Source organism: Vulpes vulpes, chromosome 1 (assembly GCF_048418805.1).
Source record: "Vulpes vulpes isolate BD-2025 chromosome 1, VulVul3, whole genome shotgun sequence".
Classification (NCBI taxonomy): domain Eukaryota; kingdom Metazoa; phylum Chordata; class Mammalia; order Carnivora; family Canidae; genus Vulpes; species Vulpes vulpes.
In genome coordinates, this window is record NC_132780.1 from 122,586,288 (window position 1) to 122,637,130 (window position 50,843).

Consider the following 50,843-nt stretch of genomic DNA (forward strand, 5'->3'; position numbering starts at 1 on the left):
CATAATCAAAAGTAGAGCTTCATCTAAAAAACGAATATCAGAGAACCAGTACTCTAAAGTTTGGTATTTGGGGTACTTTTGAGCACAAATGAGTTGGTGCATTGTATCTGTAGGTGCATTGTATCTATAGGTTCTCTGCCAGGTCAATTGCTATTCTAGAGGTAAAAGGCCAGAGCAGAGGGAGCCATTGATACAATTAGATCTTCAAGGCATTTCAGGTTAACTTGACTAGTAAATTATGACTATTTATTTGTTTTTTATTCAAAGTTATAACTAAACTAGGTCAGAAGGAGTAATGCTTTTTTGAAGGAATAACTTTTTTTGAAAGCTTAATCATTAATGCCACAGTCAGAAATGAAGCTGGACTCTTCTTTGGTTAAAGGTTGGTGGGGGAGAGGAGTGATGAGTGAAAAGATATGGTCAAAGTCTGAGGTAGCGTTTGCTCTGGGCTTGTTCATCAACAAATTACTCAAATAGATAATATAAGAATCTTGCAAAGCATAGAGTTATAGGTTCTCTCTCATATTCTCAAATAAAATAATTCTCTAGTTTTCTGATCTCCTTGTTGATTTAGCCCTCATTTTTCTTATAGCTCTCTGGTGATTCTTTTTCTTTTCACTAACAACTGGAGGGGCATCATACTCTTTTGTTCTTCTTTTACTCCACTGACTTACTGCATAAAATGCATCTATCATCATCATACCTGTTCTTGTTCTTCCTCTGATAAGGGCTAAATATTCTATTCTGGAGTCATTTGGGATTCTATCTACTAAGTATTAAGGAAAATCATGTTTGCAATAATACCTAGAAAGTAACTAGTTCATGGGGTACCTGAGTGGCTTAGTCAGTTAGTGTCATGATCTTAGGGTCATGGGATCAAGCCCTGCATAGGGTTCTGTGCTCAGCACAGAGTCTGCTTGAGATTCTCTCTCCCTCTACCCCTTCCCCCAACTTGTATGCATGCATGCTCTCTAAATAAATTAATATAATTTAATATTTTTTAAAGGAAAGTATCTGTTTCATAATTTTTGCTCAAATTGAATTTTATTTATTAATGAATTCATCTTGAAGTGATGAAAACACAAGGAATGAATTTAGTAAAGAAGAATGATTCGCAAACATACATCACCATAACTTTTCTCTCATTTTCTTTAGCTCCATCTCTTTAACTTTTTATAGGATATTTCTAGTTGAACTTCATTATGTTGAAAACCAAAATCAGTATCCTTTCTCTCTTTGCAAATTCAATTTTGTGATGACTTCCCTTCTCAATGCATTTCAATTCCCCTATATTCCTACATTTCTATTTCCATACCCTCCACTCCTGAATAATGACCACAGGCATTACTGACACAAATCTCCCATCTCTCATGACAGTTAAAATTCCAGACCTGCCTCATGTCTTTGGACAAATTACTCAAACTCTTGGGAGATTAGTTCCTATAAAGTGGGAATTGTGCTAAGAATTAGAGACAGGTAGAGATGATAGATATATTATTGTTGGCTAGAATAGATGTTCAATAAATGGCAGCTACTGTGACCCTGAAATCAGGTTTTTTTTTTTTTCTGAAATTGGTTTTTAAATATATACTTGAGGCATTCTTAGCTGTTTTGCACTCTTGCAATTCCCTAGCACTATCTTGCCCCATCTTGTGATATGTTATTCTTACTTCCTCATGCTTGACCTTTTACTTAATCATTATTTTGAACTAGTCTTGGAGACCCAGCCCTTTCTTTCCCTATAGCTTTGTGCTTTGCTTTGGGCCAGGCAGTTACTGAAAGCTGACACGCATAGGGTTAAACCTAGTCCACTCCCAGTGTCCGGTTTTACAGTAGGCTGGCAGCTGTCCCAACTGCCTACCAAAGCCAAATGCTTGAGGAGAGCAAGAGTAAGGAGCCAGCTATGAATCCTTTCCAGAAAAATGAATCCAAGGAAACTCTTTTTTCACCTGTCTCCACTGAAGAGGTACCATCCCGACCCCTCAGCCTTCCAAAGACGCCACCTCCGGTGAGTACCCAGATTCAGTTCTGTTTCTGACAGGAACAGAATTGTTCTTTTGGTTCTACTTCTTGGCCTCTGGAGCGTCAGGCTGAGCTGTATTAGGGTATCAAAAACTATTCTCACTTGAAGTTAGAATTAACCTGAAAACCAAATCTAAATGGAAGTTTCCTTTACTTAGGAGAAGCAGCAGGAAGAGTAGTTAGGAATTCTTCAGTTGGGATCCAGGACTTTGCTGTATCTCATTGTATATTCTGAGTTTCTCTGGGGTGAAAAAAAAGAAGCAATTTGAATATCCAGGGAAACTTGGCAAGCATTCTTGCCTGGAGAACTGTGTGTGATTGTTCTTTCTTCACCAATATAAAAACTCAGCCCTTAGTTCCCCCTGTATTCAGAATCTTATGCTGGACACCAAAGTTTTAGAATACATCCAATTTCTGTTATGATGTGTGCCAGTTTATAGTGGAGGACAGGACAGAGAAACAAAGAATAGTAATGTTAGTATTATATAGTTGTTAAACACTTCCAAATTCACGATGTCATTAATCTTTGTATCAAAATCCTGTAAGTGGAGAGGATATAGCAATAATAGTCAATATTTGCTGAGTTCTTACTATGGGCAAAGTGGTGGTAGAATTCTCATTTCTTTGGAATAACAGAATTGAACATAAAGACAGGTTTAGTGGCATGGCCAGCGTCAGTATGTTAATACAGACGTTGCCAGTAGTAAAGTGTGTTAATTAAACTCCAGGTTATATAATTCTCAAACTGTGATCTGGGAAGGTGAGAAGCCAGTTTATTGTGTCTTTCAAATAAGTTAATATATTAACATGTATTAATATTTAGGAGGATTCTTCATATCTATCCATAAGGTAAAAAATGAAAATAATTTATTACTTTATTATTTATTTAGTTAATTATATATCTTCTGGTCCTAAACAATTTAAGTCTGCTTACAAAGATGCATATATTTCTTATGAAATAAGAGGCAATATACATTTCATGATGAGATTTGACTGTCCCAAGTACAGATATCTCCATCCCCACCTCAGATAGCTATCTTAGGTAGGGATCTGAAATAAGCATAACATTCATTATACACTGACTGATATGGTACATGCTATAGCATAGTCCTTTTAATGTCCAATAGGATTAAAAAGAAAATGTTACAGAATGTCTTTCAGAGGAAGAGTGGACATTTAATGTTACATGATTTAAGAACTCTCTGCCCAAGTTTAAGATGATCAATCAGCTTACTTTTAGGAATCTAATTGGGTTCTGAGGCTGGCTCTTAGTAGGCTCTGAATGGGAAGCTTATCATATTGCCAGGATTCCTCTCAGCATGATGAATAGGGCAGGTGGGGACAAGAGAGGTTAGTTCAGAACAGTAGAACTAAGGAGGTTATTGACCTGTAAATATAACTGCTTGGACAGCAAGTGCTCCATAGGCTAATTCTTTGTTCTTTTCTTAGAAATAAGTATGATTTTTCATTATCCTGCCCAGAGCCCCAGGCTTTTCAATTAGTAGTTGTAGGAAGATGAGCAGGTCCTGGTGTCTAGGATCAAGGAAATGTCTGAGCACTTCCATATCAAATGAATGAAGAGCAAAGGAATATTCAGAATAGCTTCTATCACTCCTAAGTCAGCAACGCAAGCACTTTCAGTGTGCTAATAGCTGTTTCATGAGGAGTTGGAGCCATTGCTTCACATTACCTATCATGGTAATTTAAAATAAATAAAATTTTCTGTTTAGAGCAATCTAAACAAAAAGGGAGTAGGAAAGCAATCTAAAAAGGGGGTAGGAAAGCTCATGCTTGAACCATTGTCTTTTTGTTTCATAGAAAATCTGTGGCTCCAACTATCCACTGAGCATTGCCTTCATTGTGGTAAATGAATTCTGTGAGCGCTTTTCCTATTATGGCATGAAAGGTAATTTTCAAGGTCTTCCTTTACTCCACTCATCCTCATCCCATCCCAAAGAATGTCGACTTCTTTATGCACTTATTTCCCTTATTCACCCTTCTCGCCTTCATTCAAATTGGTCTTTTCCTTTGGCCAGCACTGCCAATAAATACCTCATGGGATTTCACCTAATAACTCATACAACCCAAAAAACAGACAGACCTAACAGAAACCAGAACACAGTCTGTAATAATAAAAATGTGAAAACTTCCATTTTCGCATTTATTTCTCAAGTCTATGAACTATATCATTGTTGGGAGAGAGAAGGTAGGGACATTGGAAGCACCATATGATCTTTGTGATTGGCTTAAATGCTGCTATGTTTGCATATGAACTGAAGGGAGAAGGATTCCATTTGTGCAGGAAGCATAGCCCCATTCTCTCTCTGATAGTTCCCATGGGCCTGCTGCTACTGCCTGGCAGTCACCCCTCGGTCACTTCACTAATATGACTGTTGAAGCTCGAGATCACCTTCAAAGACAAGAGATGAAATGCACTTCTGCATAAATCACTTTAATGCATCTATCTTTTTTTTGTTTTCCCTATTCCACCTTAGCTGTGCTGACCCTGTATTTCCTGTATTTCCTGCACTGGAGCGAAGATACCTCCACATCTATATACCATGCCTTCAGCAGCCTCTGTTATTTCACTCCCATCCTGGGAGCAGCCATTGCTGACTCATGGCTGGGAAAATTCAAGTAAGGAAGATGGGTGGGCACATGGCAGATGCATTGTACAGAGATTTTGCCACTTCTAACCTCTTGCTTCCAAACAAGAAGATACTTGCATCAGCTATGACAAATAAGCATCTCTCTAAGACTAACAACACAGAAAGACTATTTCACTTCATTATCAGTTTTTCCAATTTTTTACACCCTTTCCAGTCAGGAATTGTTTTTATTTTTATTTTTCCTAAATCTGATTTTAATCTTCCATTCTGTAGTTTAAGATCAATTCTTGTTTTGATCTCAGGGATGATAAATTTCTTATCCACCGGGAAATTTATAATTTTAGAGACCTCAATGTAGTTAGTTATTTTAAATGCTCTCCATCTCTTCTCCGGATTAAGTCATCCTTTAGTATATTCTTACGAGTTCCTCTTCTCAGCTGTTTTACTGTTTCTTATCTCTAGCCTCTTTCTGTGGTTTCCTTCTTAAGAATATAATAAATATTTTCATGAGTTAGGCTGATGGTCTATTCAGTTCCATATCTTTTAAGTCTCTCAAAATAGCACCAAGAGACATTTATGGGATAATGTTTTAGTTGTCTCCCATAGTATTATCCTCATAGGCTAAAGATGGATCTTGGCTGTCCATCACCAAATTATTTCCTATAGTCTTGTCATCTATGGATTTGTTTTAATTAGTATTTCTCAAAGTGCATTTTGTTGAAATTGGTTGATAGGATACAGTGAGTGTAACATAGGAAGATAAAGCTCTCATGGTCAAGTAAGTTTTGAAAATCCTGGGCTGCATAAAGTTAAAAAGATTTCTTTACTGCATGACTTCTTAAATAGCCTTTAACATGCTAATAAACATGGTACGATCTGTAAGAGAAGGTTATGGTATGTAGTGATTCCTATAATTATTGACCATGGAATAGTTTTTCAGAATATTTTGTGGACCTAGTGTTCCAAGGAATCCTCTTTAGTAAACCTTGGTTTATATCTTGCTTGGGCTATATATATATATTCATTGTTCTAAAGTGTTTAATCAGCATTTAATTAATATATAGCTACAACCATACCACAATAGTAGACACAGTTTCTTGACTTGAGAGAAGGATGGTGGGAAGGTGTCTAGGATTTGCGTGTCATCCTTGCTCAGGGGCCATGCTGACCTCTGTATCATTCCAATTTTAGTATATGTGCTGCCGAAGCGAGCACGGAAGGTGTCTAAGATATATGTTTGCTATTATAGGATGACCAAGTCCATCCAGATAGGAGATTGGCACTGTATGAAGAATAAAAAGTGTAAGCCATGGTCTTTATTCAATAAATAAATTTTATAGAATAAAAGACTCTCATACATGACATAGTACTTTCATTCATTTTTAAAAAGACTTTCCTCAAAATTGAAGCATACTGAGAGGCTTAACTGCATGCTAGAATACTATTTTTTATGTCAAGTTGCTTTTAAAAAGAGCCAGATGTTTTTAGTAATAATCTCTAGTGTGGTTTTTATACCCTGTAGCCCATGCCTATGGATTCATGCTTACAATCGTTCTCTTAAATGTGTTTATTGCCAAATATGCTTTTGGATGTCATCTCTACAACTCTCTTTTCTTTCTCTGAGTAGGTCTAGAGCATGTGCTTTCCATCTCCTCTTTTTTTTTTTTTTGTCTCATCAGAGCTGACCCTTTTCATGCTAGGTCTCTTTCTCTGCCATCATTTCACATACTCCTTCTCAGTTCCTAAGCTCTAATTAACCATGGCTTTGGTGGTGAAATAAAACTTAAAACTTCCTCCTCTTGACTTTCCTTTGTCACATTAACCTGTCTACAATAAAACTAAAGGAACACTAGGCTATAAGTTAAACAGTAGAAGCTCTAGACCTAACCCTAATACTAATTAATTAGAACATCACTTTACTTATTTTTTTCTTTTTAAGAGAGAGAGAGAGAGAGAGAGCCAGAGAGAAAGCACATGAGCAGGGAGGGGCAGAGGGAGGAGAGAGGGAAACTCCAAGCATGCTCAACATTCAGCTCTGACATGGCACAGGTCTCCATTCCACATGTCCAAGATCACAACCTGAGCTGAAATCAAGAGTCAAATGCTCAACCAACCTGGCCACCCAGGCACCCCAAGAATGTCACTTTAGGAATGTCCTTTCTGGATTTCACATTCCTCATTTGCAATTGGAAGATTGGTCAAGTCTATCCAGAAGGGTTCTATTTCCTATGCTTAGCATTTCAATGACCTCCTTTCAAATGCAGAATGTCCCAACTATCTTGACTTCTTTCTCTTTCTGTTAAAGTTTCCGGCCATTAGCTTCCTCTCTTACATTCTTCGTATCTTAGACTAATTCCCTGAGCTTTTCACCTAAAAGTTTGCTTAAACTCTACTACTCTAACTCACACTCTTGTTTTTTTCTCTCTGATGATCTACCAGAAATCATCGTGTTTGGGTTCATGATAGCTGGCCTTTTCTCAATCTCTCTCTCTCTCTCTTTTAAGATTATTTATTTATTTATTCATGAGAGACACACAGAGAGAGGCAGAGACAGGCAGAAGGAGAATCAGACTCCCTGCAGGGAGCCCTATGCAGGACTCAATCCCAGGACCCCAGGATCATGCCCTGAGTCAAAAGTAGATGCTCAACCACTGAGCCACCCAGGTGCCCCTCAATCCTTTTTATTCCCATTCTACTTATTCTTTTTGTTCCAACAAAGAAAACTTTTCTCTAGAAGATGCTACAAGGCCTTTTGGGAAAGCCTGCCCCCTCCCTCTGATGTTAATTGCCTTAATCAATTAATGCCTTAGATTAGTCACCCAACCTCTGATACCCTACTTGCCATTATAAACCCCCTAAAGTCCCTTCCCTGGAGAGCCAACCTAGAGAGATTAGACATTTAGAACAAGAAAGCCACAACTTGAGACTGTTGGCATCTCCAGCCTCTCTCTTATACTTTCATTTCATTCTTTATATTCCAGCATATAACACTTTAAAATCACAGATGTAAACCATATAATTTCCAAAGTTCCTTCTAGTACTACTACTTATACTACATATTCTACGTATATATAAAGAGAATGCTGATGTAGTAATGCACATAAGGAATATATTGTATATGTGGTAGTATGGCATATTTCAATGTGTAAATCTCTATATATGTTCTTCCTGGAATTCCTCACTGTTCTACTTCCTATTTGCCATTCATATTTCTTGGACAAATAATACAGCAAGAAGTTCCTGCTTAGTTATCTCTGGGCAGTCTATTCATAGTCTCTGACTCCTTTTTTACCTTTGGGAACTTGAACATGAGGTAACTGTGGTGGGGATTACAATTAACCCAAGTGTTCAAGTGACCAGGCTAAACCTGAGAGCCCTTTATCTTTCTATATATCCCAGTGGTTGGGCTTAGGGAAAGTTCTTTGTGTTAGGCATCCCTTTTTCCTGTTTATCTGGAGGTTTTACTCGACCTCTATTGGTTCCTAGAGTCAAAGACATTCTTTGATTAAAAACACCTCAGGTCAAAGTATTTTGTTGTCCTAGTTCTCCTAGTTTAAAAACAAAAATCATTGGCTGCAAATCCATCCTGTGGATACCGTGTATGTGTGGGGGTAAGTGAGGGACAGGTCAAATACAAAAAAGGAGCTTGACGGGAATGCCCATTACCTCTAACACTACAGGGTAAAGAGTTGCTCTCTCTTTTTCTGGTCTGTTTACTTCATTGACCATTACTATTTCTATGTACATTTCCAGGCAGTTCTTTCCTCCTCCACCCCTTCCTCCTCCTACTCCATTTATCCTGGCATTGAGAACAGTATGAATTCTGAGTCTATTACTCAAGTCTCTCAAATGTTTTTTTTTTTAGTTTTTATTTAAATTTTTGTTAGTTAACATACAGTACAATATTGGTTTCCGGGGATCCCTGGGTGGCTCAGGGTTTAGCGCCTGCCTTTGGCCCAGGGCGCGATCCTGGAGTCCCAGGATTGAGTCCCACGTTGGGCTCCCGGCATGGAGCCTGCTTCTCCCTCCTCCTGTGTTTCTGCCTCTCTCTCTCTCTCTCTCTCTCTCTCTCTCTGCCTATCATAAATAAATAAATAAATAAATAAATAAATAAATCTATCTTTAAAAAAATATATTGGCTTCAGAAATAGAATTCAGTGATTCATCACTTACATACCACACCCAGTGCTTATCACAGTGCCCTCTTTAATATCTATCACCCATCTAGCTCATCCCCCACCCACATCCCTCCATCAACCCTCAGTTTGTTCTCTATCATTGAGTCTCTTACAGTTTGTTCCCCGCCCCTTTCCCATATGTTCATCTGTTTTGTTTCTTAAATTCTACACATCAGTGAAATAGGGTATTTGTCTTTTTCTGACTGACTTATTTCACTTAGCATAATATACTCTAGCTCTATCCAACCCATTGCAAATGGCAAGATCTCATTCTTTTTGGTGGTTGAGTAATATTCCATTGTATGTACACACCACATCTTCTTTATCCATTCATCATTTGATGGACATTTGGGCTTTCTCCATAATTTGGCTATTGTTGATACTGCTGCTATAAACATCAAGGTGCATGTACCCCTTCAAATCTGTATTTTGTATCCTTTGTGTAAATACCTCATAGTGAAATTGCTGGACCATAGGGTAGTTCTATTTTGAACTTGTTGAGGGAACTCCATACTGTTTTTTAGAGTGGATGCACCAGTTTGCATTCCCACCAACAGTGTTAGAGGGTTCTCCTTTCTCTGCATCCTTGCCAATAACTGTTGTTTCTTGTGTTGTTAATTTTAGTTATTCTGACAGGTGTGAGTTGGTATCTCATTGTGGTTTCAATTTGTATTTCCCTGATGATGAATGATGTTGAGCATCTTTTCATGTGTCTGGATGTCTCCTTTGGAAAAGTGTCTTCTCATGTCTTCTGCCCATTTCTTAACTGTTTATAGACTGACTGATTTAACTCTCTCAACAGGACAATCATCTACCTCTCCTTGGTGTATGTGCTTGGCCATGTGGTCAAGTCCTTGGGTGCCTTACCAATAATAGGTGGACAAACGGTACACACGTGAGTAAAATCATGGAATAAACTGCACCACAGTTCTATTAGACAAATAAATGTCTCACACATTCATTACAGGTGATTTTCTGTTTTCTTACCAGAGATGTCCCTTTATTTTCCAACCTATTGTTTTATTACCAAAGTGGTTAGAAAAAAAAAGTACTTTATGACAAGTTGGACTCTTTCCTACTTTATCTGTCCTCATTTGTTTTTATTAAACATTTGGAGACTTGTAGAATGCCTAGCTAGTATCCTTTTCATAAAAAATCATATGCTTAAAGACAATTATTAGAATCATATCCCCCATATTTCCTCACCTATTTACCTACCCACACATCTGTACACTAGGATTAAAAAATGTGCATAATATTTATTTTAATACATCATAGAAGTCCTATTCAAAGCTTAGATTATTTCCATCTATGTGTAGTTCCATATATTCCAGTTGCTCTGTCCCTTTTTACTTAAGCTATTGATGTTTATTGAGCCAGAGGCATTTGATACATTCTGATAGTCAGTTGATTCAGTAAGTAGATAGGATTACAGTTGTTCAAGAAGTAGATCATAGGTATTCATGTTTATAATGTGGCTATATATGTATTTATCCAATGAGTTCAGATTTTCAAATTTTAATAAATATTAGATGCCTCCTTCTCTGTGTTCCATCAAAAGTTAGTAACAATTCTTCTATTAATTATAATGAATTTTGTGGTTAGTAAGGGTATGTGGGATAGGTGTTTATAAGATCCTTCTATTGGTGTATCCCTTAAATTAAGTTGAGAATGAGAACCAGTGAATTAAGTTTGAAGTTCCTTCAGTATCTGCCTCTGTCTATTGCACCCAAAGGATAAATGGAACTATCCAGGGACAAAACCTTCCTATGCAATGCATACTTTCTAGCAAAGGCTCAAGGATCATAAAGATTCTAAGTGTCCCTGGGTCTCTCTGAGGAGTGTAGGCAGATGGAAAGTGCCCACAGAAATGTGAAGAAATGTGAAGGGGGTCTTTGCCCTTTATAACTTTTTTTCTCTTTTATCTCTATATTCAATTTCTGCAGTTGTGTTTAGTATCAATATGGTTAGTATCCTTGCCTCTCCATTTCAGAGTCCTATCATTGGTTGGCCTGAGTCTAATAGCTTTGGGAACAGGAGGTATCAAGCCCTGCGTGGCAGCTTTTGGTGGAGACCAGTTTGAAGAAAAACATGTAAGAATCCTGTTATTTCTGTGATTTCAAGAATGTAGAGCAGGCATTAAAGATGTACCTGGCAGGTAGCTATTTGCCAAGATTAAAGTAAGTCACAGGTCAGGAGTTCTGTTCAGTGGTGGGTACTGGTCATTAATAGAGAGAAACATTGGAACGTGTTCAAAGGAAAGTGACCAGGGTGCTGAATGGACTGAAACACATCTTATGAAGAAAGATTGAAGGAATTAGGAATTCAGCCTGGATAAGATAAGAATTAAAGAAAATATTATAGCTATCTATAGATATTGGAAGGATGTCAGTAATTAAACCAGAACTAGTGGGTGAAAGCTATAAGAAGTGTTTTCCTCAATGGAAAGAAAATTTCAAATAGAGTTTAGAGTAGTGAGTTTACTCTCACTTCAGGTATTTTAAAAGAAACTTAGTAGGCGCTTCGGGAATGGGAGGTGATGAGCAGTGTAGATAGGATCACGTAAGCATCTCTGGCTGAGATCCCGTGAAAAGGGAAAATGATCATTCAGAATAAAACAGAATGAGATTTTATAGATGAACTTGTCTGGATGATCATTCCCTCTTTCCTAAATATTTTCCACTATTAGTTGGGTGGGTGGGGGGACCAATATGAATAAGCTAAAAATGGGCCCAAATGAGGAAGCTGTCGGAAGTAAGCAAGACAAATAGTCTATTCTTAAATAGGCAACATTTCTGGCTTCCTCTCTTAGCCCTCAGTTTCTTTTTTGCCTGTCTTCATGTATTATTCCCTCATCTATAGCTATGTCTCATGTTTCTGGTTTTTCTCTCTCTGTTCTTTCTCTGTGTCCTGCTTCTTGTGTTTCTCCTACCCTTCAGACCATTTGAGCTATTATTTTATATTATTTATCTGTCCGGGGTATCATAGATCATAATTGCTTGCTGACTGGAGAAATACCGACCTTTGGCAGCCTTTGGGATTCTATGCACAATGAACTGTACAAATAGGTGAGTGGAATAGGTTTAAAAGGGGACCAGAAGAGGAAGCAAACACACTATGAATACTACATTAGGGAAGGACAGATTATGCTATTGTGTCAGGAAAAGCCCGGTGGTGCCAGAATGAGGCATAATGAATAAAGCATCAGCAACTTTATTTTAAAGTTGCTTCATTTAGTAACTGCTGCACAAAGGCAATTCAGTAAGAAGACAAATCCACCTCCAAGTTTCCACTAACCATTTCTAAGCCCACAGATTTCCTTTCATATTCTCTGGCAGACTTCCCATAAGCTCTAGGGGAACTACCTTGCTTAATCAACAACTTAATCCACTGTCCTGTGTTCTAGTGCAATTCCTACCACACATTCCACATCTATTACTTAACTCAGTTAATCATTCACTTAACTAATTCAATCTAAAAATATGTTGAGTCTGTAATATATGTCAGGTGCTATGCTAGGTAGTAGGGATTACAGAAATGAGTAAGATATGATTTCTACTTTAAAGGAACTCTCAGCCTACTGAAGGAAACAGACATTTAATGCAAAGAATCAATATTAGAATAGACATGTATAAGACACAAGTGGCTTAGTGTATAGGACGATCATTTTTGCCTAGGAGGGGTATCGAGTGTTAAAATGCTGGTATGGGGGTTTGAAAGATGAGTAAATGTTTGAGTTATGTGTTAAAATATCAAATATGATTTTCAGATATCATGGAGACAATATCTGAATCTGTTTCTGTGTATGTACCTCCAGCTTAGTCTGAATATGGGGTGGATATGAAGCTAGAAGACACATTGCGCTGATGATTTGTCCTGTTTTTTTTCAGGCAGAGGAACGGACTAGATACTTCTCAGTCTTCTACCTCTCCATCAATGCAGGGAGCTTGATTTCTACATTTATCACACCCATGCTGAGAGGTTAGGATCTTTTCTGAGGGACCTTGTATAAGGTTTTCCTCTAGCCAGTCAAAAATCTTTTCAGGGCTTCCTGATGTCTATCTTCTCCTTTTACAAGGGCTTAAAAATCTGAGGAGATTTTTTTTAAAGGATTTATTTATTTATTTATGATAGACATAGAGAGGCAGAGACACAGTAGGAGGGAGAAGCAGGCTCCATGCCGGGAACCCGATGCAGAACTCGATCCCAGGACTCTAGGATCACGTCCTGGGCCAAAGGCAGGCACTAAACCGCTGAGCCACCCAGGGATCCCCGGGAATTTTTTTTTTAATCTTGATTTGTCTGGCTCAAAAGAAGGATTATGGATTAGGAGATGAGAAGAAAGAGGATGGCTCTGCCTACGACCTCACAAACCTGAGCTTGTAGAATAGAAAATCAAAGACTCAAGATTCAGAGTAATTTTTTGTTTGTTTTGTTTTGTTTTGTTTTTTAGGAGATGTGCAGTGTTTTGGGGAAGACTGCTATGCATTGGCTTTTGGCGTTCCAGGATTACTTATGGTGATAGCTCTTGGTAAGTGCACTGGGACAGGGAAAATCAATAACCACTGATGCCTGCTACATCAGAAATACCATGTAAGCACTTTACACAAACCATTTTATTCAATCCTCACACCTATTAGGTAAATATTATTTTAGGAACTTTCTCTAGATATTGGAGATAAATTAACTGAATGAAGTCAGAAACTTTAGGAAGTGGGGAATAAAGGAAAGAAAAGGAAGGAAGGAAGCAAGGAAGGAAGGAAGGAAAGAAGGAAGGAAGGAAGGAAGGGGAAGAGAAGAGAAAAGAAAAGAAAAAGGAAGGGAAGGGATGGGAAAAAAAAGAAAAGAGAAAAGAAAAAGATACCCAAGGTTATATAACTAGGAATTTCCTGGAGATGTTTTTAAAAAGACTGATCTCTGTCCCCCATATGGGAGCAGTTAAGTCAGTATCTCTGCACATTGGGGACTAGGTATCTATAATTTTTTAAATATCTAGATGATTTTAATGTGTATTCAAGGCTTAGATCCACTGCTCTACACTACTATATGTAAGGAAGCAAGGAAGGTAATGAATCCTTTCTCTCAAACTAGCTTATTTATCTGGTAATTAAAAGGCATTTTAAATTCTTCTAAAGTAGCTTCTAGGTTTAGCTGTTTCTGCTCTCCTGGCAAGGAGTTTTCTCTTGATCAAAGAGAATAAAGTGGATTGGATAAGTAGGTGGAAACTGGTGCAGCGTAGATCAAGTGCATTCTCTTTACCACTGACAACTCAGTAATGGAAGAGTTTCTTAGTTTACACAGTCTAAAGGGAATCTTGGATGTGATTGTTCCTAATCATTGACCTGGAAACCTGTTCTCACTCTGAACCTTTGAGTGATACGCCCCCCACCCCTGAAGATATCCAGTCCAAGCACATAAAGAGCTCAATAGAGGAAGAAAGAATGCAGAAACTCAATGTTCAGTCCTGATTATTTTCTACCAGGGGGTGGGTAATAGTAATAGTCAGATTCTAATTCCAATTTCAAGTTAGTTTATGTGTTATTCCAGGAGAGCTGTGATAATACATTCCTTGCTTCCTTCTTCTGTTAAAGCCAAACATTTTCCCAAATATTGTCCAGGTTTTCCACTTATTAGTGCTATGTCTCCTCTGGATCATGGCATAATAGTAATATTAACATATTGGAGTAATTATGAAGATCAAAAGAATAAAGTGAAATGTTTTATAAATTATGAAATGTTAAATAAGTACTGTTTGCTGTCCGTACTCAGCAGTTCAGTTTCCTGGGTACCAATAAATAACTCAATTCTCTGGCCTTTCATTATAATTTAATTTATTTTTTCATTCACTGATTCAACACACACTTATTTAATGAACTTTTATGTGTCAGATCCTTTGCTATCTATTGGAGTCATACTGGTGAAGAGAGCCACAGAGCTTATGCTTTGAAAAAACTAACATAGTTCAGCAGGTAAAAAGGAGACAGACATAGTAGAAATTTACAATACAGTCAAAGTCACAACTGAGGAAGTATAGAGAAAGCTATGGGATCACATGGAAGGGATGTCTGACTAAAACTCTGAATGAAGATCAGGGGCAGCCCTGGTGGTGCAGCGGTTTAGCGCCGCCTGCAGCTTGGGTGTGATCCTGGAGACCCAGCATTGAGTCCCACATCAGGCTCCCTGCATGGAGTCTGCTTTTCCCTCTGCCTGTGTCTCTGCCTCTCTCTCTCTCTCTTTCTCTCTCTCTCTCTCTCTGTGTCTCTATGAATAAATAAACAAAATCTTAAAAAAAAAAAAAAAGATCAGAAAAAGTTTGCCTAAAGAAATGGTATCTAAGGTTAGGATTAGCAGCAATTAATCAAAGAAGTCAGGATATCTGTAGGACAAGGAGGTGAGACATAATTGTGACATATCTGAAGGCCTTAAAGGAATTCAGACTGCCCCAGGTATAAATGAAAAAGATAAAAAAGGGGGATCCCTGGGTGGTGCAGCGGTTTGGCGCCTGCCTGTGGCCCAGGGCGCGATCCTGGAGACCCGGGATCGAATCCCACATCGGGCTCTTGGTGCATGGAGCCTGCTTGTGTCTCTGCCTCTCTCTCTCTCTCTCTCTCTCTCTCTGTGTGACTATCATAAAAAATAAAATTTAAAAAAAAAAAAAAGAAAAAGATAAAAAGGAAAAACTTAACAGAAATGAAGATAATGAAGAGCCTTTTAAATCATTAAGGAATTAGAACTTTATCTTGAGAATAGTAGGAAGCTACACAAGGATTCTGAATAAAGAAGTGATTGTTAGATCATAGTCCCTGACTGTAATGTGGAAAAAGAATTGGTTAAAGGTGAGGCAAGGATATTATTTATCTTGATTACTGAATTTTTGGCATTCTTTAAGATTTTGTGCTCAGGGTAAGTGATTCACTCAGCTCAGACTAGTATCAGCCCTGGTAGAATTGACAAAACTTGATATGATTGGATAAAGTGATGGAGAAAATAAGTCAACATTGAATATAGGTTTCTGACTTAAACAACTAGGTGGTAGTGGGATCATCATACTAATGAATTTAGTTTTGGACATGTTATGTATTAGATGTCCTTGAAACATCTAATTGGAGTTATCAGTTATCTGGAAATACAGTTTTAGAGCTCAGAAGAAATATTTGGACTACAGGTAAAGATCTAGAGCTATTAGTGTATGGATAGCAATTAAGCCATGAAAATAGATGAAAGGGTGATGGGCACTGAGGGGGGGGCACTTGACGAGATGAGCACTGGGTATAATACTATATGTTGGCAAATCGAACTCCAATAAAAATATACAAAAGAAAAATATAGATGAAATAACTAAAAGATAATAAGATTAAAGTAAAAAGAGGGCTAGGATAGAACTCTGAGGAATACCAGCATTAAAAGATAGGTAAAGAGTAGGGCACCTAGGTGGCTGAGTCAGTTAAACATCCAGCTCTTGATCTCAGGGTTGTGAGTTCAAGCCCCAAATTGGGCTCCACACGGGGCATGGAGACTACTTTAAAAAAAAGAAAGATAGGCAAAGAGGAAAAGCCAACAAACGAAACTAAGAAGGAGTGGCCAAAGTGGTAGCAGTTTTAAGGGAATTGTTCAGAGTAACAAATGTTACTGAATGGGCAAGTGAGATCAGAGAGAAAAATGCCCATTGAATAGAGCAACAAGAAGGTATTGTTGAACGTCAGTTATGGTAGATTGGTGAAGATCCAAAACTGTTTAGAGTGGGAAGTGAATAAGAGGTGAGAAAGGGAAAATAGTATATATAACTGAATGTGACATGGAGTCAAGAGAGGATGTCAGGCATGCTTGATTATTAGTAGGGAGACTCTAGTAGATAAAGACATTAAAGATGTAAGGAAAAGATAATATAATTAGTACGAAAGCACACATGGCAGGATTACCTTTGTAATGATGAGGAACATCAGAACATCACCTTCAACTAACTGGAGGGAGGAGAGGATAGGTGTGGGGATACAGGAATTAATAGGTTCAGTGGCAGGAAGTTAAGATAATTTCCATTTGATGGCTTCTGTTTTCTTTGTGAAGTGGGAGGCAATGAGGCAATATCCTCTACAGCAAGGAAGAACTAGAAGAGAAACTTAAAGTTCCTACTCTTCTTTAGTTAAGTTTAGTTTAGCCTTGATGTTCAAATGTGGTCTTATCCAGTTTATCACCTGGCCTTCCTTTTGTTACCCCACTGTCCCCTACACTATTGAAATTTTTAGCCTCTTTTTAGGATCATTCTTAGTTTCAGGAGCAATCTTTTTTCCCCTCCAGAATCTTCCTCTTGTCTAGATACCTCTTTATCTGACCACTTGTCTCCCAGGATTAGCATCCTTTCTTTTAACCACTTTTTTTTTCTGTCAGCAATAAGAAGGCTGTGGTAGATAAAGGGTAATATTTGGAGAAGCTTTGGAGAAACCGAGAGAATGATTTAAAAAAAAAAGTGGTCAAGTGAATATGAGAGGAATAGAGAGTTTAGAAAGTTAAAGTAAGGAAAAGTAAGGGGATTCAGGCATTCTGGTGCATAAAGATACTGGAAAGTGCTACTGGTCACTGACAAAGACATCTTGGTAGAAGATCTACTAGAGGGACATGTTGCTGGAGTTGAGAAATCTATTAAGGAGGAAAGTACATCTGGGATGGTACCAAGATAGAGTCTTCCTGCTGATTTTAGTTAATAAACTTGAAAAAATATATTTACTATTTAATAATTATAAAAATAATATCGTCTAATTTCTGGTCATTTGGAAAAAAGAAAGAAAAATGAGAAAATAAAATTAGCTTATAATTATCTGTGGAGATGTGGTTAAAGAATATGGGGTAGGGATGCCTGGGTGGCTCAGCAGTTGAGCATCTGCCTCCCTGCAAGGAGCCTGCTTCTCCCTCTGCCTATGTCTCTGCCTCTCTCTCTATGTCTCTCATGAATAAATAAATACAGTCTTAAAAGAAAAAAAAGAACATGGGGTAAGGAAAAGAGAATAAGGTCAAGTACAATAGTACGGAAGAGAATTTTTTTGTAGGAATGATGAATAGTGGTTAGAATGTAGAGTACTTAAGAGAAAATAATGAAGCATAATGTGGGAAATCGTAGATTGAGGTGAGCTCTACAGAGGCCATATCTTTTTTATCTTTAGTACCAGGAGTGCCTAGCACAGTGTATAGTGCAAGAATGAGTGGATGAGATGCTTTAGTGATTTTTTTTTCTCATTAAACTTTTGTTTTAATGGGTCTCAAAATTCTGTGACAGATTTTTGGTCAAGTTGTTTCCATTAAAAAGTACTGATTTTAAAAACTAATAACTTAAAACTGCCACACACGCACAAAAAAAAAAACAAAAAACAACAAAACAAACGGTCCACAAAACATTCTCCTTTCCTTCTGAAGGTTTTACGATGCATTGTTATCATTAACCAGTCTTTTACTATTAAACTTAAATGGCCAATTGACACAAACAGTTCTGAGACTGTTCTTCCACCACTGATTAAGACTGGGGTGGCAGGTATTGGGGATAATATTCATTTAGCCTTCTGAGCTTTCTGGGCAGACTTGGTGACTTTGCCAGCTCCAGCTGCCTTCTTGTCCACTGCTTTGATGACACCCACAGCAACCGTCTGTCTCATGTCACGAACAGCAAAACGACCCAGAGGAGGATAGTCAGAGAAGCTCTCAACACACATAGGTTTGCCAGGAACCATATCAACAATGGCAGCATCCCCAGATTTCAAGAACTTGGGACCATCTTCCAGCTTCTTTCCAGAACGACGATCTATCTTTTCCTTCAGCTCAGCAAACTTGCAAGCAATGTGAGCTGTGTGACAATCCAGCACAGGTGCATATCCAGCACTGATTCAGCCTGGATGGTTCAGGATAATCACCTGAGCTGTGAAGCCAGCTGCTTCCATTGGTGGGTCATTTTTGCTGTCACCAGCCACGTTGCCACAACGAACATCTTTGACAGATACGTTCTTGACATTGAAGCCCACATTGTCCCCAGGAAGAGCCTCACTCAAAGCTTCATGGTGCATTTCAACAGACTTTACTTCAGTTGTAACATTGACTGGAGCAAAGGTGACCACCATACCAGGCTTAAGAACACCAGTCTCCACTCGACCCACTGGGACAGTACCAATACCACCAATTTTGTAGACGTCTTGGAGAGGCAGACGCAAGGGCTTATCAGTTGGACGAGTTGGTGGCAGAATGCAATCCAGGGCTTCAAGCAGTGTGGTTCCGCTGGCATTCCCATCTTTACGGGTGACTTTCCATCCCTTGAACGAAGGCATGTTAGCACTTGGCTCCAGCATGTTGTCACCATTCCAACCAGAAATTGGCACAAATGCTACTCTGTCGGGGTTGTAGCCAATTTTCTTAATGTAGGTGCTGACTTCCTTAACGATTTCCTCGTATCTCTTCTGGCTGTAGGGTGGTTCAGTGGAATCCATTTTGTTAACACCAACAATTAGTTGTTTTACACCCAGTGTGTAAGCCAGAAGGGCATGCTCACGGGTCTGCCCATTCTTGGAGATACCTGCTTCAAATTCACCAACACCAGCAGCAACAATCAGGACAGCACAGTCAGCCTGAGATGTGCCTGTAATCATGTTTTTGATAAAGTCTCTGTGTCCTGGGGCATCAATGATGGTCACATAATACTTGCTGGTCTCGAATTTCCACAGGGAGATATCAATGGTGATACCACGTTCACGTTCAGCTTTCAGTTTATCCAAGACCCAGGCATACTTGAAGGAGCCTTTTCCCATCTCAGCAGCCTCCTTCTCAAATTTCTCGATAGTTCTTTTGTCGATCCCACCACATTTGTAGATCAGATGGCCAGTAGTGGTAGACTTGCCCGAATCTACGTGTCCAATGACGACGATGTTGATGTGAGTCTTCTCCTTTCCCATTTTGGTTTAGGTTTAGTGGTGGTTTTCACGACACCTGTGTTCTGGCGGCAAACCCGTTGCAAAAAAGCGCTTTATGGTGATTAAGAGCATAAATTTTTGAGTCAGGCAGGCCTCAGGTCAAAAATGCAATTTCTGGCATTTTCTAGCTATGTAATTTGTACAAATTGCCTAATTTCTTTTATCTTCAATTTCTTCAATAAAATGGAGAGAGTAGTACATATTTCTTTTTTCAGGTTAAATCAGTTAATGTATGTAAAATGCTTAACATTTTACATATAATAATAAACTTTAAAGATGGTTAGTGATAATAATAACCATCAGGATAATAATGAAGTTGGGAAGGGCTTTCATGCCAGGAGTTTGGGCTTTTTAGGTAGGTCCTGGAAAGAAGGATTTAATTTGGCATCAGATAAGAGAAGGAAGAAACCAGGGACTGAGAAACTAGTCCGTAGCCATTTTTCTTTTAAAGGTTTTATTTATTTATTCATGAGAGAAAGAGAGAAAGGCAGAGACACAGGCAGAGGGAGAAGCAGGCTCCATGCAGGGGGCCCCGTGTGGGACTCGATCCTGGGTCTCCAGGATCACATCCCGGGCTGAAGGCGGTGCTAAACCGCTGAGCCACCCAGGCTGCCCTAGCCATTTTAATAATCCAGGGCAGAGGTTGTGAGGTCCTACACAAGAGTTGTGGCAGTAGTCATGCAAAGGAAGAGCAGACAGGAAATACATTGATGAAAGAATCTCAATGAAAAGTTGATAAAATATCAGATGTAGATTTAGAGAAGACAGATTTCAGAGATGATTTCTATTTCTGTGATACAACAAAATCTCAACAGATTACTTCCCTTAAGAACTGACCATTTTAGGGACGCCTGGGTGGCTCAGCAGTTGAGTGTCTGCCTTCAGCTCAGGGCGTGATCCTGGAGACCCAGGATCGAGTCCCACGTTGGGCTCCCTGCATGGAGCCTGCTTCTCCCTCTGCTTGTGTCTCTGCCTCTCTCTCTCGGTGTGTCTCTCATGAATAAATAAATCTTTTTTAAAAAAAGAACTGACCATTTTATTCTTCTCTTGGCTTCCATAATTTGTGTAATTCCAAAGTCAGGAAATTTAATCAGTCCCCTCCCATGAAAAGATTTGCCAGCCACTCCTACACTTTGGCAGCCTTTACTTAGCACTGACATACCGAATGTGTTAAACAAGAAGCTAAGAACCTTTTTTGTGTATCAACTGCAGTTGTGTTTACAATGGGAAGCAAAATATACAGAAAACCACCTCCTGAAGGAAACATAGTGACTCAAGTTGTCAAATGTATCTGGGTAAGTCTAAATTGTTTACCTGCCTTTTTCAATCAATGGGAAAGAGATGCTATGCTGAGCATAAAGGCCTTCAAAAATAGGTATTCATTTTTCCCAAAGACCTCTGTTCTACCTCTGTACCTTTTGCCAAACTGAGATTAATCCATCTTCCTCTGTGCCTCTACTCAGCCATTAAGTAAATAATAATAATAATGTAACCGTTTTTTTTAAATTGGCAAATGCCTTCTGTAATGTGTATGTGTTATATATGTTGCCAAAAGGACATAAGAATAGATAAAATTATATCTGAAATATTCTGAAATTCAACGTCTGATGAAATCAAAGAGTTGGAGTAAGTTACTTAAAGTATGTGTGTCTGAGGGAAGGGATAATGAATTGGAAAAGGCAGGGGTGGTTTCATTTGTCTCTCCTCTCTCTACCATAGTTTGCTATTTCCAACCGTTTCAACAACCGCTCTGGGGATATTCCAAAGCGACAACACTGGCTGGACTGGGCAGCTGAGAAATACCCTGTAAGTTGGAACTGCAGAGATATCTTATGGTTCCATGGAGATTTTCCTAAGTCCAAACTGATTCCCTTTTGCTTCATTTGACCTCTTCTCTTACTGTTCTAGCACATTTCTACTCTTAGCAAGAAAACCAAGTCTAGCAATTTAGCCTGTTCCTTCTTTTTTGCAGAAGCAGCTCATTATGGATGTGAAGGCACTGACCAGGGTACTATTCCTTTATATCCCATTGCCTATGTTCTGGGCTCTTCTGGATCAGCAGGTAAAAGTAGTTCTTTTGAAAACTACCCCTTCTTTCAGCCCTTTTCCCTCACAGGAAAAAGATTTCTAATAATAACATTTGTCTGCTCTAGGGCTCACGATGGACGTTGCAAGCCACCAGGATGAATGGGAATTTGGTGAGAAAAGATTTCCTAGAGAAATTTATTATTTTCTTCATAATAAATAAATTTCCTTTTTTTAAAGGAAAAATTATTTCTTTGTGTTTTTGCCTGAAAACTGACTTAAGATCAGAAGAAAGGTGCCTTTAACATCAAGGTACTGAGTAGGCAAAATTTAAAAAGCTACTCTAGAAATAAAAAATAGAATCTTATCTTGAGAAACCAGGACTATAAGGATGGAAAGGTTTAAATGTATACAAGGAAGTACTGAGAAGATAGTAAATGAAGTGATACAGGCTTGGCATAGAGATTGTTTGCTCTCATCCAAGCCTTCCTGGGGCACAGCAGGCACAGGCTTGATTTTGGATCTACTACACATTTAGCCCCATTTTCAGGTAGGGATCATGTAGAGGACCTGGAAGGGCAGTATTTTGTACATGGATAAGGAATGGGAAAGTTGTAAACAGTATTTTCTGTTTTTCTAATCTCCATTCTTTGGCAAATTCCGAGTTTCATCTCTGCTTTCAATTGTACTGTTTAGATTATTATATTGTTTTTCTACCATCTTAGTTGCGAAGAAGGCAGGGTAGAATGATGCCATTATTTTATCAACCAGTCTATTTGGAGTCTGCCAAATACAAGTTTACTTTTTCCCTTTCTCTTGTTGTCCAGAATTTACTATGGTTGTTCTCTTGTTGACCCCCTGGAGAACAACTTTGGAAACACGATGTATTGGTGGAAGTTTTCATCTTAACCATTTCTGGTATCATACATTACCACCTACAACTGCAGTGACAAAACACACTGACTCTATTCTCTCTCAAGAAAAAGAGTATTAAGAGTATTCTCTCTTAGGCCTCCCTGCCTTTAGCAAATAGAGCCTGAAGCCATTCCCAGTCTGTTTCCCCAAATACCCTTAAAAGCACAATGTGGCCCTGAACCAAAGACCTGGTAGATTTTATCTTTTGTGTCTCAACTGCCAAAGAGCAATTTTTTTTAAGACAGAGATAGCACAAATGATGGGAAGGGGCAGAGGGAGAAGGACAGAGAGAAACTCAAGCAGGCTCCACACTCATCGCAGGTAACTAGCAGTATTTTTGATCTAAGCTTTACTTGTCTTTAGCCACCATATAATTGTAATTCATTATAATGTTTCAGGGTTTTTTTGTGCTCCAGCCGGACCAGATGCAGGTAGGAGATTTCTCCATACTCATGGGGATATATGGCTTTCCTCATCTATACGTCTATCTGAAGTATTAGGATTACCAACCATAATTGGGTGTTTGTTTCCTTGTATGTTGAGAAGGGTTAAGGACAGGGATGAAGATATTCTCCTTCAGCCCCACACTTCTCTTTCACATCCTCTTTTAAGTAAGCAGCTCCTGCCCAACTCCAAGGAGAGTGACTTTTGAGCTCACAGGAAAAGTATAAGCATTGGATTTTTTTTCCATGTTAAGGTAGGATCTTGGAAATATTGTCTAACAAAGTGTAAAGCTTTGTTGTATGAGTAATGAAGTCAGAATCTCAGTTTATTGGTGACTGCCAGTTCTTTTTTTAACTCTTGTTTAATCACCAATTCTTCCTTCTCTCCTTTTCTCCATGACGTTTTCCCTTGGGCTGGGGAACAAGAGAAGTGAAAGTAGGAGGGATGTACTACTAACTGATTGCCAGAAAAAACAATTGAGAATGAAATTGGTTCTGTGGGATATTGATTGATTGATTGATTGATTGATTGATTTTATTCATGAGAGACAGGAAAGAGAGGCAGAGACTTAGACAGAGGAAGAAGTAGACTCCCTATGAGGAGCTTGTTGTGAGATTTGATCCCAGGACCCAGGGATCATGACCTGAGCCAAAGGCAGACACGCTCAACCACCGAGCCACCCAGGCGCCCCAGTTCTGTAGGATATTTAGAGGCTGAGGTACTATGCAGGGGAAATTAGAGTCCTGGGTGTAAAGGGACTGAGAGATGTGGAATCATTCTGTACTTAGTATGATGAAAGTTATGTTTGAAATGTTAGAGAGAGTGCACATAAGCAAATGAGAGCACATGCTTACACTCAAGATAGAAAAACACTTATAACTAATCCTTTTTACCGTGGTATTACAGGTACTAAATCCTCTTCTGGTTCTTATCTTCATCCCATTGTTTGACCTTGTCATTTATCGTCTGGTTTCCAAATGTGGAATTAGCTTCTCGTAAGTGCTCACTATGCCTTTGTGACTCAGATTGACTTAATATTTGCTCAGCTTGATAAGATTCAATGTCAGTACTTTTCTACTTCGTTGATTTGTTTTGCCTTCTCATGTTTCTGCTTCAATGTATCCAAGTTAATTAAATGCTTATTGGACTAGAGAATGGGAACTAATTCTCATTATGGAGAGTCCAAGCCATTACTACAGATTTAACTGTGTGATGCTGAAGGGGTAAATCTAAGCTTCATGGAAAGTCAAAAGTATGTGAGAATAGGCTCCTAAATCCACTTGCTGCTTTGTTCATGAAATGTTGCTTCTTCAAAGAAGTCTAAAGCCTTTGATGACAACTAATCCCCTTAAATATTTTATTGTCCATGTAAAACAAAGCAAATACCTGGTAAGAGTGAAAATAGAGTTGTCTCTACTGCTTTTCTCCCATTCTAAATAGAAGCACTGGGTGTTGTATGGAACTGTTGAATCACTATATTGTACACCTGAAACTAACATTAAATTATCTTAACTAACCAGAATGTAAAACCTTAAAAAAAAAAAAAAAAGAAATGTTATGCTTTGAAAACTTGACAGAGGAGGGTTTCAAGCCTCCTCTAATTCTTGACTTAATAGCAATTTTTATGACCATATTAGCATATTCAAATGACCTTTTGTCATTTACTCATTAGTTGAGCAGATATTACTGAGATTAGCACCAACGCCATGCAAATACAACAGCACAAATATTGCCATGAAGGAGTTCACTGTTTAGTAAAGGAAATAGAACACATGCAAGGATAATTATTACACAATGTGAAATATATCAAGTGCAGTAAGAAGGGAATTAAAATGTTAGGGAATTATAGAGAAAGAAGAAAGTCTTTCCTGCTGCCAGAGTCAAGAAAGACTTATGAAGGAGAAGAAAATGGGGTAATAACTAATGTATAGTACCTGGCATATGGTAAAGTGTCCAAAAAGTCTGGTGAATTACTATTATTTTCTGGTATGATGACATAATGGAAAGAAAGACCATCATAAACAAAAGTTGAGGTAGGAAAATGTTCAGCCTGATGAGTAGAAGAAGAAAGGAAATATGAAGGGAAGTTCTAGGAAATACTTTGAAAAGTAGCTAGGACCAACTCAGGAAAGGTCTTTTTTTTTCTTTCTTTTTTTTTTTTTTTAGGAAAGGTCTTTAATGGTAGGCTTAGAGGGTTTTGATTTTATCCTTTAGAGTCTAAAGTTTAGACATAATTGTCTCTCCCTTTCCTCTGTAGATCGCTTAGGAAAATGGCTGTTGGTATGATCCTAGCAAGCCTGGCATTTGCAGTTGCAGCGGCTGTAGAGATAAAAATTAATGTGAGTTCAATAAATCTTAAGCTCCATGAGGGCAAGACCATATCTTGTGTTCTCTCTTCTGACTCGTTCAATCTTGATTGCCTGGGACCTAGAACAGTACCTCTTTTGAAGAGGTTGCGTCATAACTATCTGTGGTAAATAAGTAGATAAGGGATTGAACAGCAATGTAAAATGAGGCCCACCTCCCACCTGAATGATTCAGAGTATATTGTCAAGGAATTCCCAAACACTAATCCAAGCTATCATCTCTTTGGGAAGACAGGTTTTTGAATATTTGGTAGATCAAGTTGCCATTATTGGGGAATGATGTATGAGGTCACAACTGAGTCGAAAATCATGGAGTTTGTCATGTAGTATCCGTGCTTGCTGCACTGAGCTGGTGTTTCCCCCTCCAAACTGCCTTCAGAGTTTTCTAAGCCAAATGCCCTTCAGAGAGAGAAAACTATGTCCTCCTGACCAGATGGACTAGACTGTCAGAGATAGGACTGAGATATATGTTCTCATTGTATGGGACAAGTTGTTGGTAATTCTGCCATGATCTCTGTCCTAAGAAAATGACGCCACCGCAGCCTGGTCCCAAAGAAATTTTCCTGCAAGCCTTGAATCTGGCAGATGAGGAAGTAAAGTTGACAGTACTGGGAGATGAAAACAATATTCTGTTGGAAGAGTCCATCAGATCCTTTCAGGTGAGATATGAACTTGAATAAATTAGAAACACATTCAGATTGTGCAACAAGATGACAGCATAATATAGTGGTTAAAAGTATACCCTTGTCAAATGGTCAGTCTCCAGTCCAATTCCTGGTTCCACCATTCCCTAGCTATAAGACTCTGAACAAATTTTATTTTATCTCTAAACCTCAGTTTCAGCCTCTGTAAAATGGCAATAATTTTTATGCCATGAGCTGTTGGAAGGATAACTATTATATGTAAAGAGTTTAGCATAGTGTCAGGGACATTGTAAGGTCTCAGGTTTTAATTTGTATTGTTATTTCAAACTGCCTCCTAATATCACATGCTCTGAAAAGATTTGGCTTGCATATTTTCAGATTACTATACATATTCTGAAATATTTATATTTTTTAAAGATTTATTTATTTATATTTTTAAAAGATTTATTTATTTATTTATTTATTTATTTATTTATTTATTTATTTATTTATTTTAGAGAGAGAGAGTGTATGAGTGGGAGGGGCAGAGGGAGAGGAAGAGAGAATCTCATATAGACTCCTTGCCAGGTGCAGACCCTGAGATGGGGCTCGATCTCACAACCTGAGCTAAAACCAAGAGTCAGATGTTTAGCTGAAGGTGCCACCCAGTCGCCCCTGAAATATTTACTTTAAAATATTATTTTTTAATGATAAAAATAATATATATCTATTGTTGAAAATTGGAGACTATATAGAAAGACATAAAAACCACTTAAAATTCCATCATACAGAGATGATCAATTAGCACTTTTGTATACATGAATAATTTCTAAAAAGCAGTCACACTCTACATGCTATGTTGAACTTTGATTTTTTTCTTAACATTAATAGAGTCATAAGTATATTTCTTATGCATAAGACATTAGATAATTTGAGAACATGATTTAATGGATAAATGATATTCCATTTTATGGATATATCATGGTTTATTGAAGTATTTCCTTATAGGTATTTAAGTTTCTATTATTAATATGCGTAATCCTATAATGAACATCCTTACTCATAAATCCTTATGCATGCCTCTGATTACTCTCATATGACATATTCCTAAAAATAGAATTAGTAGGTTAAAGGGTAAAGTTGAAAGTATCTGGTTAGCTTACCCATCCTGGGATTCTATGAGATAGTGACAGGGTAGAAAGTGAATGTGACAATTTCTTCATTCTACAGAAGATGCCACACTATGCCCAGCTCCACCTAAAGACAAGAAGCCAGGATTTCCACTTCTACCTAAAATATCACAATATGTCTGTCTATACTAAGCATTCTGTGGAGGAGAAGAACTGGTACAGTCTGATCATTCGAGAAGATGGAAAAAACATTTATAGCATGATGGTAAGTTAAAGAGTAGCTTAGGTTCCAAATTGTTATCTGAGAATATTTTGATCAGCTCATCAATACCTTACCAAAGATATGCTTGATGATCAGATTTTCTGATTATAAGTTCCTTGTCATCAGCTGTAACTGATTTTTACTTTCCTCCATTATAGGTGAAGGATGAAGAAAACAAAACAACCAGTGGGATGACAGCCGTAAGGTTTGGTTGTCAAGGAGACCCAAGGCCACTCTGTTTTGAATACTAGTCTCTTCTGATCTGTGGGGCTTCAGATAAAGCATCTTTATATTCTACTTGTCTTGTACAGGGATTCTGTCTCCTAAATATCAAGGGCATTGGTGTCAGAAGCATATTCCTGAACAATGAGAGGCAGATAGGCTTGCTTTCCCATATGGTATTAAAAAGATGACCCTGTATCCGTATATGCCCTCTGTGCTCTGATGCATACATCCCTTTCTGTTGAATTTTATCCCCTTATTTTTCTCTCAGGAAAATAATTGAGTACTTTCCTCTCTGTGATCACCAGAGAAAAATTTAGAAGTGACCAAATAATCCTCCCTTCATGGTTGCTAGTTGAATATCTCTTATTGTTACAGTATTTTTAAAGTATAGTTTTATTATAAACCTGTAGAGGCACCATGGTGTTGTAAAGGTACACCTTTGGAGTCAAAAGACTTAATTTCGAATCCAGATAAGGCTGAAAGTCATGTCAGATGGCCAAGGAAAGTTATGGAGATGGAGCACCCAAGAGGTCACTTGTTCTCTGTAGCAGGAAACCTAGCATGAAATAGATACATATGCCTATGGTCACCAAGATCACATGGTTGCTGTTGAGATTAGCACTTTGGAGGAGAACTTCTAATGAGATGTCTGAACTTTGCTGAAGGGTAGAACAATCATAATTTGCTTTTGGATATGCTTTAGAAAAAGTATACAGTTCAAAATAAGTAAGGCAATAGTGAGGATAGGACTTCCCTGGGTTGGAGAGCCATGGGAACCATTGGAACCTCCAGAAAGCATAAAAGGAAATTTCTAGATCAGTGCAGGATTATCTAAAGTTCAGGAATCAACATTAGGGGTTCTAGAGGAAACTGCCCTTCTTATCTTAAGAGAGATTAGTACAAAAGCTATCAAAATACTCAAACCCATACTGAGGAAACAGTTTAGGGAAACAGGTCCAGGTGACTAAAAAGATCATTCTAGAAGAGTCCAGGATTGTCTGCAGATTCCAAAATGATAACTCAGCCTACTGAGGACTGGGAGTCTAAGTTTTATATAAGTCAAATCAGACTTCATTTATAAGAGGATACAGTATCATTTTTAGGTAAATATTGGTATATATTTTTTATTTGTATACATAATTATTTTTCTTAGTGGAGTCTCCATTGATGAATCCCACCATTATAAGAGGGAAAGAAATTGGATGCACTTAAGCCGGATTAGTGAGGAAACAGACTGCCAGCCATGGGTGATCATGATAATGTCCATCCTAGCTAGAGATGATGCGAGGGTGTGGCAGATGGAAAACTAATACCTCGGGAAAGATAAAGTGAAGGATAACTAAGACTACTGATTATTTCTTACATTTGAATTCATTTATTCATCCACTTAACAATATATATCATATACATTTTACGTGCCCAAAACCATTCTAGTTACTGGGGATATAGGGGTAAATAGGTGTTCCTGTTTGTGAGGGTTTGTCTGATATGTAATAATGTCTCTACCCTTAGGTTTGTTAATACTTTACATAAGGAGATCAACATCTCCCTGGGTACAGATGTCTCCCTCAGTGTTGGTGAAGACTATGGTGTGTCTGCTTACACAACTGTACAAAGTGGAGAGTAAGAGCATTACTCTGGTGGAGATTTTATTTTTATCAACAATTGTTCTTAAATGTTTTCTCTCCATATAGATAGGGGGATTAGGTATATCTCAGCTAATTTTGAGTATACTCAGGTTCACTGTTTTGTACTGTTCTACTAATTCATAAGACTTGGAGGAGAAAAATTTTTATGAGTTAAATAAGAAAACTTAGGGCCTGAAATCCACAAAAGACGATGATTTGTGCCTATTTTATTTAGATTTAAAGTGTAAAAAAATACTAATAGGTAATGAAGAACTCAGATCAGTGGCAGAAAAACCTGGCATAAAAATAATTCACTCCTAGAGACTTCTCTTTAAAGAGAAATGTTGGTTTTGCTGCTTGACTCACCCTGAGTAGAAAGATGAGATCAGCTTTCCCCCTGGAGATGGGAGTGTTTTTCTAGGTTGTGGTGTTTATTCTAACTAAAATTGTCCTGTTCCAGATACCCTGTGGTACATTGTAGAACAGAAGATAAGGACTTTTCACTGAATATGGGTCTACTAGAGTCTGGTGCAGCATATCTGTTTGTTATTATTAATGTAAGTAGCTCATGGCCACCCCTGCTCTCCCCTTCCATATAACTATATTTATATCTATGTATCTATATCTGCATCCGAATTTATCCTATAATCACATTCTTATTTCTAGTGTAAAGTGATAAGTTCTATCATGACTTTAGAAAGCCTACTAAGGTCTCTAGAAGGGACATTAAAATATATAACATTGGCAGTAGGCATATAATAGAAATATAGAATGATATAATATGTGGCCTTTTGTGTCTGGATTCTTTCATTTGGTATATTTTCAAGGTTCATTCATATTGTAGCATGTATCAGTGCTTCTACTGATATTGGTACTACCAAAAAATATTCTGTTTCTTGGCACTACCAAATAATATTCTACTGTATACATGTAACATGTTTTGGATTCTTTATTATTGAGTTATAAGAATTCTTTGTATTTTTTAGATATGATTTAAAAATATTTTCCTATTCAGTAGGTTATTTTTTTTTTAATTTTCTTGATGGTGTCCATTGAAGCACAAACGTTCTTAATTTTTATGATATTCAGTTTATTTTTCTTTGGTGCTTGTGCTTTTGATGTCATATCTAAGAAAATGTTGCCTAATCCAAAGTCGCGAGGATTTATACCTATGTTTTCTTCTAAGATCTTTATAGTTTTAGCACCTATTTTTAGGTCTTTAATTCATTTTGAGTTAATTTTTGCATATGGTATGAATTAGGGAGTTAACTTTTTTCTTTTGTATGTGAATATTCAGTTGTCCTAGCACATTTTGTTGAAAAGACCGTTTTTCTCCCATTAAATGGCCTTGGTGCTCTTGTCAAAAATCAGTTGACCATAAATGTGAGGGCTTATTTCTAGACTCTATTCTATTTCATTGATCTATATGTCTGTTCTTGTGCTACTACCATACTGTCTTAATTGTTGTTTCTTTGTAGAAAATTTCAAAATCAGGAAATATAGGGCCTTCGACTTTATTCTTCATTTTCAAGATTGGTTTGGCTACTATGGGCCCCATGGATTTCCATTTTTGAGTCAGCTTAGAAGCAGAAACCAGCTGGGATTTTGATAGAGATTGCATTAGATATGTAGGTGATTTTGATGAATATTGCTATCCTAACAATATTAAGTCTTCTGATCAGTGAATATGAGATTTCTTCCCATTTATTTAGATCTTCTTTAAGACTTAATTTTTTTCAATAATGTTTGTAGTTTTTAGAGTATAGATTTTACATTTACTTTGTTAAAATTTATTCATAAGCATTTTATTCTTTATGATGCTATTGGGGTTTTTTGTTGTTTTTGTTTTAGACAGAGAGGAGTGGGGAGGGGCAGAGGGAGAGAGAGGGAGAATCTCAAACAGGCTCCACACCCAGTCCAGTGCAGAGCCTGACATGGGGCTGAATCTCACAACCCTGAGATCATGACTTGAGCCAAAATGAGAGTGGGACACTTAACCAAATGAACCACCTAAGTGCCTCATGATGCTATGGTTAATGGAATCAATGGTCTAATTTCATTTTTGGATTATTCATTGCAAGTATATAGAGAAACAATTGCTTTTGTATGTTGATCTTATATCTTGCAAACTTACTGAATTCATTTATTGGTTTTTTAGTTTGTATTAGTTTTATAGTTTTTTTAGTGGACCCCTTGGGACTTTCTGCATACAAGACCATATCATCTGTATAGAGATAGCTTTACTTCTTCCTTTTCTTTTTTTAAATTTTATTTAAATTCAATTTGCCAACGTATGGTATAACACCCAGTGCTCATGTCATCATGTACTCTCCTTAATGCCTGTCACCCGGTTACCCTATTCCCCCCCCCACCCCACTTCCCATTCTGCAACCCTTTGTTTGTTTCCCAGAGTTAGGAGCCTCTCATGATTTATCTTCCTCTTTAATTTTTTGCCACTCAGTTTCCCCCTTTCCCTTATGGTCCCTTTCACTATTTCTTACATGCAGCCTTTATCATTAGGTATGTTAGTTTGGGGGTTTTCATAGATATCATTTATTTTTATCTTATTTTATTTAAATTCAATTAATTAACATATAATATATCATTAGTTTCCAATGTAGAGTTCAGTTATTTATCAATTGCATATAACACCCAGTGCTTGTTACATCACGCCCCCTGCTTAATGCCCATAGACATAATTTAGTTGGCTAAGTTCCCTTCTATTTCTAGTTTGTTGAGGTTTTTGTTTGTTTGTTTTTTACCATGAAAAGGGGCTGAGTTTTGTTAAATGCTTTTTCTATGTATGTCTATTGAGATAATTATGTGGTTTTTGTCCTTTATTCTATTGATATGGTATATTACCTTAATTAATGTTCAGATGATGAAACAATCCAGTAGTAGTTTTCCAGTGCTGCTATAACAAGGTGCCACAGATGGGGTGGCTTAAAAATAGAAGTTTATTGTTTCACAGTCATGAAAGCAAGAAGTCTAAGACAAAGGTGTTGGTAGGGCTGATTCCTTCTGAGGGTTATGAAGAATCTTTTCCACGCTTTTCCCTTTTCCCCTAGCTGTGAAGAGGAATCTTTTTCATGCTTTTTCCCTAGCTTCTAGTGGCTTTTTGGCAACATTTGGTATTCCTTAATGTATAGAAGAATCACCATAGTCTCGCCTTCATCTTCATATGGAATTCTTCTTGTATGCTTGCTGTGTCCAATTTGCTGCATTTTTACCAAGATACCAATTATATTGGATCAGGGCCCACCCAAATGCCCCCAATTTAACATGACTAATTATATCTGCAACAACCCTATATCCAAATAAGGTCACATTCTCAGTTAGAACTAAGAGGACTTCAACATGTGAATCTTAAGGGGATGCAATTCAACACATAATACTTGTATTCCTGGTTTTTTTCCACTTTTCATTTGTTCTGTCTTTTGTAAGCTACTCCAGATAGAAGTCCTATATATTGTTTCTGAATGCCAGTATCTAATAAGCATTTAGTGTTTTCCATAGTCCTGTTTTGTTTGGCCTGGACACTACTGAAAAAAGTAATAATAATCACCATTATTTGACAATACTTAAAATTCAGGAGATATCACCTAAGAAGCTGAATTCTTTTTTTTTTAATTTTTATTTATAAGAAGCTGAATTCTTAACATTTTTTAAAAACAAAATCAGAAGATTTAATAACAGATATTACCATGTCAATTGACTGGTGCTGTAGTGGCTTTTCACTTTAGATGGGGCCTGTGCTATCCACTTTACCACAGCCCCCATCATTCCCATTCAGCCTGCTTCATTTACCTAATTATCTGCCTGTGAGCATTTGAGTATTTGACCTTGATTTAGAAGTTCAAGTCATGGTCTCCCCTTAGCCTAAGAAAATGCAAACATACACCTGTGTATTATCCACAATATCATCTGAAGCAAAATTTACCTTCCTATTTTGAACCCAATGTCCCTTTGACTCAGAGGATCAAGAACATTTGGATATCAAAGAGTTTTGATTTCAAGGACTTCTGATCTTGATGCTTTAACTACCATTTTAATTACATTATATTTTAGATATTACACCTACTACCTAATAATAGTTTCATTCCAATAAATATATGTAATTTTAGAATTTTTATCCTATTTATAACAAATGTTAGTAGACATAGCCTATATAAAATAAAGCCAACTATAGCTAAAAACTTGCATAGCAAAAGTACTTCTAGAAAAAGCAATAAAGGTTTTAGAATCATGTATATTTGGTAACATTAGTAACAAAAAAAAAAAATTGATCCTGAAAAAATTCTTTTGACTAAAATTCTACAGAAAAAAATTGTCTCTTTTTGACATAATTTTAATGTGTAAGATTTGAGTTCAAAAATAATGGCCAGTAAATAGAATTAAAAATAGCAGGCAGTATTTGATATGGATTTTTCAAAACTGATCAACAAAATCTTTAATGTACCCTGATGAACATGGATGCAAAAATTCTCAACAAGATACTAGCCAATAGGATCCAACAGTACATTAAGAAAATTATTCACCATGACCAAGTAGGATTTATTCCCGGGACACAAGGCAGGTTCAACACTCGTAAAACAATCAATGTGATTCATCATATAGCAAAAGAAAAACCAAGATCCATATGATCCTCTCATTAGATGCAGAGAAAGCATTTGACAAAATACAGCATCCATTCCTGATCAAAACTCTTCAGAAAGTAGGGATGGAACATTCCTCAACATCTTAAAAGCCATCTACGAAAAGCCCACAGCAAATATCATTCTCAATGGGTAAGCACTGGGAGCCTTTCCCCTAAGATCAGGAACAAGACAGGGATGTCCACTCTCACCACTGCTATTCAACATAGTACTGGAAGTCCTAGCCTCAGCAATCAGACAACAAAAAGACATTAAAGGCATTCAAATTGGCAAAGAAGAAGTCAAATTCTCCCTCTTCGCCGATGACATGATACTCTACATAGAAAACCCAAGAGCCTCCACCCCAAGATTGCTAGAACTCACACAGCAATTCAGCAGTGTGGCAGGATACAAAATCAATGCCCAGAAGTCAGTGGCATTTCTATACACTAACAATGAGACTGAAGAAAGAGAAATTAAGGAGTCAATCCCATTTACAATTTCACCCAAAAGCATAAGATACCTAGGAATAAACCTAACGAAAGAGGTAAAGGATCTCTACCCTAAAAACTATAGAACACTTCTGAAAGAAATTGAGGAAGACACAAAGAGATGGAAAAATATTCCATGCTCATGGATTGGAAGAATTAATATTGTGAAAATGTCAATGTTACCCAGGGCAATTTACACGTTTAATGCAATCCCTATCAAAAATACCATGGACTTTCTTCAGAGAGTTAGAACAAACTATTTTAAGATTTGTGTGGAATCAGAAAAGACCCCGAATAGCCAGGGGAATTTTAAAAAAGAAAACCATAGCTGGGGGCATCACAATGCCAGATTTCAGGTTGTACTACAAAGCTGTGATCATCAAGACAATGTGGTACTGGCACAAAAACAGACACATAGATCAATGGAACAGAATAGAGAACCCAGAAGTGGACCCTGAACTTTATGGTCAACTAATATTCAATAAAGGAGGAAAGACTATCCACTGGAAGAAAGACAGTCTCTTCAATAAATGGTGCTGGGAAAATTGGACATCCACACGCAGAAGAATGAAACTAGACCACTCTTTTTCACCATACACAAAGATAAACTCAAACTGGATGAAAGATCTAAATGTGACACAAGATTCCATCAAAATCCAGAGGAGAACACAGGCAACACCCTTTTTGAACTCGGCCACAGTAACTTCTTGCAAGATACATCCACGAAGGCAAAAGAAACAAAAGCAAAAATGAACTATTGGGACTTCATCAAGATAAGAAGCTTTTGCACAGCAAAGGATACAGTCAACAAAACTAAAAGACAACCTACAGAATGGGAGAAGATATTTGCAAATGACGTATCAGATAAAGGGCTAGTTTCCAAAATCTATAAAGAACTTATTAAACTCCACACCAAAGAAACAAACAATCCAATCATGAAATGGGCAAAAGACATGAACAGAAATCTCACAGAGGAAGACATAGACATGGCCAACACGCACATGAGAAAATGCTCTGCATCACTTGCCATCAGGCAAATACAAATCAAAACCACAATGAGATCCCACCTCACCCCAGTGAGAATGGGGAAAATTAACAAGGCAGGAAACCACAAATGTTGGAGAGGATGCGGAGAAAAGGGAACCCTCTTACACTGTTGGTGGGAATGTGAACTGGTGCAGCCACTCTGGAAAACTGTGTGGAGGTTCCTCAAAGAGTTAAAAATAGACCTGCCCTACGACCCAGCAATTGCACTGTTGGGGATTTACCCCAAAGACACAGATGCAATGAAACGCCGGGACACCTGCACCCCGATGTTTCTAGCAGCAATGTCCACAATAGCCAAACTGTGGAAGGAGCCTCGATGTCCATTGAAAGATGAATGGATAAAGAAGATGTGGTTTATGTATACAATGGAATATTACTCAGCCATTAGAAATGACAAATACCCACCATTTGCTTCAACGTGGATGGAATGGAGGGTATTATGCTGAGTGAAATGAGTCAATCGGAGAAGGACAAATATTGTATGTTCTCATTCATTTGGGGAATATAAATAATAGTGAAAGGGAATAGAAGGGAAGGGAGAAGAAATGGGTAGGAAATATCAGAAAGGGAGACAGAACATAAAGACTCCTAACTCTGGGAAACAAACTAGGGGTGGTGGAAGGGGAGGAGGGCAGGGGGGTGGGGGGTGAATGGGTGATGGGCACTGAGGGGGGCACTTGACAGGATGAGCACTGGGTGTTATTCTGTATGTTGGCAAATTGAACACCAATTAAAAATAAATTTATTATTAAAAAATTCTTTATGTAAAGTTTACCAAGAAAATAATTCATTTTGATAAAAGTAATTTTAGTAAAATAAAAATTTTAATAGAAAATGTTAAAAATAGTTAAATTGTACTTTACATTGAAAATTAAGCAAGGAATTAAACTTTTCTCAAGAATGTGCTTCCTGAAAATTCATTATGTTTATGTAATTCAGTTGCCATTTTAGATTTAAAATGTTGGCCAGGTTCAAAATACCTATGGATCAAAAGGTGGAAATCCCAACTACAGTATCAAAATATTCTGGTCTGCCATTTAAGAACTGTGTCAGTAATGGTATCTGATTGACTGAAGCCAGTTGGTGAGTGCAAGTTTTACCAAAAGGAATTTCAAAAACTGAAATTGTATAGAATTTTCTCAATCTCTTGAAGGATGCAAATACAAAGAGAGCATGGGTATAAGATCATAGAATGCTGTAGGTCAGAAATATTGACTTGAGACTACTAATAAGCCCTTCTTCTTTTCCTCACTAAGAGTACCAACCAGGATCCTCAGGCCTGGAAGATGGAAGACATTCCATCCAACAAACTGTCCATTGCATGGCAGCTACCACAATATGCCCTGGTTACAGCTGGGGAGGTCATGTTCTCTGTCACAGGACTTGAGTTTTCTTATTCCCAGGTAGGTTTTTGCAAGTGAAAAGTGTATGTGAATATATTTCTCAGAGAGAGATGAGTTTTAAGCCTAGCAATGCCTTAAATAGATATGTGATCCTGGCCAAGACCTCTATATTTCTTGGCCTTGGATTCTTTGTATATGACCCTGAACCAAGAGTCATCTTGAATCCCAGGATCATGGCAGTACAGCATAGTAGCTGATGCTGTTTGGAACCTAGGAAAGGGTGGCTTTAAGAATAAGGACTGTGGAGTTAAACTGCCCATGTTCAAATTTTGATGGTACAACTTACTGTGTAAACTTGAGCAAGTTAATTATCTCTCCAATGCTATTTTTCTTCATGTGTAAAGTAAGAATACTGATGCACTTTATCTCTTAGGGTATAATGAAGATTACATAATGAATTAAAATATTCAATTAAGAGGTCCACCTTATTATTGCTGTTAATATTATTACCGCCCCTTGAATCAACATGATAGCTAAAGTTAGGGGTGGGGGGAGTTCAAATTTGGAAACTTTTGTGGGAGAAGTTTTCTGGATAGATGCATGGGTTATAGTGTTAGGGAGTTTGTTTACTCACAAACCTATGTCCTCTTTAGGCTCCCTCTAGCATGAAATCTGTACTACAGGCAGCCTGGTTGTTGACAGTTGCAGTTGGGAATATTATCGTGCTTGTTGTGGCACAGTTCAGTGGCCTGGTACAGGTATGGATCTGATGGAATCAGAAGTTTGCGTCTACCTAAGATTTCCCCTCCAATTTCCTTTCCTCCATCTTCCCCCCATCTCTTTGCACCCCACATTCCCCACTCAGTGCTGTGGTGTGAGATGAGTTAGATAAATATAGACTTTGCCAGGATAATAGATATATAAGAGTGACAATAATGACCACCATAGGCCCATATGAGAGGAGGCCAGTCAAATCATTCTTCTTTTAACAAACCTTTGCCTACATTGGCGACCCTGGGTCAGTCTACTCCCTAGTTCTCATCCTATGAAGATCCATTTAGTTTCAGATTTCTTCATATTCTTCTCTTATATTTATTTCTTCCTGCAGTGGGCTGAATTCATTTTGTTCTCCTGTCTCCTGCTGGTCGTCTGCCTGGTCTTCTCCATCATGGGCTACTACTATGTTCCTATACAGCCGGAGGATTTACAGGAGCCAGCAGATAAGCAGATTCCCCACATCCAAGGGAATATAATCAACCTGGAGACCAAGAAGACAAAGCTATAATAGCTCCCTGGACTCTTCCAAAACCCCAGTTCCTGGCTTTGGTCTTGGTCATCACCCATCCTAAGGCATTTTTTTTCTCCTACTTGGTTAGGGAAGAGAAGTAGCATCATATCTGAGCCGATCTGCCCCACTTTTCTCTCATGATAGAGGCAGTTCTAGGCCTGGATATTCCAGTACATTAATAAGCAAGTCCCTTGAGACTCTATGTCTTCCCAACAATTACTAAACTCTGTAAATATTGTGTAGTATTGCTGAAGCAGGCCTAGCATCTCTAAATGGCCATTAAATACACAAAAAGTAAAATTGAAATTAGTCTCTGGGGTTATGCAAAGTTATGTGGGAATCCCTTTACTTGCCATTTAGAACTAATGAGTTCACTTTTTGAGGGGTTTAGGGGAAAAATTGCAGAATAACAGAAATGGTTTCTTCATAAATAACATATTTGTATTATTCACTAGGACCTCAAGAATTGGTATGTATGGCGTGATCTGGTTCAGAGCCTGGCCTGTCAGCTATATACGTTTCATAAAACCATAGAAATTTTTTCAGTACTGATGGTAGAAAACCAATGACATTTTATTAATACATAGAAGAAATAAATCTTTCAGATAATTACAGTATTTTATCTACTAATGCAAACACCCCTTTCTTCACACTGATAGATCTTTGGGAACCAAATTAAATGTAGTACGCATGGTTCTGGAAAACAAAAACAGGTATAAGTTGGAGAAATCCTGTTGAGTCTTCTTTAGCGCACATTATTCTTAGGGACTACAATGTTTCAGCTGGATTATGCCTTCCTGTGGACAGTTGTATGGACACTAATTATAATTTACCAACCATGCCTTTTCAATGTTGTTGGGCTAGCTTTTTCTAATTATGACATCATTTCTTACTTATTGTAACTGATATTTAATAACAACAATATTTTTATGAATCCAATTTCCTTTTTTTATTATTACGCTTGTCAGCCTCAAAGTAGTGGGTCTGCCTTGATAAATTTTTCCTATTTTACTCTTACCATAACTGTAATTTCTTTTTCCAAGTTTTTATTTTACTTCCAATTAGTTTATATACAGTATAATACTAGTTTCCAGTATAGAAATTTAGTGATTCATCACTTACATACAATACCCAGTGCTCATCACAACAAATGGACTCCTTAATCCCCATCACCTATTTAACCCATCCTCCTGCCCACCTTTCCTCTGGTAACCATCAGTTTGTTCTTTATAGTTAATTGTATGCTTCTTGGATTGCCTCTCTTCCCCCACCCCGCCCATCATGTTCATTTGTTTTATTTCTTAAATTCCACATGAGTGAAATCCTATGGTATTTGTCTTTTTCTTAAAGATTTATTTCATTTACCATAACACATTCTAGCTCCATTCATGCTGTTTCAAATGGCAATATTTAGTTCTTTTTTTATGGCTGAATAATATTCAATACTATAGGGCAGCCTGGGTGGCTCAGTAGTATAGTGCTGCCTTCAGTGCAGGGTGTGATCCTGGGGACCTGGGATCGAGTCCCACGTCAGGCTTCCTGCATGGGGCCTGCTTCTCCCTCTGCCTGTGTCTCTGCCTCTCTCTCTGTGTGTCTCTCATGAATAAATAAACTATTTTAAAAAGATATTCCATTAAATATATACATATACCACATCTTCTTTATCCATTCATCAGTCGTGTCATTTTTAAATGCCATTTCTTCATTTAGGACTGAGAATTCCTTGTTTACTAAAAAAAGGTTATAACATTCTAGGTTTAAGCTTATAAATGGTTATGCTTGGTGGAGAGGCTTGGTCCCAAATAAAGATCCCAGCAAAATCATAGGGGAGGACAAGAGTAGTAGAACATGAGGTATTTTTTTGTTTTTGTTTTTGTGTTAATGAAAAAGGTGAAAAACATTACCTTGCATGCAGTGAATGAACCAGTGGACAGACTTGGAGATGTCATTATACTACTGTGTATTTCTAGGGAAAAAAAATTCAGAACGACTATACCGTAGAGTTTCATTTCCTTTGGCTTTTCCCTATTATCTCACCTAGAACTGTATTGAGTCTCACATAGTAAATGAACAAACAAGAGAAGTTGCTTCAGTTTCCTAAGTGTTATATACTTAAGTTTTAATGGCTATGGTTTCAGAAATACCAAAGTGACAGCAACACCATTCACTTTTCCCAGATATCTTGCTGTGAACTTGACCCTACTTCTTCAGAAGATATTCTATTTATTTTTGAGCAGCCTTAACTCCATCTGTTCTATGAGGTATTGTTTCAAGAGAAGTTAACAGTGTTCTGTGAATAAAAGTTTCTATGCACAAATAAGTTTTGGGAATGAGGCATATTATATCCTCTTCCACAGTAAAGATTCTGAGAAATCCTGCAGTAAAGACACAGAACACCTTGTTTAGCCTAAAATGGGAAAAACTGGGGTAAGCAAGTCTTCCCTATGCTGAACTAAAACCTTCCTCTCTGAAACCTCCTACCATTTATCCTTTCCTTTATAGCTAACAAGAATAAGCATAATCCCCTCTCATGTGGCAGACTTTTTGCTATTTGGTGAGACCTTTTATGTCTCCTCAGTCATGAAGTTTCTTTAATGGACCTACACAGGGCTCAGTTGAGCCCTTTTAATACTCTGTTTTACCTCTTCTGAAAAATATATCAACCAGTCTGGAAAACAGTATGAAGGCTCTCCAAAAAGTTTTCCTAGGACCCAGCAATTGCACTACTAGGTATTTATCCAAAGGATACAAACAATGATTTGAAGGGGCACATGCACCCCAATGTTTATAGCAGCAACATCCACAGTAACCAAAATATGGAAAGAGCCCAGATGTCCATTAACAGATGAATAGATAAAGATGGTGTGGTATATACGTACAGTGGAATATTATTCAGCCATTCAAAAGAATGAAATCTTAACATTTGCAATGACATGGATGGAACTAGAGGGTATTATGCTAGAGGGTATTATGCTAAGCAAAATAAGTCAGAGAAAGACAAACCATGATTTCACTCATATGTAGAATTTAAAAAACAAATCAGATGAACGTAGGGGAAAGGAAGGAAAAATAAAATAAGATGAAAATAGAGAGGGAGGCAAGTCATTAGAGACTCTTAATTCTAGGAAACAAACAGAGGGTTGCTGGAGGAGAAGTGGGAGGAATTGGGTGATGGGTATTAAGGGGGTATTTGTCATGAACACAGGGTATTATATGCAACCACTAAATTCTAGCCCTGAAACTAATAATACAATATATTATGTTAACTAAGTTGAATTGAGGGACAGCCCTGGTGGCTCAGTGGTTTAGTGCCACCTTCAGCCCAGGATGTAATCCTGGAGACCCGGGATCAAGTCCCACATCAGGCTCCCTGCATGGAGCCTGCTTCTCCCTCTGCCTGTGTGTCTGCCTCTCTCTCTCTCTCTCTCTCTCTGTGTGTGTGTGTGTGTGTCTCTCATGAATAAATAAATAAATAAATAAAATCTTAAAAAAAAGCTAAATTGAAATGAAATAAAAAATTTTAAAAATGTAGCAGTGGCTCAGAATCCCTCTTAATATGTGAGATCTAGAGTCAAATATACTTCCAGATGTGGTCTGACTAGAAGAACTAAGACTTGCCTCTCTTTAAACAATATAATTCTGTAAATACAGCCTTAGGTAACATCAAATGTTTTTTGGCAACTATATCATAATATAGACTTGTATTCCAACCAGATGGTTGGCTAAAATTTCTAGTTTCTTAAGAAAGCTATTTGCTTATCCAAATACATCTTTGGATTCCACTATGTGCCATTCACTAAATTAGGTATTAGAAAAACAAAAATGAATAATTTTACTATACCTGTGTGGGAGGTTACATCACTTCACTGATTGTCAAGATCCTAGGGAGTACAGAGGCCTTGAGGAAGTTATGGTATATTGAGGAAGAACAAGGACAGTATTATAGGGCTGCAATAAGGTGTAAAGAGGTAAAGGACGCAGTCAATGGAAGCTAGGAACCAGATGATGTGGGCCTTGAGACCATGGTAAGACATTTTCTGGTTATTCTAAGTGTGATCTGAAATCACTGGAGGTTTAGAACATGGTAACAACATAATCTGATCCTTTATTTAGGGTAACTCTGGCAGCTGAGAAAATTGTCTGAGGCAGGAAGGAATGGAAAAGGGATTCCAAGTAGAAGACTTTTGTAATAGTCTAGGCAAAAAACAAAACCAAAACCAAAAACAAAACAAAAACAAACAATTGCTACTTGGACAAAGTGGTAGCAGCGGAGGTAGGAAGAAATGGTTTGACTTGGAACTTAGCATTAGGAAGGACTGACATGATTTGAGTATGGTTTACATCTGTGGTTTGAAAGAAAAAAGCCAATGTGACTCTTAGCTTTAGGGTCTTGGGTAATGAGGATGAATGATGGTGCAATTTTGGAGGAGTAGGAAAACTAGGGTTAACAGTAGGTGTGGGACATAAAGTAACTAAGAATTTTGTTTTGTGTATGTTGAACTTCAGATGCCAATTTGGTATCCAATTGGAGATGTTAAACTGGCAGTTTCACGAGTCTGAAGTTTAGTTAAGAGGCTGGAGCTGGTGGGATGCCTGGATGGCTCAGCAGTTAAGCATCTGCCTTTGGCCCAGGGCATGATCCTGGAGTCCTGGGATCGAGTTCCACATTGGGCTCCCTGCATGGAGGCTGCTTCTCTCTCTGCCTATGTCTCTGCCCCTCTGTCTCTGTGTTTCTCATAAATAAATAAAATCTTAAAAAAAAAGAGGCTTGAGCTGGAAATATGAACTTGAGAGTTATCTATATATAAATGGGATTTAAAGGCATGAGATATCTCAGGAAAATAAATGTATGTATACAGGGGAAGAGCTCAAGGAGTAGTCCCAGGATTTGCCAATATTAGAGATCAAGAGGAGTGAGTCTGGATTTCCAATTATACTACAAAGCTGTAGTAATCAAAACAGTATGGTACTGACACAAAAATAGATGCATAGGATCAAGAATAGAAAATCCAGAAATAGCAATTATATGGTCAACTTGTTTTCAACAAAGCAGGAAAGAAAATCCAGTGGGAAAAAGTCTTCTCAACAAATGGTATTGGGAAAACTGGACAGCAACATGCAAAAGAATGAAACTAGACCACTTTCTTACACTATACACAAAAATAAACTCAAAATGAAATAAAGACCTAAACGTAATCCTAGAAAAGAGCACAGGCAGTAATTGCATTACTAGATATTTATCCAAAGGACACAAAAACACTTATTCAAAGGGATACGTGCCCCCCAATATTTATAGTGATATTATCAACCATAGCCAAAGTATGCAAAGAGCCCAAACATTCATTGACTGTTGAAGGGCTAAAGAAGATTGTATATATACTAATGGAATATTACTCAGCCATCAAAAGAATGAAATGTTGCCATGTGCAATGACGTGGATAGAGCTAGAGATTATAACACTGAGCAAAATAAATCAGTTAGAAAAAGACAAATACCATATAATTTCACTTGTCTGTGGAGTTTAAGAAATAAACCAAAACAGAGGAAAAAAAAGAGAAAAACCAAGAAAGACTCTTAAATGTAAGGAACAAACTGATGGTTACTGGAGGGGAGGTCACTAGGGAGATGGGTTAAATAGGTGATGGGTATTAAGGAGGGATGGGCACCAGGTGTTATACATAAGTGTTGAATCACTAAATTCTACACCAGAAACTAAATTTATACTGTATGTTAATTGGAAATTAAATAAAAACTTGAAAAAAAAAGACATATATTTAGAGACATAAAAAAATTAAAGAAAAATGAAAAAACAAACAAACAAAAAAACCACTTCATTGGTCTTACTCTAAAGATAAACTTCTAATTCCTCAACAAGGCCATCTGACCTGGCCCTTGTTATAGAGTTTATTATAATAGCAGCTGGCTTCCTGCTATGATTGTTGATTTGTCTACTTCTATTATACCTATCTGGGCTCCTCCCTGCCCCTGGCCCTTACCAAGTTGCCTACTCCCACCCCCTACAAAGATCCACTGGGATCTTTTATTGAAGGTATAGATCAGTTTGGGGGAGAGTTGGCATATTTACCATGTTAAGTTTTCCAAACATTAAATCTTTTTTTCTAATGCCCTTACTTTTACTTTCTTTAGGTTTAATTTTGCTTTTCCCTTTCTAATTTCTTGAGATGAAGAGTTAGATTGTCTATTCTCATTCTCTCTTCATTTTCTAATTTATGTATTTAGGATAGTAATGCTTTTTAACTTCATTAACTTCTTTCTAATTACAATTTGAGCTGCAACCTTTTGTTTTGCATCTATTCTGTACCTCTCCATTTTCACCATATGTGTTCTTTAAAATCCCATACTACTTTTATGAAGCCTTCTCTGATATATCACTGAGGTACACATGATTATTGCAACCTCTCAGGCTCAGTAGTGGTCTATTTGTTACTTGGTGGCAGACATTCTCATCATTTTCTGTCTTTTAGCACAGGTATGCTGTTTTTTTTTTTTTTAAGATTTTATTTATTTATTCATGAGAGACAGAGAGAGAGAGAGGCAGAGACAGGCAGATGGAGAAGCTGGCCCCATGCAGGGAGCTCGATGTGGGACTCGATCCCGGGTCTCCAGGATCACACCCTGGGCTGAAGACGGCACTAAACCGCTGAGCCACCTGGGCTGTCCTCATGTTCTTCTTTATTTCTTCTAAAGCTTATTGCCTTAAAATGTACTGTACTGAATATTAATATAGCTAGCTCTGTTTTCTTCTAGTTAATACTTGCATGGGATAATTTTTTCCACCCTTTTATTTTCCATCTTTCTTTGGTTTTATCCTCAAGGTATGTCCCTTACAGGCACCATATGTTTAAAAAAGAAATCCAGTGTAAGTCTTTCAGTTGGAATTTTTAGTCTATTTATATTTAATACAATTATTGGTATATTTAAGTTTTATCTACCATCTTTTTTCCTGTTTTTTGTTTTTTTTTTTTTGTATTTTTCTGTTCAACTAGCCTGTGCTATATCTTTTTTGCTTTCCCTTTCTGCTTTTTAAAAAATTAATCAAATATTTTTGTTCCATTTTCCCCACTATTAGCTTTCACTGGTTATACATTCTTTTATTTTTTTTAATCTAGTGATTATTATATATACCCTGGGCTACTTTAAGAAAATATACATGATTAATGTACCACTACCATGGCAATTCTTGTATTTTAAAGCACTTTAATTTCATTTACTCTCTTCTGCCTTTTGTGTTGTTTTTATACATTTTAGTTCTACACATATGTTGGATTCCACAAGACAATATTATTGTTTTATATATTTAATTTACATTTATTCACATATTCATTCTTTCTCTTTACATTCCTTCCTGCATTTCTGTGTTTTTATCTAGGATTATTTCCCTTCTTCCTGAAGAATTATCTTTAGTTGTTCTTTAGGGTAACTCTTCTGCTAATATATTCTCAGTTTTTGCTAGTTTGAAAAAATTCTCTATTTTTGAAGAATATTTTTGCTATGGTGTGTGTTTTGAGGGTTCACATTTCTAGATTAGTGGTTATTTTCTTTCATATTTCATATTCTGGTTTCCATTATTCTGTTAAAAAGTCAGCACCAAATCAATTAAGAATTGAAGGGAGTATTTTCTTCCCCTCAACTGCTATATATATATTTTTTTACTTTGGCTTATTTCTTTCACCAAATTTGGAAATTTTACAGCCTTTGAATATTTTTTTGAATATTTTTTCCAGTCTCTCTCTCTTGTGTTTCTGGGACTCTGATGTCATAAATGTTACATATTTTGTTATTATGCCACAGGCCCCTGATGCTTGGTTCATTTGTTGTTATTCCGATTGGATAGCTTCTATTAATCTATTCCTTCATTAATCTTCTTTCCTCAGTCATGTATAATCTATTGAGCACATCCAGGGAGTTTTATTTCATTTATTATAATTGTCAATTTTACTATTTCTCTTTGTTTCTTTTTTCATAGCTTTATTTCTTTGCTGAGACTTTCTAGGTGTTTTTTTTTTCCCATTTGTTTCAAGAGTGTAATTGCTAGTTGAAACATTCTTATGATTGCTTTACAGTCCTTTTCAGATAATTCCTGAGTCATTCCGCTGGCATCTGCTAGTTGTCTTTTTTCATTCAAGTTGTAATTGGTTGAGGAATGAAAGTTGAACTTCCTGCTCAGTTCCACAGACACTGTAGTGGAGGAGACAGTTTTTCCATTGGTGTTTGGCTAGAGTCAGGTGGGTATTGTCAAATGTTTCATGTTCTGCTATGTTGCTCTTTTTCCAGTTCTTTGGCTACAGAGGACAGCCTTTATGGAGTACAGTTTTTGGGTGCTCCTGTTGGTAGTTTCAGCTGCAGGCTTCTCCACCCCATACCAGATATATATTAAAAAAAAAAAAAAAGCCTAGGGAATTACCAAGTTAAATCAAGAGTCCTGCGTGGCAAAAAAAAAAAAAAAAAAAAAAAAAAGTTACGAAATTGCACTAATATTTATTACCAAAAACCTGGGGGAATATACATGGAACTGAATTATGAGGATACTACATCAGAGGTGGAGGAAAATAAATTTCAGTTAGACTGAAATTATTATACAGGTGCACTTACCAGAGATTCTGGATTCAATGTGCTATCACACACAGTTCACAGAGTTCTATTTTCTCTTTTTGTTGTTGGTAGACTGAAAATTTGATTCACTTCTGGCTTATGATGGATTGAGATGCCAGAAATCCTCTGTAGAGGAAGGAATAAAAAGATTTAGAGAGTGGGGTGCCTGGGTAACTCAGTCAGTTGGGCATCTCACTCTTGGTTTCAGCTCAGGTTGTGGTCTCAGGGTTATGGGATCAAGCTCTTTATCAGGCTCCCTGCTCAGTGGGGGGATCTGCTAGAGATTCTCTCCCTCTTCATCTGCCCTTCCCCAAGCTCTCTCTCTCTCACACGCTCTCTCTCTCTTTCTCTTTCTCTGAGGTAACTGAATGAATCTTTAAAAGAAAAAAAAAAAGATTTAGAGAGATAAGAATGTTAGAGTGGATCTGTCATGTATTACCTACCCAGCCATCCCAGCCCTGAGGACAGACCTGTTGCAATAATATTGAGAAATGCATTAATGAAAGTAGTACCAACATATCTGAAAAGCACCATATTGGCTCTCTTCTGTAGGTCAGATACAAAGGTGGCAAATACTGATATTGAAATGGGTTCCATGATTTCAATAAGGAATATGGTATCTCAGAGTGGCAGAGACTAGTAAGTAGTACCAAATTATCAGAGATAGCTTGGGATTATTTTAGTAGACAGAAATGCTGGTAGGACAATCATAATGGTTTGACTCACAGGAATATTTGGAATTAAATAACTGATCATAGGGTCCCTCGTGCTGAAATAGGAAGTTCATCATGTTTGCATAGTAAAGCAAACTATGGAGTAAAGGCCCTTTGGTGAGCATTTACACAGGACACAAACATTCTAATACTCTGAGTTCATTCTGAAAGATCCCTTCACATAACCTTTTTCTCCAGACCAACTTGCTATCAATTTTCCTATCATTCTGGGCAGCCCTGGTGGCACAGCGGTTTGGTGCTGCCTGCAGCCTGGGGTGTGATCCTGGAGACCCGGGATCAAGTCCCACATCAGGGCTCCCTGCATGGAGCCTGCTTCCCCTTCTCCCTGTGTCTCTGCCTCTCTCTCTCTCTCTCTCTCTGTGTGTATATGAATAAATAAATAAAATCTTAAAAAAATTTTTTTTCCTATCATTCCTTTCATGTCCCTGACGGTCCTGCCAAATTATTAGTTTCTATCCACGTATTACTATACAGCTGCTCTTTAGACCAGCTTTCCTTTAGGCAAAATGGGCAATGAGATGTCATGTTTAGGATTCTGCCCACTGGATGGAATTCCCCCTTTCCTTTTACTGCAGGGCCATAAATTTGGTGGGGCTGCTGCATTGCAGAAGGCATCACCAACTGTCATGCAAAACCATCTACAAAAAAGGCTCAGATTTTTTCCTTTTCAGTCAACTGGCCACAGAGAACACTGCATGTGGCTTAAACAAAGAATGAGAGCAGGGTGGCAGTGCAATGGGCATAGGAACACCAGGCAGGATTAAGAGCCACCTGCTCATCCAGTGTACAATTACTCAAGCCCAGTCCCAAATATACCACATGACAAAGGAATATTGCTGGACATAGCTGATTCCATGGCTCAGTAGATAAAACACTCAATTTATGTGGGGCAACTGGTGTTCCATAGTCAAATGAGTGTTCAGTCTCTACCACAGCCCAATTGTAAGCCAAGAGCTATCTCTCAAAATGAGGATAATTACTTTTCAAAGCAGGCATGATTTTGCCCCCAAACCCTGTGGACCTCTATGCTGAATCTCCTCTCAGAGCATAGGATCCATACCACATCCTGATCATAGATATTTTGCAAAGCACTGGGCTCACTGGTCATAAATAGGGTGACCATATAATCTATCATCCAAACTAGGACAGTCTTGAAAATGAAAGGAGGCACTAATAATAAATACACTGGAACAATATGCATAAACTAAAACTATCCTGAGATGTGTAGTCATTTAGTCATAGCAACCAAGTGATTAATTTGTTTGCTTTGCATCCTTGACCAGCCAGAGTGCACACTGAAAGGAATTCAGGAAATTTTGACAGAGAGCTCTCAATTATAAAATATCCTAGATTAGGACATTGAATTTCAAGGTAAGATATCTTCAAGTATTCAGGCAAAAAAAAAAGTAAATATTTAGTCAGTTCTCAAACATTAGTATGCATGAGAAACATCTGGACGGTTTGTTAAAACATTTCTACACACAAAGTACTACACAAAGTTCCTAGCTCAGTAGCCATTAGATGGGATCTGATAATTTGCATTTTAACAAATTCCCATGTGATGTTGATGCTGTATGCCAGGACCATATTTTAAGACCCATTGATCTAGAGAGAAGAGAAAAAATATCCCCACAGACTGTCCTCAAAATTCAATATCAAAAGATAATGGGGCAACTGCTACAATATTCTAAAGAAAAAATTATATCAAGTCGTAGTTGAAATTGTAGCGGCACTGACAGCTTTCATAAACATGAACAACCTCAAGTAAAATTGCCTTTATGAGAGCCTCTTGCAAAAGCTATGCAATGATGAAGTCCTGATAAGAAAAGATAAATAAAAATAACTTGGGAATGGAGAAGTTGCATTAAATATGAAACCAATACTAATTATGAGAATTATGATGGTAAAATAAGTGTTATCATAAAATATATATCTATGTAAACTAATATATCTCATCTATAAGAAACAAAATATGTAAATTTGAGGTTCCTTTTTTTTTTTTTAAAAGATTTTATTTATTAGAGAGAGAGAGAGGAGAAGCAGGTGAGAGATGGGGCGGGAGCAAGGGCGGAGGAGGGAGTAGGAGAAGCAGGCTCCTTGCTCAGCAGGGAGCTGGATGCAGGGCTTGGTTCCAGGATGCTGGGATCTTGACCTGACCTGAAGGCAGATACTTAATTGATTGAGCCACCCAGGAGCCCCTTGAAGCTCCCTTTAAGAAGGGCTTCAACTTTAACTTAAAAGGAAACTGAACAAAATTAATAGATTTTAAAAGTACTCTTTAAATTCAGATGGTATGTTGTAAATTACTTTTTTTTTTCTGATAATAGGCTCTAGAAGGCACAGTATGTTTATGACCTGAGTATCTAAGAGAAATTATATTTACTAATTCAGGTTCAGAGGTCTCCAGTAATACAAAACTCAACTATGCTCTATTTTACCTATAATTTCTCTGCCATATTTTCCTGCTATTTAAGGTAAAGAAATTAAGACTTGTGTGCTGTCAAACTGGCTAATGACTCATCTGAAATGTAAATCTTTGTTAAGAATCATGAAATATGTTTGAGATAGTGTAAAGAAGTCCAAAAACCTGGCTAATTCATATCTTGATGTAGCTGAACTTAAAATGAACTCTGTCCTCCGCGAAATTACTTCCTCAAAAGCACAGCATTTTACTCCACAGAATTATGAGACCAGAACAGTTTTTAATTTTTAAGAATCCTGTCAGAATTCTTTGTATCCTTTTTTGTAGAAGTTGAAAAATAACCTGGAAAAAAATTACCTCTTTTTCAAGTTTTAAAAAATAAATATACCTGGGAATTTTGTTTACTTTGACAACAAAACTAAACCAAGAGGTGAGCAGAGATTACAGGAAATGTGAGAGTGGCTGGCATTTGAAACCTGGCCTTTCAAGCACAATGACTCCAACTACCAACATTTTCCTTTGTCTTTTTTCATAATCTGGCAGGGCTTTTGAAACCTGGGGTTTTAAAGCACAATGACTCCCAACTGCTCAACATTTTCCTTTGTCTTTTTTCATAATCCAGGAGGATTCTTTTCAAAAATAAAATCTCTGCAAAGTGAAATATTTGAAGTTTAACAGTTCTTCAGTCTTGCTTCAATTTCCCTTTCGCTGTTAGAGAATATTTTTAAAAATTAAAACTAGCATTCTATATGAACACATTTTAAAAGGATTTCTAACACTCATTATATATTGGAGAACACATTTTGGAATGATGTTTGACCTACTCAAGATTTTTATTAAGGTGTGGTACATATCAGAATCCACCCATTATAAGCATACAGTTTCATGATTTTTAGTAAGT

At 37.4% G+C, this 50,843-nt stretch overlaps 1 protein-coding gene and 1 non-coding gene across 2 annotated transcripts; one reads left to right on the top strand and one right to left on the bottom strand.

The window, feature by feature from the left end:
- Positions 1–378: 378 nt before the first annotated feature.
- Positions 379–39,112, top strand: SLC15A2 (solute carrier family 15 member 2). Its single transcript, XM_025990157.2, has 22 exons — positions 379–2,008; positions 3,841–3,928; positions 4,518–4,659; positions 9,612–9,704; positions 10,803–10,902; positions 12,700–12,790; positions 13,263–13,340; positions 20,965–21,047; positions 21,472–21,558; positions 21,725–21,814; positions 21,906–21,950; positions 23,091–23,123; positions 24,043–24,131; positions 25,394–25,475; positions 26,027–26,161; positions 27,356–27,520; positions 27,676–27,722; positions 29,255–29,365; positions 29,831–29,927; positions 36,799–36,945; positions 37,539–37,643; positions 37,994–39,112. Exons 1-22 carry the CDS (start codon positions 1,871–1,873, stop codon positions 38,168–38,170), a joined length of 2,223 nt encoding a protein of 740 aa, XP_025845942.1. The 5' UTR covers positions 379–1,870; the 3' UTR covers positions 38,171–39,112.
- Positions 5,743–5,846, bottom strand: LOC112913821 (U6 spliceosomal RNA). Its single transcript, XR_003233739.1, has one exon. It is a non-coding gene; the product is annotated as a U6 spliceosomal RNA (small nuclear RNA).
- Positions 39,113–50,843: the final 11,731 nt, after the last annotated feature.

Excerpts from the sequence above, each read along its gene's own strand:
- SLC15A2 (XM_025990157.2), top strand. The coding sequence starts at position 1,871 with ATGCTTGAGGAGAGCAAGAGTAAGGAGCCAGCTATGAATCCTTTCCAG. Across the intron at positions 9,705-10,802 it reads GGTGGACAAACGGTACACAC|AGTCCTATCATTGGTTGGCC; the intron begins GTGAGTAAAATC and ends TCTCCATTTCAG. Across the intron at positions 23,124-24,042 it reads TCCAGCCGGACCAGATGCAG|GTACTAAATCCTCTTCTGGT; the intron begins GTAGGAGATTTC and ends GTGGTATTACAG.